Source organism: Myiozetetes cayanensis, unplaced genomic scaffold (assembly GCF_022539395.1).
Source record: "Myiozetetes cayanensis isolate MyiCay16 unplaced genomic scaffold, myiCay2020 scf15, whole genome shotgun sequence".
In the NCBI taxonomy this organism is placed as follows: Eukaryota; Metazoa; Chordata; class Aves; order Passeriformes; family Tyrannidae; genus Myiozetetes; species Myiozetetes cayanensis.
Window position 1 is genome coordinate 16978406 of NW_026087159.1, and position 57327 is coordinate 17035732.

At 47.2% G+C, this 57327-nt stretch overlaps 2 protein-coding genes across 2 annotated transcripts; one reads left to right on the plus strand and one right to left on the minus strand.

Annotated features, from left to right (window-relative positions):
* Positions 1 to 7309: 7309 nt before the first annotated feature.
* LOC126637544 (protein shisa-1-like) lies at positions 7310 to 9381 on the minus strand. The gene is made up of 3 exons (XM_050310892.1): positions 9120 to 9381; positions 8190 to 8372; positions 7310 to 7317 (listed from the first exon to the last, which is right to left on the minus strand). The coding sequence occupies exons 1-3, from the start codon at positions 9379 to 9381 to the stop codon at positions 7310 to 7312; spliced, it is 453 nt and encodes a 150-aa protein (XP_050166849.1).
* A 19624-nt stretch (positions 9382 to 29005) lies between these two features.
* Positions 29006 to 52505, plus strand: MTMR8 (myotubularin related protein 8). Its single transcript, XM_050310635.1, has 14 exons — positions 29006 to 29088; positions 30613 to 30735; positions 31650 to 31812; positions 33987 to 34144; positions 35743 to 35871; positions 37769 to 37903; positions 40083 to 40215; positions 41488 to 41597; positions 42621 to 42746; positions 43900 to 43949; positions 44547 to 44747; positions 45117 to 45245; positions 46146 to 46272; positions 46720 to 52505. The coding sequence occupies exons 1-14, from the start codon at positions 29065 to 29067 to the stop codon at positions 46960 to 46962; spliced, it is 1851 nt and encodes a 616-aa protein (XP_050166592.1). The 5' UTR covers positions 29006 to 29064; the 3' UTR covers positions 46963 to 52505.
* The last annotated feature ends 4822 nt before the right edge of the window (positions 52506 to 57327 follow it).

The following is a 57327-nucleotide window of genomic DNA, read 5'->3' on the forward strand; positions in this document are numbered from 1 at the left end:
CTTATAACCCAGGAGAAATATCACAGCCTGCTTGGCAAAACACTCCTGTCCATGTGGGACCTCTGCTGAGATATTCTGTGGTTGTGACACTGAAATAAGTGTGTTTGACTGTGAGATAGCCAACTCTGGGAGCACCCAGGGGAACTTGGGCAAATATCAGGGCTGCTGGAGAGGCATCTTTGCTCCTGGACCTTCTGTGATTGAAGCTGGAGTAGCTGTGTGTGATTTATCCCTGTGTATGATTTCTTGGTGCCAAGTATTTCCTTTCCCTGTGACAGGGGCTGCTGGAATTTGCCCTTCACCATCTTCCCAGCACTCCCAAGCACCCCAGGCTGGTGTGACTGGTTTTCTCAGCAGTGCACTGACATTTCTCTCCAGGACAGCCTTAGAGGAAAAGTGGGATATGAGTTTAAATGAACTCATTTCCAGCAGCACCTGCAGAAATGATGGCTGAGCAGGCAGGGAGGGAATTTCCACAGGAGCTGGGATCAGCCCCAGGGAGGTCACAGAGGGTGCTGTACAACCCTCTGGAATTGTTCCTGGAAATGCAGGCCACTGATGTGATCCTGCTGTTATCTGCACCCTCAGTATTTTGCAAGTGAGAGGGTTATAATCCATCTTCCCTTTTAATGTAGTTAAATGTTATAGCTATAGTTGTAATCTGTCCTCAGTTTTACCATGACATTGTATCTGAGCAGAGATGAATCATTTCACTCTCCATCATAGCTGAGCCTCTTCCAGGTTTGGACTAAGGGGACATTAAAATGTCAATATCTGTGTGAATTGATTGCTCCTGGCAGAGATCCTGTTTCCAAACGTCCCTCCAGAACTACTGTACCTCTTGCTGGGCTGCAGGTCTGTTCAGAATTCACTCACCAGCCCTCAAAATGCTGTTATTATTAATATTGTTAATATTTTATGTAATAGATTCAATATTCTTAATTAATAATATTATAATATTACTATAATTATAATTTCACTAAATTGCTAAATACTAAAATTAGTAGAATAATAATTAATATGCTAGTAATTATTAACAGTATAAAAAGTCCTGCTCTGGTCACAGCCAAGTTCTTTGGCAGAACTGTTGCTCTCTGACCTCACTGATAGGAAATATTAGTGGGGCTCCCCCAGATTTCTCCCCAAATCCCCAGTGGGTTGTGCAGTGCTGGCTGCTGGGGGTCCCTTATGGCTGTGCCACATGATCTGGAGTGAAAATGTCTGGGGAGAATGTCCGAATTTTGGCAGGAATAGCCCCAAGCCCTTCAGCAGACCCCCCTGGAGTTCTCTATGTGTTGGTAGGTACAGAAGCACCACCCTGACTGATTGATCATTAAAGCAGTGCCAGGGGTGTTTGTGGGGCATCCCCCACCCTGCTGAAGTGCTGCTCTGAGTGACACAGCTGATGGCATTTTGTGCTGCAGCTGTTTAGTTGCCAGGGCTTAATTTTGTTGCTTTATTTTTATGGAACTTGCTTTGTTAGGAACAAGAGAAATGAATTGTGCCTGAAGGTGCTGTCCCAGAGCCAGGCTGCAGTTCCCTGTTCATTCCAGCAGTGCAGGAATCAGCCTGAGAGCCAAAATACACTGACCCACAGCATCCCAAACACTCCCAGAATATTCAATTCATGTGTTGGAGATAAACTGTGAGACAAACCTCGACTGAATATTATGATTAATTTTGGGGAATGCATATGTTTGTGCTGGCAACCACAGCTGCTCTCTTCTGGAGGGAATCAAAAGCATCCATCTGTTTATTGTCTGAGTTTCTAGGCTGTGTTTGGATTCTCTTTGTAAGCCCAGTGACTCAGAGATGGAGATCTGCAGACCCCTGGAATTCCAGGAGTTGTCCATTCTGTCACGTCAAAGCTACTTTGGATGCCTTGAACAGCAAATCTTTGTTTGAATGATGGAGAAAGAAGTGTAAGAAGAGAATGTTATCTGTGAAAGCAAAGAATGGCTGTGTGTGACAGGGGAGATGCTGCACAGCCTGTTCCTCCCCTTCCCTCTCCAGCTGCCTCCAGAGGGCCTTGTGTGTTCCTGAATATATATGGATACATTTGTTCATGTAAAAATTCCCTATTTCCACTTCTCCACTGTAAACTACAGTGTGCAAATGGCACAGGTTCATTAAATTTGTGAACTTCATCAATAGAATGTTCAGTGGCAAAGTAAAGCATGTGGATCACTGAGCCACAAGGGCCTGAACACTCATGGTGCTGTCAGAGATCCTGTGGTACCTGTTCCCAGAAATCCCCCAGAACTCCCATGCTGTCCCCTGGATGGGCTGAATTCTGAATTTCAGCACCCAAAGTGCCTGCCAGACTCGTGGTCCAAACTCACAGTCACCTGATTGTTCCCAAATTTTGCCTGCAAAACACACCATCTTCAAATGCATTCACACGAGTCCTGCACCGTGACGTGTTACCCACTCACTGTGAGCAAGAAGGGACTGAAACACTCAGCAGTGAAACAGGAGACAACCACAGACACCCTGAGCTGGGGTTTGATGCCTTAGGGAGGTTTCTTCTCCCATTTTTAGGCATCACTTTGATCCTGCCATAATCCAGTGCCAGGGAAGAAGCCTCAGCCTCTGACCTGACAGACCCCTCTGGCATCCCATCCTTCCATCCCTGTTTCTGATAAACAGGAGATGACAGTCCCATAGCACCAGAATCACATGGAAACCTCACATCAGTGCAGTAGTGACCTTAAGAGGAAAAAAGACATTATTCCAGCAAAATCCATGGATCCATGAAGGCATGGAGGTCTGTGGGTGAGCAGGCTGCTCCAGCAGCTCCATGCCATGCTCCCTAGGGAAACAAAAACATGCCCAGTTTCTTTCTGCACGTGCACCCAGGACTGCCAGGCTGCTCTCCTTTATTTCTGCTGGAGCAAGGCTTGCTCTCATCAGCAGGGATGAGGTTTGGAATGAGCTCTGGGATACTCTGGTAGCCAGGAGAGAAGCCTCCTTGGGGCGAGTCAAACCCTCCCCCAGTGCTCAAGGGAGCTTATTTCATTTAAAACCCCCAAAAATGGGTGCAGGCAAGAGGGGCTTGGTCACAGACATGTGTGGCATCCTTCAACAGGGAAGGGGAGCACATCAGGAATTGTTATTTCCTGACATTTACTGGGAACAAGAGGTTGCACCTTCCCCCCCCCTCCACATCCTGCAGCGCTCGCTCAGTTCACTCCCGTGTCGGGCTGGGAGGACAATTCCTCCAACCTGCCCTGCTCAACATATCCAGTCTTGTTTTGTCCTGTGCCCCTCCTTCCCCCTCATGGACCAAGATCGAGGCACTGGGACTGCAGCAGGAACTTCCCAGGGTGTGGGGCTGTGTTTAATCAGTCCTTTCCACTGATCTAATACAACCAAAACCAAACCAGTTTCCACTCAACAGAAATCAACAGAAATCAATAGTGTTTTCCACCACACCTCTGACCTCGCAGTGTAACTGCCTTCATTTTCCTCTGGAAGCATCCAAGGAAAAGGTATAACTTCTATCCAAGGAGTGCTTCTCCTTGCCTGGAGATCCCACAGAAATTGTGCTTGGTTGTGCATTTGCATTCCAATAATTTCTGCTCCATTTGCCCAAATACCTGTGACTGAAGAGCAGCAAATCAGTGGAGCTCTGCCTGAAGGCTCGAGGGGGTTCTTGTTTAGTTCAGAGTTGAATTGACTTGGTTGCAAGACCTCGTTGCAGGTCTTTGGGAAACTCTTGGCATAAACAGGAAAAAACCAGACAGTGTTTGTAACAACTCTGGCTTTACATTTCAAACCTGCAGCGAGGCTGAATGAAAGCAAATGTGTCACTGTATGCCAGGCAAATATCCATTGTTATTCTCAGCCGAAGAAATGAATGAATACTGTGGATTCATCCAAGTTATGGAGCCAGGGTTGTTGGAATCTCTTCTCAGTTCTGCCAATATACGGTGTGGCCTTGGAAGAGGCAGAGAGAAAGAGGTGAAAAACCTCGACTGACTTTGCTGTACCTTTATTTGTCTGTTCAGAAAGGGAGGTTGCTTTTTATTCAGTACATAAAACATCATCGTTCATAGGAACAGAAGTAAAAGCTCTTTAAACTGGTTTGGGTTAATTTTCTACGAGCCCCCAGGGGATTGATCCGTGGTGGATATCGATCCTGTGGGGGAAAATAAAAGGAATAAACCAGGAATATTGTGGAGACAGTTATATACAACAGAAACCTGTCATGCTTTAAACTAGCTTGGTTAAATCTGCCCCCCCCCCAAAAAAAAAATCTGGACAAACATACATTTTGGTGTCTCAGAACAATCAGGAACAGACTGAAGTGAGGAAAATGAACCTCCTGTTGAAAGCACAGCGATGCCATGAGCAGGCAGGGCTGGGAGAAGTCACATGGACGCCTTTCTTCCAGCCTTGTAATGTGGTGTTTGGAGGGCTAAAGCTTCTTCACCTTTTCAATTCTTAGCTCTCCTTTCGTCCTAAATCCGGGAGGAACACACCGAGAACAATCCCCGTCACCTGTGTCATTACTGAGGCTTAAGAAGCAGAGAGGGTAAATAATTTCTTAATTAGAAGTGGGGATGGGACGGGCATCACCAGGCAAACAAAGGCCAGCCCGAGCACAGTGGGTGTTAAGCAGGCTCTTTAGTCCCTCCTAAGTGTTCTGCTTTAGCTTGAACCAGCAAAAGCAGTTTAGGGGAGAGAAAAAAGGGATTTAGCCTGAACATATCCCATCTAGCTAAAGATGTGCTAAACTCCACAGCAAGGCCCCACAAATTGGTGAAGGGGCAAAATTTACATAAAAACTGCTTTTTCCTCAGGCCCCACACGAGTTGATCCGGGTTTAATGCTAATTGAGACCGAGGTAATCCCGGTTTACAGAGGGGTTTGGTGGAAGATGTTAAAGCAAATGCTTCTTAGAAAAATGTCTGTGCAGCCCACGGAGAGCAACAAATCGATTCGTTCTCGTTTTCTCTGGCGGATTCGAAAAGAAATGTTGAACTCTTGGAATACCTGACCCGGCTTTGTTGCCTCACACGTTAGTTTGAGCTGTATAGAAAATACTGGGGGAGGGATCCAGACGATCCTGTTGTTCTGGTACTCTGTCAGTGAGCTCTGTTAAACCCCTTAAAAACAAAAAGCAAAAAAAACACCAAAAAAACCCAAAACCAAAAACAAAACAAAAAAACCACAACACAAAAAAATAAACACAAAACTTTTTGGGGGGATTTTTTGGTCTCAGTTTTCCAGTTGGGGGATATCCAGAGGAAGATGGGGGAGAGGAAGATGTGCTGACTCCAAACACTGTGCTAATCTTCACCAGAGAGTAATTAAGGTGGCACTTACAGAACCATTTAGCTTTTCCATTCCTTGCTTCTGATCAGCCCTTTTCCTTTTCATTCTTTAGGGCTGATCCTCTTGACCCTTTTCTGGTTTGTGGTATCAGCAAGGCTTTGTCTCTGGTTTCTTATTTAATTTAAACCCTGATCCTGCAGCTGCTTCCTGGAGAGTTTTCCATCTCTTGGAGCTCACAGGAGCTCTGTGACACCACAGACCTGGGCTTAAGTGGCTGTCAGGTCACATATTTCTTTACCTTTCGAGTTCAGAAAACCTACAGCAGAGAATAATCATATTTACTGAAGGAGAGTCACTGATAAACCTCCCTGTTCTCCCTTTCTACTGCCTGAGCCTACCAAGCATAAAATATACATTCCTAAGCACACATATGTGATGGGAGTTGTAATCCCCAGAATAAAGAGCCTCAGGAAAGATTTTGTCCATTTATCTCCAAACTGGCATGAGTTTTTCTCACGGTATGCTATCAAAATTGGCCATTTAATGAGATAAATTCTCCACTCAGCCACAGATTTTCCTAAGCCAGCTGCAAACAAGTTACTTTATAGAAAGGGTATAATTGTCTAAGTGCTTTCAGCAATGCAAGTTTAAAAGTTTACTTGCAAACCCAGCATTCCTGGTGCTTTCCTGGGTGTTGGCAGTTCTCTCTAAATCCCAGTGCCTTCCATTGACAGTGCCAAGGACAACGCTTGGAGGTTCATATTCCTGCAAACCTTGATTTAGGATTTTTCAGGACTAAAACAAATGAACAACTTGAGTCGGTATTTGGGGGAAGCTCTTCTTTTTAGGGCATCTATTTTCAGGCTTATATTTATTTTCATTCCAAGTTTAAGAGGAACTGGCCAAGCAAACTGAAAGTCACAGCCCTGGGTCAGGTGAGCTCCGTGAAATTCTTGATTCACCCGCAGGAAAGAGTGAACAGTCCAGGGAGTTACCAGATGTATCCCCTTGCACTCGGTACGAGCGTTCCTGGAGGACATTCCACTCCCTACAATTCCCATGGAACTCAAACATCCACGGCCCTTGTCCCTTGGGTTCCCTCTCTGCAAAGGACAATGCAATTAAACCCGATCAAAAGCAGTGGGTTTGTACTCGTGTTTTATACAATACAACTGCTACTTGGTAAGTATTAATTCAGTTTAGAGCCTGGAGTGCATGGTGTTTGTTTGGTTGTTTGTTTTAGCACCAGTCTAATGACACACCTGCCCAAAGGGCTTAAAAACCCCGTTGATAGCAAGAACAGCCGTGTTTTCTCCTACTACACTATTAATAAGTGTCAGGACAGTTTCTCTGCTGGAATTTCATATTTAGCATTGGATTGCACGACAGAAAAGAGAGGAAATCAAAATGGAATTTCCAAGTTTTGCAGGAGTAATAGAGAGAGCAGGCAAAGCAGTGTCTGAAATGTAGTGTATACATATTGCTTCTTAACTACATGATCTCTGCTCATCTTGATAGACACAACTTGACCGAGCTGTAACTTTCCCATAAGTCAGTAAAATACACTTAAATCAGTGTAAGGTTATGCATTTGTTTATACAAAATCTATTAACTTACAAAAGATGTCTCCAAACCTCTTTATGGTTTAAAATAGTTTTATTAACCACATTACTATTAACCAGGCTCCAGCATTTACTTCCAGACAGATTTTTAAGCTTTGGCCCCTGCTCCTGCTGGTGACACCCGTGGAGTCCTTTTAACCTCCCTTCCCCATCTAATCCCTCGGGATCCAGGGTTGGGAGGAGGTGTTAAAACACTCCAGCAGCGAGAAGGATATTTTGACAACTTCTTCCTCTCAGTGTCCCGCTGGGAAGGGGATGGTTCAGCCAGGCATCCTGCATCCCAACAGGGAGCCAAAGCAGGCATTATCCTCAGAAAACTGGCTGGAATTTAATTTGTTCTTACCTTCCCCTTTAATCCTTCAGCCATTGGAACTGTCCAGTTATGTAAAGAAAGGAAAAAAACACTGCTAAGCCACTGGAAGAGAGGAAGCAACACATACATTGTTTTATTATTTTCACGTGGCATCTGTACAAAGTGTAAACATCACTGAAATTTGGGCTAAAAGTTGTTCCTTTAGCAGCACCGCTGGACTGAGGGTCCCGCGGGAGCAGCTCAGCCACAGGAGGTGTTTTACCATCCCCTGACTGGTCCAAGTGTGCAGATTCAGCCCAGTCCTCCTGTGCTTTGCAGGCTCTTGGTGTCCACAGTTAATAACCCCACTAAGGCACCTCCCTGTCCTCAGCTGCAGGAATTGAAAACAAGTCCTCTGACACGTCGCCCAGAGCAAGAAAGGATCAGGGGAGGGTGGGACTCAGTTTTGGAGCTCCAGTCGTTCCCTGAGCAGGTATGCAGGGCTCAGAATCTTCCCTTCTTCGGCGGCATTAAAATAACACAAGTGAAAAACGCCGAGAAGCTAAAATAGGTTCTGAAATGGTGCCTTCGGAGCACAAACTGATGCACTTCCTAACAGCACCAAATCTTTGCAAGCCCTCAGCTGAGTCCCAAAGTGCCCATGAGGGCAGTGAGGCAGATGCAGTTGGGAGCTGGGAGGGGCAGTCAGAGGTGAATTGCTGGGATCATCCCCGGCTCACCCTGTGCCACCCCAGGAGCTGCCTCAGCACCACGTCCGGGAATTGTTCTTGTGAGGAACGGTGCCAGAGCCAGGACTGAGGGGGGATCCCTCGGGACCCCGTGGAGAGCACGGGAGGGCTGTGAGAGCTGTGCACTGGTCTGTGGGGGGAAGAAGCAGCGAGGGGGCTGAGCCAGCCCAGGCACAGGGAGCGGTGCAGGCAGGGCCGTGCAGAGGCTGCTCTGGGGGACACGGCCCTGGGAGCCCCTGGGGACACAGCTGGGGGGTCCAGGAGGAACATCGGGCTCCAGGAGCCAAGTCTGGCCGGGTACAATCCCACTTTGCTGCCCCTCAGCTCGGGATTTGAAGCATTTGCAGCAGCAAATTCCAACGCAGGCGCCACCAACAACAAATGCCACGAAGACGGAGCCGACGAGGAGGAAGGGCAGGTACACGGGCACTGCAATGGCAAAGGGACATTAATAACCTCCCATCCACGGACATTCCAGGGCATGGTCCGCTCTCATTTCTTGCACCAGGGGTAGCCCAGAGCGGTTTCACTCTCAGCGGGATCAGGCACTGGGAATTGTTACAGCAGGTCCCTTGGGAAAGCTCAAAGAGCAGAGGGTCAGTCCTATAACCCCGGCCATTAATCCGTGCAAGAGCTGCTCCAGAGCTCAGGTGACACAGCTGCTGGTCACTCGTGTGTGATAAAGGAGAAGTTACCCGTGTTTTACAGTTAGTACTTAAACTGGAGTTGCACTGCCTACCCAGGCTGGGTTGGGGGGGTACAAACCAGCACTGGAGTTAAACACGTTACTCAGAACACATGCATTCATAGAATCATCCAGAATCACGGGCAACTAGGCTGGAAAAGACCTCTGAGATCATCGAGTCCGACCCACATCAGGTCAGCAACACGTTCTACGGGGATAGGAACCCCAGAGGCGTTCCCAGGGTACTCTGTTAGCAGTTTAGCGGGGTTTTCTAGGAGTAAGACTGACAGAAAAGCCTTCTGAGTGACCCCCCAACTATTCCCTGTTCCCAGGGTATAAAAGGTGCTGGCGCTCCAGCCCTTCCTGCCGCGGAGATGACAGCTCGGAGCTGCGGGGACAGAGGAAAGGAGGGACCCGGCCGGTGCCACCGAGGGAAGGCGGCACAGGATGAAGCCCAGCCGACATTCCCTGGGAAGGCTCGGGAAGCTCACCTGGCACAGGGGTCCTGGGGCTGGGCAGGGGCTCCCCGGGGCACCGGCCCTGGTCCAGGCGGCTCTCGGGGGCCGAGCAGCAGTAGCGGAGGCTGCAGGAGCCGCAGCACAGCGTGGCCGAGGGCTCGTCCGAGCGCTCGGGGCACTGGAAGCCGCGGTGCCAGCGCCGGGCACCCCCCGGCCAGCCGTGGCAAAACTCCCCTGCCCGGCCCGGGGCGCAGCCCAGCGCCAGCAGCAGGGCACAGAGCACTCCCCGAGCCATGCTGGGCACTGCCAACACCCTGCCCCTTCGTCCCACTCCTCTGGGGCGCTGCCTGAGCTCCGCTTCAGGAGGTTTTATCTCCCCCCGGCACCTGCCCCTAGTCCCCTCTTTGCAGCGACAAAGGAGGACCCACTAATTGAAAACCATTTGCGGCTCCTCCAGCTCCACCTTCCTCATTTCCCCCCCTCATTCCCGCAGGGAGTAGGATCCTGCTGGGGATGGCTCAGTGGCTGGGCATTGCCAGCAGCAAGGAGCCGGGATATCGAAAGCCCAGGGCTATCCTGGCACCAAAACGTCATGGAGAGCCCAGGGCTATCCTGGCACTAAAATTTCATTCCCTCAGGATCTCCTCAGTAGCCGAAGTGTCAGAGGAGGGAGGTTGGGGACAACACGCGGTCACAAGTGAGAAATAAAATTTCTGGAGCAGAAAGAAAATCCAGGGATAACCACCTTCCAGCAGCCTCTGAGGTGTAGCTGGTTCAAACTGATATCAAGATAATTTTTACCTGTTTAACGTGGATAATGAATTACGTGGATATAAAACAGTTTTTAATCTGAAAATGCAGGAAAAAATCATCTTGGAAGCTTTAAGCTGGTCTAGTTTCTGTCTCCGGAGTTGGAAATTCCAAAAGGTCTTTTGCACTTCTGTTTTCCCCACACACAGTGCCATCCGTGAGTTAAACCCCCTGTTTTAGGGAACAAAATGTCTATTTTGTGCTCTCCAGAAGTTTCATCTACACGGGAAAATCCTACGGTGTTACAAAGAGGCTGCAGCAGCCCAGGAGTGGCAGGGACCTCTTCATCTTTGAACTGAAAATAAAACCAGACCATTCGGGGTCTTTGTTAGTCCTCTCCCAAGTCTGCATTAATAGGATCCATGTCTGGAGGCTGGAGGATTCCAAAACATATTTAATGTGCACAAAAGCTGGTCCCACATGATTTTTAGGAGTGCTGCCAGTGGTTGTAGAGGGAAGCTGTCCAGTGATCCGAATTTTAGAAACATTTGTGCAGAATTATCTCCCTTCTGCTGATTTTTGGTTTCATATTCGAGAACAGCTTGCACATTTATGCTTTATTAACGATTTTGTAGGTTGAGTCATAAATCAACCTGCCAGCAACATCAGTCTCATCACCTTTGCCAGTCACTCACCTCTCCTGCCTCATTTTTAATTGGCTTTTTGGCAAACACGGGTAAGGACATCGCTGGATTCAGAATTGTTAAGTGAAATCTCTGTTTGGAGCCAGAGACCTTTCCAAATTGGGATGTGCATTTGCCCTCTGCGTATCAGCCCTGCAAGTGTAAGGTCGGCTGAGTATGTGGGACCTAATCCTATAAATCCAATGGAACGACCCAGAAAATCCTGTGCCATCAAATCACCGAAGTGACACTTCAAGTCCATAGCTGAATTTGTCTTAAGGTAAATTCTAGTGTTACTCACGTGCTCAACCGCCGCACTATTAAGCCCGGACTAAATATGAACTTTAATTCTTTGTTGTTCTGAGGAAAAGCCTCGGCCGGGCTTTACCGAGTGCTCGGCGCTGGGCAGAGTTGAGCAGGAGCAAAAGTGCCTCAGGAAAGAGAACGGGGTGCAATTATTGCCTCCCATCTTCCAGGTTAAAAGAGTATAAAGACCCGCTAAGTCAGGGATTCAAATGCAAAGAGATTTCTGGAGGTGTTCATTGCATTAACGATTAACACTTCCCTGGCTGCCCTTCCCGACTTTCTCTGCACACACGTCTTTAACAACATGGGTTATTTTGGGACTTCACCGCATCACTTTGCAGGGATAAACTCTTGGAAACCAACTGGAGAGTTCCTGTTCAGGGTCTGAATGCGTGGGGGTGTTTTTTATGAGAGGGTTCTGTGTGTGTGTGTGTTTGGTTTTGTTTTTTGTTTTGTTTTTTTTTTCCTAATTCAAAATCTTTCATCTTCATTTTGCCGTGGGCTGTTGTGTGCTGTGCTGTTCCCTTAACCAGACGTAGAATCGTGGATAAAATCGTATAGGCTTATATTTAAGGGTGTATCAAATCAATATATAACAACACACTTACGTAACTTGTGACCCACTTGGAATTTTGACAGGATCGAAAGGGCTACCTGGATATCTTGGGATGCTGGTTGGGAACTACGAGGTTAAATCATGAATCATTTTCTCTTCTCATTCCTTCTGTTCATCTTTCTTAGTCTTCCAGCTGCCAGGGTAAAATTTTGCAAGCTTGTTCTTCGCCAGCTTTGGGGAGGTTTTAAACCGGAGCAATCCAGGCTTCTTTTTTTTTTTTTTTTTTTTTATGACAGAACAGCGGTGATGCTTTCCCATTATTAACAACGACAACAAACAACCCTGTTACCTTTTTCTGCAGCCAGCACAGCTGGAGCTCCGAATTTACAAGTTACCATGGAAATAGCCCTCAGAGAGAAGTCTCTTTTTTTCAGCGTAGGGGTTGTTTCTCTTATTTAGGGAAAGGCACATTCCCCCTCGTCGATTTTACGTAGGGAGGTGATTAAAAATTCCTGTTATTCTAAAAGCACAAACTGGAAACTTCCCGGTTTGCAGCTGCTTTGCTTTCCCAGTGCCCAGAATCGGGATTTTACAATGGAATTGTAGGATTGAGGGAGGCTCGAATGTGAACAGAGAGTCAGACCTGTCTGAGCAGGGAAATGAGGAATAAAGGTGTGGGGGGGTCTCAGCCTCCTCAGCAAAGAGAACGGGACAGAGGTGGCTCATTCCATGGATTTAACACCATTAGTCCTTTTGGGGGCATTATTTTGTGGCTGAGCCGGCGATTTCCAACAGACTTCAGTATAATGCAGGTCTTGAATGTTCCCTGAGCGAGACTTTGATTCACTCCTGGTGATTTTCCCTCTTCTCCCAACTCCAGGTCTGTTTTCTCCTGTCTCAAGACCGGCCTCATTTCTGCACTTTTCCACTTATTTTGAGGGAGAAATTCCATGTTCCTGTGTTCCCTGCTGGGCTCTCCCCTCTGGAACGAGCCCCCTCTTGCTGTCAGAAAAGGCTGCCCAGCCCAGTGACCCCCCTTCCCTGAGGACCCCAAGCACCTGTTCCAGGTGGGAAAAGGGAAGGCAGAGCTCATTGAGATGGTGATTTCCAGAGAGTGCTTTGGGAGAGGCTGTCCTGCCTGAGTGCTCCTGATCGTTCAGATGCTCTTCAGATACAATCAGCCTGATTTCCAGGAGAGGAGGAGCCCTCCTGGCTGCATGGGGAGTCAGCAGGAGCGGCTGGAGCTCCATCTGGGTGAGGATCAGGTGAGCTCTGCGCTAAGCTCAGGTGAGCTCAGTCCACGTAAAGCTCAGGCCCAGGTGATGCCAAACAAAGCTGTAACTGCAGGTGGAACCCAAGAATCCAAGCCAGTAAGAGCTGAACCCAACCTTCATTCCACCTCGAATCACAAAGTGTTTGGACTTCAAACCAGTCTGGAGATTTTTGTTAGTTGTGAGTTTTTCTTTCTTTTTAGAGATGCAGCCGCTTCAGAGTTCAAAGGATTAGAAGCCTGAATTGCTGGGAATCTCACAGGAAAACCTGCTTTTAAAATCTCCAGCTCTGAACTGGATGAGTCTCTCAGTCTTGGGCTCTTGCTGTTATTTTCTGTTTAATTTTTCTGCAGCAATGCAAGTGTAAAACACTGCTACGAGGGGCTTGGCATTTCCACCTGCACTGAAGTCACTGAGAAGGACCAGGACAGCTCAAATCCTGCTTCTTCAGCCTAACTCCAGATGTTTGCAGCATCTGGACTCACCAGAGCATGGTCAGGGTGTCTCTCAGGCTGGGCAATAGCAAGTTAATTTGTATTTCTGTGTGTGTGTATTACCTGTCAGACAAGAAAAGTGTGCAAGGTGCTGCATCAAATAATACAGACAATAATAGAGAAATGATCCCAGGCTGCCAACAGACCGCAGGGAGATGTACAATGGAACAGTAGGACTGGATCAGCCCTGAGGTCAACTTCTTGGGAGCTACTCCTTGGAGGAGGATATGTGAGCAGTTACAAGGACCTTCTCTCAATCAGAGCAACAGAAAGTGCAAAAAAACCCGGTTTCACTGAAGTTTTAACAAGCTGGAGACTTTTTGTGCTCTGGTAGGGAACTGGAATGAGCACTTTCAGAGCAACCGAGAGGTGGTAGGAAAGGTGAAGAGCAGCCATGAAGATTTTGGAAACCGGTTGAGGAAAAGGCTCTGGAGGTGCTGAAAATAAAGAAAAGAAACTTCTGCTCGGTAGGAGAGAGAACAAGGAGTGAGGAGGGAAGGCTCTGAGAGAGGTGGGAGCAGACAGAACCGGGTTATATTTATCCAGGTGGTAACCATAACAATATGTTGGAAGTCTGGCAGTGCTTCCCCTAAGAACACTTGAAACGCTGGAAATGAAGACAAGAAAATTGCTGGATAATTTCATGCAGGAACACATCCTTCAGGGTTATATTCAGCAAAGGAGATGGGGTAAGCTTGGCTAAATCACCTGCCTTTTTTAAACTTCCAAGCAGCAAAGGGAGGGTTGGGACCCAAGTTCCAGGTGGGTGAGTCCCAGGGAAAGGCAGATGGACACATGGAAAACACACAAACCAGCAGAGAGAAAACCTTCCAAAACCTCTCTGTCACCAAAGGGTTTTCAGCTGCCAGGGCAGGGCATGTGGTGCCTGAGCTGGAACAAACTAAGCAGTGATTTGGGTGGCCGTGGCAGGACTCTTGTGTTTGCTGGTACAAGGCCTCTCAGAGCTTTCTGGTGGCTCGTGTTTCCTGAAGTTGTTCTGATGCCTCCTGCGTGGTTGTCTGTCCTGACACTTCCCTGCAGACGCTGTCCCTCGATAGCCATTGATGTGACAGACATGGTGAGAGTTCCTGGCACGAAGAATGGGCCAATTCCAATCCTGGGAATGCCTGGAGAGGGTCTGGCAAGGAGCAGAGGGGGTTTCTTTTCTGTGACAGTGCTGGTTGTGCCGAATAGAAAGTTGGGAGTGCTCGGTTCTGTCCCTGGCAGGGCTCGTGCCCCTCACACCCACACTGGGGTTTGGTTTTATCCTCTGTGCCTTGGGCCCCACTCCCAATCCCTCATTTTAATCCTTTGGTTTGGGATTGCACTGGAAAGGTTCATCCCAGTGCAGCACAGGGATGTCTCAGGTTGTAAACCAGGAAGCTGGGGTTGTGGAGCAAGGGAAGACCCTGGAGCGTGGGCTGCAGACTCCCTCCCTCCACCTTTATCCTGATTTCCCACAGAACCAAGGGTGAGCAAACCCTGGGAAGCTGAATGTTGTTTGTTGCTCCAGTTTACCATCACAGCTCCACCACAAAGGCTGGGATAAACAGGATCCAGCCCCTGTGATACAACAGGGATCACATCTTTTCCTGATGCCACGCTCCCCACTTCCCTCAGAGTTACATCTGGGAGGGATTTGGACCCTGATGTCCCCTAAAATGTCCTGACAACACCCATGTGAACACAAAGTAGTGAGGGAAGGGAGCGTTTGGGGAGAGAAGGTTTGGGAAGGGAGGGAAGGGAAGGGAAGAGGGAAGTGCACTGAACCACAGGCATGGACAGTAAAACTGCCCCCTTGGAATTTAGGCAAGGGGAAATATTTGAGGAAGATAAACAGGTCACCAAGCTCTGCCCTTGCAGGACCCAAATCTTTTGAGAAATCTGGAAAAGTTCAGTTCACTTTGTATTTTTGCCGTATTTTTATTTCTGCTCCGTGGCCATTAAAACAAGAGCCTCCCTGATTGATTTTGAGTAGAAAAGGAAGGGAAGTGGCCACATTTCATTATATTCCTATGCCCAGGGAACAACAGAAAAGGTTGGAAAAGCAAGGTGTCCTTCGTGCCCCCTTCTTTACCAAGGGGTTCAGAGCATTTGAAGAGGCTTTGGTATTTCTGGATACTTGATCAAAGCCAAACCTCAACCTCTGAACCTCTTTCAGCTTGACCATTAATTCTCATAAGTGAGGTTTTAATTTTTGTCAATGCCAAGAAAAGTCTTTTATTCTTCCGGGCTGGCCTCAGAGATAAGGGACTAAATCCCCAGACATTAAGACACGGAACAGCTCTGTCTTGTGTTACTTTAGTCTCCTGCTCAGAGCCTTTCTCATCTGCCCACTGATCTCTGATACAATGCAAAATCATCAGTCAGAAAAAAAAGGGGGAGCAATTTAAAGTGGGGTTTGAAATTTAGCCACTGTTGCCCTTCATTTTCCAGGTGTCTGTCCTGAAGGGTTAACTCACCTCTCCAATGGCTGATGTATTCCGCAGGGAATACCCTGCTGGAATTAGAAAGTGCACTTCCACTGAGATCTGTCTCTGATTTCCCCCTCTCCAAGGAGGCTTTTCCATACTCTGCCAACAGTCTCCTCCCTCCCAGTGTCAGTGTTATTGTGTTGTACCCAGAGCAGTGACTCCCAGCCTGATCCTTGATGTGCCTCCAGCAGCTCTACTGCCAGCAATGCACTTCCCTCCCAAGCATCCCTGTGTTCCAGGGGCAAGAGATGGCACCAGCTCTGCAAATCTCACCACCCTAGACACCTCAAATGATATCTTAGGCACAGTTACAGAGGCACATTGAACTCAGTCAAGGGTCAGGAAAATACAAGAACATGCAACCTAAAACACCCACCTAAATCTGTGCACACAGACATTTCAGGGGTAATGCCTGAGCTGCACAAGAATTTGTCTTTAGGCAGCATTAGATTCTCTTTATGTGGGATTAGGAACCTAACCCCAAATGGCAATTTATCCTATTATCTACAACAAGTGAAATATTCCTTCTCATGCCTGCTGTTTTCGTCATTGTTCAGTCTGGTTTGGTTTCCAGCATCTTCCCTCTCCCGAGACACAGCCCAGCACGTCATCCAGGTGACAGGAGAGGTGCCAGCAGGCCTTGGAAAATGCAGCAACATCGTGGCACAGGCTTGAAAAGAAGCTCCTCCCAAAGAACCCAGCTCAGACTTTCCCTGAGCAGTCAAATCCTGCCCGTGTTCTCTGACACCAGAGGGTGCCAGTGCCTGGGAAAGCAGGGCCTTGGCAGCCCCTGCAGCATTCCAGAGCTCCCTGGCTCCCAGAGACAGTGGGATACACACAGAGGATAAAACTGGCTTTTACTTTGAGCTCCCTCCTTGGAAGGAGAGGTACTGCTCGTTGGCAGAGCTGGACACAATGCCCAGCCCTGGCCCAGAGGGATTCCAGGGAAACAGCCCCATTTTCCATGTGTACCCGAGGTGTAAGATGGTGGGAAGGGATCCAGGGATCCACTTTTCAGAAGGCACAGCTTGCCTGTAAAGCACCTTTTCTGTGTTCTTAACCAGCATCCACACCAAGAGGCTTGTAAGGCCTTTTTCAGGATCATGGAATCATTTAGGTTGGAAAAGCCCTCTCAGACCATGGGGTCCAACCAACCTCCCAGCACTGCCAAGGCCAAACTAACCCATGTGCCCAAGCAAAGGGAAAATTGAAAGGGCCAGTTCCTCACCTAAAATAACACTTTTCAACGTGATTAATCAGCTGAAGGTTTGTCTAAAATCTTTTATTTGACAGAGAAGATAAAAATAACTCCTTCTTTTCCATTCACTTTTTATCCCCTGTCCCAGCAATGGCAGATTTACCCCCTTTTTCTCCTGTCAGCCATCTGGAAAGACCAAAGCCAGGCAACAACACCAAGCTGGAGCTTGTTCTGTCTTGTATGCTATCAACATATGTATGACATGAATTTCCATTGCATAACCAGCAGTGCAATTCCCAGATCAACCCATGGATCATATCCCCACTGAAAGAGTAGCAAGGTTGCACATTTGAAATAAAGGGCACTGTTTGGTCTGGAAACCTTCTTTAATTATCAGTTAATTTAATTAGCTGAGTGTGCAGAAAGAATCCACCTGTCCTGGGGTATGGCCTTACTGGCTCTAATGAAGCTGAAACTCTGGGATGAGGTTTTATTTCTCTGTTTATTTGACAGAGTCTCTTCTCACAGCAGAGCTCCCCTTTGGTGCTGCAACAAATTCCTGAGCTCTGCTGGAATGTCAGGAAGAAACAACCTGTTCCACAGACAGTTTGGAGGGACAGGAGCTGGGAGACACAGTAGAGACAAGCAGGGTTGTAGGACTGAAGAGCCAGCCTTGATGTGCCTGAGTGAGGCATATGTTATACAGGAATGAGACTTCAATCTCAGCTGGGTGACATTCTCCCAGCTGCACAAGTGTGGCTGACGGGGAGGACTCGGTGCTTGGCAAACTCCCCAGAAGAGGATGCTGCCAGAAGGGCTGGTGACAGGTTAGGTCAGGACTGCAGTGCCCTGTGGAGCCCTGGGACTGAACTGAGGGCCGGTGCAAGTCAGAGGTGAGTTTGCAGAGCTGTGTGTGGGCAGCTCGTGCCCTGCCTGACACAGAGAGTGCAGAACACACCCTAAAAACCCTGAGGGCATTTCTGCTACACAGTTTGTGAATTAAACCTGTGCTCTGCAGCTTCTCCTTCAGTGCAGGCACTCAAACTGAGCTTACAGAATCACAGACCGACAGAGTCATTTAGAGTGGAAAATCCCTTGAAAGCCATTGAGTCCAACCATCCCCCAGCTCTGCCAAGGCCACCACTGCCCCGTGTCCCCAAGTGCCACATCCACACAGCTGATAAATCCCTCCAGGAATGAGGACTCCACCACTGCCCTGGGCAGCTGTGCCAGGGCTGGACAGCCCTTTCCAGGAAGGAATTTTCCCAATACCCAACCTAAACCTCCCCTGGCACAAGTTGAGGCTCTTTTCTCTTGTCCTGCACTTGTCACCTGGGAGAAGGGGCTGACCCCACCTCACGACCTTTGGCAGCCTGAAGTAGCTCCCTCAGCCTCTGGAATTGTGGCTCCCCAAGAGCTGATCCTCCGTGCACATCCCTCCTTGGCCACAGCACAGATGGTTCAAGAAGAGAAAATTACAACAAACCCCAAGTCATTTCAAACTGAAGAACAGCCCCCCAGCCCCCCTGTTCCCGAGGATGCTCCCCCTGCTCCGTCAGTGATTCCCAGTGGGATGGATAGGGTTGATACACACAGTGAGTGAGAGAAATCCCTGCCTGCCAGAACATCCCCAGCCAGCTCCACAGCTCTGTTTACCAACTTCCAAACTAATCTTGGTGATTGGTAAAGCCGGTGCTGCCCAGGCTGATGGGCTCTGGGAAGCACAGCTGAAGGCCTCAGAGGAGGGTGGCAGCTCAGCCTCGCACTGCTGGTGCATATTAATCTGTCACTGCTGTCTTGCTGTGCTGCTTTTCCTCCTCTCTGCCTTTAAATTGCTCTGCTTTGAGCCTTGCAGCCAAAGCAATCAAGCAATCAGTAAAATCCACAAACATGCATGTTAGAGAACAAAGATATAACAGGAGAGTGAAATAATTCACACTAAAGGAAATATTAGTTACTAAAGGCTTTAGGACTCTCAGGTCTGACAGCTGGTCTTACGTCAACTTTCCTTCCTCTTGCATCTCCCAGACTTTCTAATGTGGGTAATTATTATACTTACCTTAACTGAACCTTAATTCCTTCCCTGGAGCAGGAGGTTGGACCCCGTGGCCTCCAGAGGTGTCTGCCAACCTTTTCTGATCTTTTTTTCCCCCTGTGATTCTATTTTACAGCACCTGACTGACACAGAGACCGAATGTCTCATCTGCTCAGTAAGTGAACATGAAACACTGAATGCAGAAGGTCAGATGCTGCCACAAAAGAAAAGCTGAAGGACTTGAATATGTGATCAAGATGGGAATAACAGGATGGTCTGTCTGAGCCTGAGAGAGCCTGGGAGCTGGAAGCTTGGAGTTTGCACCTCTGGAGATGCCTCAGACAGGAAAACCACCATCACTCAGAACCTGTGACACCAGCTTTGTGCATGGCACTAATTAAGATTCCCCCAGGCCCAGTGTGATGGTTTTGGTGCTCCCAGTGGCACCTCTGCATGTGAAAGCTGTGTCTGTGGCTGCTGACACACTGTGGGGCCCCTCAGGGGATCCAGGTGTCCTAAAACACAGGTGAGAGGGACACCAGGAGGGTCCATGTGTGGATGTGAGAAGATGGAGACACAGCTCTGCTCTTACCTGAACTGTGGCAGAGTGGAGACACCAACATGACCCACGGGGTAACTCTGGTTACTTTGGTTACTAAACTTCTTTATTTCCTTAAGAGGTTGTAAATAACTGACAAAGCTGCCTGGAAAAAAAAAAAAAAAAAAAAAAAAAAAAAAAAAAAACCACCAAAATTTGAAATGCTAATGTATTTATTCTATTATGCAGCCACTGCAGAAACCTTTCTGTGAATTAAAAGCAGCCTAAAAAGGGAGAAAGGACTTCAACATTTCCCAGAGCAATGGTCTCAACAGAAGAAATGGCAATAAAAGTCTAAATTACATTGACAATCTTTATTTTCTAACAGTTATGGACTCCCAATGAAAGGAGTGACATCTGAAACGTATAATTTATTTTCTTAAGATTATACTGGGCCAGCACTTACGTGGGCAAATGAAAAACTTTAGGCTGCCATTTGGAAAACAGTAAGATTGAACAAGATCTCAGCTGGGTAAATATAATCCTTACACTGATTTATTTATTCATTCATTCCTGGGCTGGGATGTCTCCATCCATCAGATTGCACCTCTGGAGAAGTGTGGGGAGGAAGATCACTGGGAATCCTGGACACAAATATCCTGGACAGACTGAAACTTTTGTTCAGTGAAGTATTGTGTTTGTTGATACAAAACACAGATTGGTGATTATAAATCATTACAAATGTTCCCAAAGCGTTTCCCACTGGGCTGAGCGTCTGACTGGGATGAGAAACAGCAAGTTTTCCCTGCAGGGGGATTTCTTGGGACCAGGGAATTGCAAAACAGCTCTCAAGGCTGTAGAGGGGTAGATTCTGTCTGAGACCCCCGATGTGCCGAGGATTGAAGTATTTATGAGGGAGATAATGAGGTGTTTGGGAATGAGGAGTAGCTGGGAGAGGCACAGCTGAGGTGTAAACTGAGCAGTTCTCTTTGGACAGGTCTGTGGAGGGGAGCTGATGAAAACAGAAGGAACATCAGTGTCACACACGGGTTTGAACAGCCAGGTAAGAGGATTTAAGGTTTCTGATTTTTTTTTTTTTCACTCTTTGAAGTTTTGTTTCCAGAATGATCATGTTTTATGATGTGTGTTATGATCATCCTTTCCCCCGAGGCTCCTGCCCCGTTCACCAAAGGCAGAGTTCAGGGGGTGAACTGTGACATGCCAGGAATGACTTAGCCATGAGCTGGCGGGGGAGGCTCTTTGCTTTCCAAATGTTAAGTGAAACCAATGTTCCAGATGAGCTTTGTTACACAGGCCCTGAAATCTGAACAGAACAAAAACCCGCTTTTCATCTCTTTGGAAAGAAACTTTATTGGATTCTTCATCAACTCTCTTTTGTTCTTCAGTTAAAATCTTCATCCCTGCAATGAAAGGTCTTTGGTTTGGTTTGGTTTTGGGTTTTTTTCTGCTTTGTTGCATCATTTGTTTTTCATTTAACCTTGTAAAGAAATGACTAAGCTGAGGTGGTCCAGGAGAATGAAACATGAGCTCTAGACAGAGGTTTGCTCTGCTGATGAGCAACTGAGTTGCTGTGGCCTTTCAGTACCTACCTTGGGTTCAGCAGGAGAGAGAAAAAAGGAAAAGACTCCTACTGCAAACCAACTGGGAAAAATTTGCTTTGCTGTGGTGGCTCCGACAGGACTAATGAGCCAGCCTCAGTTTGTTGATATAAATACTGACACCCTCTGCTCCTCGAAGGCAGATGGGCTCATTAGCATGACAAAGTGTTAATTGGCCAGATTATTTTAAGGGTAAAGCAGAAGAATTCTACCTTTAAGTGTCAAGACTAAGTTTTCTGTTAAGTATCTTATTAAGATAAGACAAAATTCCTCTTAGGACTCTCTTCGTACTCTTTCTCCATATTGCTGTTTGCCCAGGCAGGTCTCAAATCTTCATCCTACTGTTCCCATGGTGTGAGGACACACCTGACTCTTCTAAAGCTTTTCCCCTTGGAATGGACCAACATTCCTGCCTATTCAAACACAGCTGGCTCAGTCAATGGAAACAGTGGGATGTCTGGGCCCAAGTTCCCTACCTGGAACTACCTGGGGATTTGTTGTGTTCCCCTTCTGAGGTTTCACATTACAGACAAATGTGAGAAATGGCAGTTGTTAGTCAGTGTTGGTTGGCTCACAATGTGAGTGTAAACCAGCTCTTCTGGATTGGAAGGATTTATCCAGGGGGAAGAAGGCTCTGCCTGGGGGTGGGTGATGCCACAGTCTTTCCAAAGTGATGTCACACTGTGAGTTGAGGGTGATGGTGCTAGGTCAGCAGTGGGTGAGTGAACTGGCAGGACACACCTACACCTGATAAACACTCTCTGTCCCACAATTCCCAGTGTCACTGCCAGTGGGAGCCAGCTGGGTTCTTCTCCTTCCACGGATTTTTGTACAAGGGCATAAAAGAGGCCTGTGTTTCTTCACACTGTGGACTTTGTCACCACTTCTTGGCAGCTGAGAGTGCGAAGAGCTGCTGGACAAAGTGCCCTCTGTCGAGTTTGCTTTAGAGGCTCCTTGGAGTACTTTACTAGACAAGCACATGTTCTTTCTCCAGCTCACTGTAGAAACATTCCTGCTTCACCTGCCCCCATTCCAGCTGTAAGAGATGTTCAGTGGGTGCTGGGCAGGCCTTTGGCATCGGGCAGCACCAGCTCAGCAGGAAGATATGAACGGGATCCACCGTTCCCCATGGCATTTCCACTGCTCTCCAGCTAAAACAGCCTTGGGACACCTCCGTTAGAGGTGGCTTTGAAAAGACTGTGCCCTGCAGCAGCCCCAGATGAAGATCCTGTGGGTGTGGGGTGTTTGGGAATAAAACCAGCCAATCCATCCACATGGGGCTGGGATGTTGGAACAAGACCACATGAACCAGTGTGGTGGTGGATGGATGGATGGATGGATGGATGGACATGGATGGATCCTCCAGTGCTGGACGACCCTACAAGGGTTGGTTTTGGTGTTTGCACATTCTCAGGCAGATCTGGGTAAAGAACAGCAGGGAATGGAGAGAGGAGTAGATCCATTGGAATGCCAAGCCCTGGGGAAAACACTACTGGTAAGACTGTTATTTCCCTCTCTGCCTCTTCACCCTTCTCCAATATTTTTTTCCAGCTTTTTTCTCAAAGCCATTTTGACCCTGTTAGCAGTGAACAGTTCTGGGATGATGATATTCCTTGGAAATGGAACCTAACAAAGCACACTGCAACTCAGAACCAGGGCATGCTGGAACAGGCAAACGTTGCTCGTGGGCAACTGCCTTTGGGAAGTGAGGTGGGAGTGGGCTGTCCTTAGGATAAACATCCACAGTCAGTCTGCCTTCCTTTGCAGTTTGCCATTGTCCCTAGAGATAAACCCACCAAAGATTTCACCAGACCATACTGGATTTGGAGTGTGGAAGTACCAAGTCACCCTGCTGTCATTTGCTGTCACTCAGAGTTGGAGATCTCCCCACACCGCTGGTGACAAACAATCTGCAGTTGTCCCTCTGTGCTCCCTGGGCTGCTCCCCCTCACAGTGGGATGACTCAACTCAGCCATGTTGTCAAGATGAGCACGATTTCACAATGAAATAATCAGTCACTGTTTTTAAAAAAGGACAAATTTACTCAGCCACTTGGAAGAAAAAAGCAAGTACAGCCTAAAATTCCCTTTATTTACAGTGGGAAATGAAGCATGAGTAAGATGATTAGAACTGTAATTAAACAAGAGGGTCAAACCCACGGATTGGCATAGCATAGAGAAGGAGGCTTTAGGAGAGACAGCATAGAGGGATCCTACAGGATTTTTTCCCACTGCAAGCCCTAGGGAGAGCCCTCCTTAATTTGCTGCCTAACAAGAAGCTCTCTGCAGAAGCCCCTCTGTTTACCTACAAATGAAAGCTGGGCTGGGAAAAGGTCGAGCTGATTTTCCCACTGAAATACTCTGGACACACAGTGCAGGCAGAGATCCTGAAATCTGAGCTTCAGTACAAATGGGAAAAAACAATTTTCTGAGTTTGTCAGGGGAAAAGCCCAGAGGAGATTCTGTCTGCAGCCAAGGAGAGCTGGAGTCTGGCTCCAGTCCTGAATTATATCCCTCTCTGGCACTTGCCAAACACCATCTCAGCTCTCCAGCTGCTGTGGTATCCAATACCATTCTGCATTTCAGCACCATCCCTGCTCTCCTTCCTGTACTGTACAGTTCTTGGCATGTTTTCAACAGCTTCCCTGACCCCACATCCGAATTCCCTGGGATAGGTTTCAATAGCTTGCTGAGAGGCAGATAATCCACTCTTTGTCACCATGGATTGAGGCCTGTCTCAAAAAAAGAACAACTCCATTGCATCAGAGAAAAGCAGTTAGGAATAAATTTGCCACTGCTAACAAGGCTTGACTGGGTCAGAGCTTTGTGTGCTGCAACAAAGCGTTTAAGGCCCTGGCACATGTTTGGATTGCAGAGAAAATTCCATTCAGGCTCTGGAATGCACTGGTGGTTTGCAGATCATGTCTTACACCAGAGGAAGGTCAGATCCTTACAGAGCACCTGCCCCGCTCTGGAGCTAGTTCCACATGATCTCTTATCTTTGTGAGGTGTCATCGTCAGACAGAAGACAATGCCAAGGGCAGACAACCATTCCCAGCTCTCAGTCATCGACTCCTTCATCCACACAGAGCTTTAATCCAACTGGGAGCCCAGGGTACAATGGGAGCTGGTGAAAAATGTTCCAGGAAACAACTTTTCCACTCAGCAGCGAGGTGAGGGAGAACAGCTCTGTGTCCTGAGGGACAGGCTCTGGGAGGTTTGAAGGCTTTGTTCTCCCCCAGCAGTGACAGACACACTGCAAAACCTGATCTGCAGAGGTTTGTTGGAGACTGTAAACACGTCTGCTTCGGCCTTGCTCAGCCTTCCCTCACGGTGCCATTCCGTGAATGTTCATGCCAGGGAGTTCTCAGCAACCCATCTCTTTGTCAAAGTCACATTTATGTCTGTTGTCTCAAGTTTAGGCAGCTAGTAACATTTATATGAGCGTGGCTCATGATGTTCAGGGAGACTGTTTCGATTCTAGGGGTACAAACCAGGCCACTTAATGATAAGATTTTTAAAAACAAGAAGTGCAGCTTGAATTGCAAGGCAATAAACACAAAGAATCTTGTAGAATAATTTTGAACCTGAGAATCATCACAACCTGCTCCTGGCTATTCACTGGAAAAGAGAAGAAACTTCCCTGTCTGAGCTGTTTCTTCATGCATTCAGTTCACTTCCTAGAGCATCAGTGAAATGGTGTGTTCTTCAGTTCCCTTCATAAACTCTGCTGGAAGTGGACACAAGTGTCAGGTGATTTCACCAGACTTGTTATGATGACATTTTATTTTCTTTCCATTAAAAACATCCAGCCACAGCAACTGCAAAGGAAAAGAAACCCACACCGCTCTCCCAAACCTTTCCTTCCCTTTCCTTCACTTTCCTCAGTGATGCTTTAAATAATAAACTGTGAGTGATGCTTTAAATAACAAACCCCTCCTGACCCTGAGCAGGCTGGGGGGGCTGTCCCACAGCCCCAGCACAGCACGAGCAGCAGGTTATTACTCTACAGCAAAGCAACACAACCGGGGAGTCTAAAAATACCCTGGACACCTGGATGCTCCATCTGATTGTACTGAATTCAGAGGAGGAGAGGGATGGTCCCTGCATGCAGAGTGTTGGTGTCTGGGGCAATCACAGCCTCTTGGGGCTGTAAATACCTTTGGAAGGGAGATGAGGGGCCATGAGGATCAGGAGTTTGGAATTACAGCAGCAGGACCAGCTGGAGGCAGCTCCGTGCTGTGACTCCTTCAGTGGTACAAGGGGGGAGCTGACTGTTTGGTCCAGCAGATCAATGGATGTCCCAGGACATGGAAGACTCAACTGCAGTGCAGCAGGAGCAGTGAGGTTTTAGGAACCACCTGCCCCACTCTGGTGGCACTGAGGGGACCATCACTGTCAGCAGAAAAGGGGTAAGAAATGGTACAGGTTTTTTTCTGTGAGATACTTTCAAAACCTTCAGGGAAACTCATCAGTTGAATCATTTTGGGTCCATCAGCAGAGGCTGTAATTAGAATCCCAGAATCCCAGACTGGTTTGGGTTGGGAAGGACCTTAAAGATCATCCAGTTCCAGCCCCTGCCATGGGTAGGGACACCTTCCACTAGCCCAGGTTACACAGTGACGCTGCAGCTCCTCACATAAGGACTCTGATACTACCTCATGATATCAAAACTCACTTAAAAATTTCCACTGAAGGGCCCTTCAGACTTAGGACAATTCCAAGGGTTAAGGTTTGCAGGAGCCCGTGCCCAGCACTGCTTTCATTCTTCTCAGCAGCCTCATATTTCCCGAATTAAGCTACTTGTAAATTTTTCTTCTCTGAGAAGATACTTCAGATTTTATTTGTGACAGTCAAAATTCTAAAATATGGGCGAAATCTGTTCTTCCTGAGGCTCTTTCTTGACACAGCTATTTCCTGAGTACCACTAAAGTGAGAAAAACAAACTTTGAAGGCCAAATTCCTGCCTGGTATTTCAGCTGGCCTTGGCATCAGCACACTGATGGACTTGGCCATGACATTCCTTGTGCTGTCTGCTCCCAAAATGACAGGATCTGGGGTCTGGGCAGGTCTGTGTGCACTGAATTGTATCTAAACTTATTATCTCAGAGTATTTTTGGCACCATTCTCTTGATAAGACTTGTAAACAAGACTCCTTTTCCAACAGCCCCTTTGGCACTTGTATTCCAGGAGCTTGGAATGTGGGTGTCTGGTAATGCCCCCTCCCATCCTTCTCACAGTAAAAGTAGCACAATAAATTGTTCTTTTCTAAAATATATCTCCAAAAATGTAATTTTCATCCACATCACAAAAGATTTGACTGTCTTGTTGATAGAGATTTATTGTGTTAGATTTTATCTGCCTGTTAAACATTTCCTAAAGGATGAGTGACTAATAAAAATGACATTACAGAAATTGCTTGGTGAGGAACAGGCCATACCTCCAATTTAGCTTGTTCCTGCAAACTGAAGCTCTTCAAATGGTTCTGCAGATTGCAAAATAAACTCAGACAGCCACTCTTCTCTCAGCACACCACCTGTCCAGGCTGAGGGTGGGCACTGGGTGAATGGCAGAATCAACGTCAGCGTAAGGAACTCAGAGCAAGATCAAAGGAGTTACAGATTCCTGTAGTACAGGGGGAATTCTATACTAAATGTGACTTAAAATGACAGCAAAAATGGGTAGTCTGAAGGTGCTGTGAGCTGTACTCACAAGTTCAGCCAAGCCTGGGACATGGCCTTGGTTGCCTGGTACACGTCTTGCTCTGTGTCAGTGCTGTCATCCACCCAGCAAAAGCAGCTGGAGGACAGGTGAAACACTCCTTTTAAGCCCTATTCATCACTGACCTGGGTGGTTATGAGGTCTTTTTTTGTGAGTTCACCTTCCCCCTCAAATACACTCGAAATGTATTTGCTGAGCTCAACTCTGTGGCCTCATTCTCCATTTATATTCTTCTGACACCTCCCTTTGTACAACTCCTCAGGCTCAGTAAATGCAGATTGCAGAGAGAAGATGTGGACAATATATCTGTTCCTTGGGAAAAGCTCCCTGACAGGAGTCAGCTCTCTTTATTCCTTGGGATTGCTGCTCAAACTGATCCTGGTGATTAGTTTGGGAATAAGCTGTGAGGGTGATAGTGCCTGGCTGGGCAATGCAGCTGTTACTCCAGCTCTTCTCATCTCCATGTGCTTATTTCTTCCCTCACTTTTTATTTGTGCCTTCTTTGTGTGCCATTTCCCTTGGGAAGAGGAGGAGGAAGAGTTGATATTCTGCACCTCAATTGTGGAGCACTGTAGAGTCCCTTCAGTGATACCCACCCTGTTTATTATTAACTTTCTAAAGTGTCCTCATCCCTCTGCAAACCCCAGGAGAGACTAAGGGGGAAAAAACCGACTTTGGATTATGTGGAGCAAAGCCATAATTAATAAGTCCTGCCCCCACTAAGTGCAGACGAGGAGCCTGTGCTGCTCCACACCCGGGATTTACACCTTGTGTGTCTCCTCTTCCCTGGAAGTGAAGCCATGTGGGTTTGTACAAGTATGGAATGTTTGTACAAGGGGTAGGAATTCCAGATTTGGTTAATTCTGAGGGTACAGATGGAAGGATGAAGCCAGATCTGTGCAGTGTGCCGGGGCTGGGGTCCATCTGATCCCGCACAGCTTGGGATTCCCACCAGGGAAGGAATGGTAGGGTACCCCCTTTTCCCTTCTCATGTTATCTCTAATAAACAGTGTTTTAATCAACACCTTATGGAGTTCAAGCAAGAAAAGTCTTGCTGGTGTTATAGTCAAATGACCAGATATAAATTTTTTCTTTTAAATATATTGTAGAAATTTATTGAAGGCAAATAAGCAAAGCAGCGCGCTGGAAGACCCGGGGAAACTCCTGTTCCGCCAACGGTCTTCCCGCCAAAAACGTGCCATGATCTTTTATATGTGCCGCTATTCCCTCCCCTTTAGGCGGCGCCTGGATGCCGGGTGGCAGGCCCCAGATGGAGGTGGTCCTCAGATGGCAGCGGCTGCTCTCGGAACAGGGCGAGTGGCTCCTCCCTCGGGCCGGCTCCTCCCTCGGGCAGCTTGCTGCCACGGCTGCTCCGCCGCTCCTGGCTCGGCTGCAACAGCCTGTGCCGGGGGTTGTACTGCTCAGCTATGCCCCTTTATCCATATCTTTATAGGCTCATTTAAAGCTTACAGTCAGAACTTGTTTAACATAGTAAGATATAGCTTTCCATAGTAACATAACATTGTGGTTTGACATTTGTAATTCAAACTAACCACTAACACTAACATTGTAAAGATAATTTGATTAGCAAATTATTTATCTTTGCCTTTATTAACTATTTCACTGGGATCCATAAAAACATTTGACTGGCTCATCACACCAACATCTCCCATTGGAAAAACACCCATGGAAGGTGTCCCTGCCCGTGGCAGGGGTTGGGACTATATGTGCTTTAAGGTCCCTCTCCAACCCAAACCAGTCTGTGATTCTGATCATGTAATAATCAAGACCTGGTAATTCTCAGACTCCACACAAGATCACCCTCCTGAAGGGAATTTCTCAGGAAATTGGGGACTTGGGTTGGAAGGAACACATTGCAGGCACGGGAACAGGAATTATAGCAGTTCTTCAGGATCCAGGCTGGGTATCCGCGAGAGGCAGCGCCGCGCTCTGAAATTAAAATATAGGGAAAACCTGATAAACAGGTATTATTAGCTCTGCTGAGTGCGCCAAGCATTAATGTGAAACGCGCCTCTGATCCCTTACACGAGTGGGGAGGACTATTAGCCCACTGAGGGCAACACTGCAGGCCGTACATCTTGAGAGGGAAAGGAGGCTTTTCCCTCAAATATTCCCTGGGAGGAGCATCCCGCGGGCTCCGGGAGGGGACCCCAGGAGCGGAACCTCGGGCCGTGCCCTCAGCGCTGCCCTCAGCGCTGCCCTCCCCCAACATGGCGGCGGCGCCGCGCGGCTCTCGCGAGCGCGGGGCGGGGCGGGGCGGGCGGTCCCTCATGGCGGCGGGGCGGCCCCTGAGGGCGGCGGGGCCCGGCGGCCATGGAGCACATCAGCACGCCGAAGGTAACCCTCACCGGGCTCTATTCCCCTTAGCGGCGGGCTTTGTTTCGCTGCTCCCCCTCGGGGCAGCACCCCCTGCGCGCCCTCGGGGCACAGCGCGGCGGGTTTGAAGCCGCGCTGTGGATGCGGTCGTGGCTCCGCCGCCGTGCAGGGGACGCGTCTGCAGGGGTGACACAAGGCGTTTGGCGGCGATCCCCGAAAATTTCCTTAATATCCACCCCCCTCAGTCCCAAAGAGGGAATCAAATGTGCTTTTTTCCCCCCGTCAAATTCAGTGGAACAGGAACTCCCGGGAGTGCTGTGTTCGGGCGGCTAAAAATAAATTGCATTTACTTCAGGCTGCTGTTAATAATTTAATTTTACCTTTTGCTGCCATGGAAGTTGTTATAGTGTTGTATTTTGGTTTATTCTCTACAATAGTGGTTTGGGGATGCTCCTTCCCCTGTTCCCTGCGGTGCTTTGCTCGTCCTGCTTGTATCTAGTGCCCTGAAAAAGGGAAATATTACATATAATAGTTATATTTGATGAAAAATATGACATGCTGGGAAGTCTTTCAACCTCTGCCTCTGCTCTGCAAGTTTCTCTGCTGACATTTTCCGTGGCTTATCTCAGACAATGTAAGAAAACTGACACATTCAATACCCCAAACTAATCTATCATACACTGTTAAAAAGCGTGGTTTTGTTATCTATCCAATTATTTTTCCCCATTATTTGTGCTTAATGGTGAAAGAAAATTTCCATCTACCTTCGTGAAGAGGCAAATAGGCCAGGAGAAGATCGATGAAATACTGTCAAATATTTTATTATATCTGTGCTGATGCTTTTTTTAAGCTGCTTTTTATTAATTAGCTCGATGTGGTTTATGAAATGCACTTACAGGCCAGGAAGTGAGATACAAGAAGTAGCTCCTAATGGTTTTTTAACAGGCACTTGGAAGTCAGACTGGAGAGGGCTGTTCCTTTCAGAGCAACACTTTGATTACTCTGAACACAGACAAGTCTTTTCTTTGCAGTTCTTTGTCTTGTTATTTGACAGCCTTGCCCAGTAACAAACAGGAATCATCTTGGCTACACATCCAGTCATCCTGTTACTCACACCGGTGCTGAACCTTGGCTGTTTGCTTAATCTTTTTGGCTTTAATTCATGGAGAAATAATTGCATAAAGCTGAGCTGGTGTTGCGGGGCAGACTTAGATTTTGTGTATTTTCCTGTCTTACTTCATGAGTTGCATATTAGAAGTTGAATGACTGGGGCTCAACAGGTGTTTAGATAATCCCTCCATCAAAGTTGGACATCAGGAGGAATTTTTCCACGGAAAGGGCTGTCAGACATTGGAACTGCCCAGGGAGGTTTGGAGTCCTCATCCCTGGAGGTGTCCAAGGAAGGACTGGACGTGGCACTCAGTGCTCTGGGCTGGGGGACAACGTGGGGATGGGGCACAGCTTGGACCTGATGGTCTTGGAGGTCTTTTGCAGCCCCGTGATTCTGGGATTCTGTGGTTTTTTCAGCCTCTCTCTGTGTTGCAGGTGGAGAACGTGAAGCTGTTGGATCGCTACGCCAACAGGAAGGCGGCGACCGGGACGTTGTACCTGACAGCCACCCACCTGATCTACGTGGAGGCTTCTGCTGAAGTCAGGAAGGAAACATGGGTATGTTGTGGTGCCTGGGGCTGTGTAAACACACGTATGTATAAAAGTTATTTTATGTCACAGGCTGATTTGGTTTGGGAGGGAGTTGAAGGATCATCCAGTGCCACCCCCTGTCCTGGGCAGGGACACCTTCCACCAGCCCAGGTTGCTCCAAGCCGCGTCCAACCTGGCCTTGGACACTTCCAGGGATGGGGCAGCCACAGCTTCTCTGAGTAACCTGTGCCAGGGCCTGCCCATCCTCACAGGGAACAATTCCTTCCCAATATCCCATCTAATCCTGCCCTCTGGCACTGGGAAGCCATTCCCCCTTGTCCTGTCACTACATGCTCTCATATCCAATATAAAAAAGTTTGGAAGTTCCAAAGCTGTAATGGCCTTTTATAGCCTTTTAATACCAAATGCTCAACAGAAACAGCTGGTTTGGAAGGAAATGAGCACAGTGGTGACATGACTTGATAGAGTTCACTCACAGAATTAGTGTCTGTTCAAAGAATGTAAAAAACTTGTGTAGTTTCCTCTCTCAAACTCAATATACCAAGCCGCCAAACTTGAATTTACAGCTTTTGGAAGTGCAGAATTAGCCTATTTTATTGATTCTAAAGCAAAGTGAGGATGACAGAATATATTGTATATGAGGGTGGAAGGAAAGCAAAATGCACCAGGTAAACCAAGCTGCACATCAATCTCTGTAAGTAATTTATGTACATCTGTGTTTTTTCAGTCCTGCTTTAGTTACCTGGCCTTTGGGTGCAGTCTGGGTGTTTATGTTTGATAAATAATCACATATAATCTCATTTTCAACTGCTAGTTAGCTGCAGGAACCATAAATAGCTGATTGTGTTACAGAAACTTCATTTCTGCTTGTGCTGCTCAAAGCCTTATCTGAAAAATGTTGTTTATTCCGTGTTTTTCAGATCCTTCATCACCACATTGCCAGTGTGGAGAAGCTGCCCCTGACCACAGCTGGGTACCCCCTGCTCATCCACTGCAAGAACTTCCACGTGGCTCACTTTGTGCTGGGGCAGGAGCGGGACTGCCACGACGTGTTCACCTCCCTGCTCAAGCTCTCCCAGCCAGGTACTGACAGTGGGAGTCTCTTCTGGGAATTCTTGGAGCTCTCTAAGCTGGAAGGCTGGGCTGAGCCCTGGGAATTCTGTGTCTGCCCCAGGTTTGATTTGGGCTCTCAGTGCAGGATGTGGAATCAGAACCAGCTTCTCCCACCAGAGACAAAGGGTGGGCTCGGGAAGGAGAGAGCAGGATATTTGCTTCCCACTTAAACACAGTCTTGGAAGCATACAAGAAATATGGAGAGAGACTATTCACAAGGGTCTGGAGTGACAGGACAAGGGAGAATGAAAGAGAGCAGGGTTAGATGGGATGTTGGGAATCAATCCTTCCCTGTGAGGGTGGGGAGACCCTGGCACAGGTTGCCCAGAGAAACTGTGGCTGCCCCAGCACTGGAAGTGTCCAAAGCCAGGTTGGACGGGGCTTGGAGCAACCTGGGCTAGTGGGAGGTGTCCCTGCCCACAGCAGGGGTGGGAAGGGGGTGATCTTTAAGGTCCCTTCCAGTCCAGGCCCTTCCATGGTCCTGTGGCAGTGGGAATGAACTGGTGTTCCACAAGTAACTTCTGGAGGCCCATGAAAGGTTCATTTGCCTGACTGAGTCTGTCCCAGGCTTTCTTCTGTCACCCACACTGAGTGTCACATCCCATCCCTGGCCACTGTCAGTCATTCCTGTGACCTGACTGCTTTCTGTGTGCATTTCTGCCCTCTCCAACTGACCCAGAATTCAGGAATTCCACAAATAAAGCCTTAAACGTTGGCATCTTTGATTTGTTTCCAGCAGCATGTTTAAGCTGCTCTGCACTGTTTGCTCAGCTGTGACACCCTGTGTTTCACCCAGGCTGCCCTGACTTGGAGTCACTCCGAAGGAGGGTGAGCAAAACATCCTCAAAAGCCTGTGGTCTCTTCTGGCTCCAGCTTTTTGTTCCACCATGGATGAATCTTCAGGCTTCTTGTTCTTCTTGCAGCACAGCATTCCACTGAGTCCCTGCCTGCCTTCTGCCTCTGGTTTTGGGGTGCTACTTCAGTGAACCTGAGTTGTGTTATTATTACAAAGGATGTCATTTGTAATTGCAATTTGTAAATTGGGTCACTGATCCGAGGGAGGGGAATTGATGACACCAGGCAACTTCTTGCTGCCCTTCACACAAGATTGGGCTCAGAATCCTGTAGGAGAAGTGGGGTTTGCTGGGTTTTAATTTTTTTTAATTGATATTAAGGCTTGTGTCTATTCCCAGCATCCCCCTTGTGCTCCCTGGAGTTTTCTTAGTTCTGGAGTTCGACTCTAGTGCTGTATCTGAAGGGTTTCTGCATTACATTTAAAAGCTGTCCCTGTCTCAAAATTAGAGACTTAGGTAGTGCCTTGAAGCTTGGGAGGTGTCACTGCAGGGGATCACACCAGTTTCTTGTAGTTATTTGTGTAAATGCTGTGGCTCTTTCTTTTCTTCTGCTTAAGGATTTTAAGAGTGCTCTGTTTTTGGTTTAAAATGTCTGTGTGTGTGTTCCCCTCATGTTTTTTTGGCGCAGGGATGGACAGCTGGGGGTTACCTGCTTTATCAGCCCCTGGCAGGTTTTCCTCTGCCTCTAGAGCACTTGCTGCTTGGGAGTTAGCTGAAGGAGTTATTGGCTGGATTTGCATTTTATGGAGAGGGGGGAGGAGACTGGGATGGTAAATGACCATTTGTCAGAGTCAGCCTTTGTTGGGCTGAAAGTAACACTCCAGACATCTCTCAGGGTTAGAACTTGCTGTTGAATGATGAACTTCCAGGTGTGCAAGAGCTGTTGTATGAACTCTGCACAGAAAATAGGTCTTCTAATATGTGTTGTCATTTATGGGTTAATGCTTGTGACATAAATCCCATCTAACATGCCTGTTGCAGTGAATTCAGGAGGAAATCATTGGTTCGGGAAAAATTACTGCTGTAGACTTACAATTAATTCTAGCAAAACGTTTTAAGCCTATTTCCTTGCATGTGGGAGCTGAGTATTGGAAATCCCTGAGGATTTCAGGACGAGTTGTCAGCACTTGGCACTACCCTGACCAAAATCCTATAAATATGGGGTTGAGAAGTTATAGATATCGCAAATGTTTTTCTCTGCAGCGCTGAATGATTGATTTCCAGAAGTGTTGGCCTCTCTCTATGTCTTTGCATCTGTAACTAGTTAATTTTTTTCTTTCTTCTTCCCAGTGAAACCTGAAGAACTTTATGCTTTCTCTTACAATCCTAAAATGTCTAAAGAGAACCGGGAAATTGGGTGGAAACTAATTGATTTAAAACTGGATTACCAGCGCATGGGAATTCCAAACGACTACTGGGAAATAACGGATATTAACAAGGACTATGAGGTAATTCCTGCCCCAAGAAGCCATTTAATGCAGTATCTCCATGTTGTTATTAATGACAGGGAGCAGCCCTGCTGCTGCCTCTGGGGAGGAATGAGCTCTCTTGGTTTTCAGCAGCATCATCTTGATGGGAAGTTGCAGATAATGATGCTACAGAAGAGCTGCAGAGTCACCTTGGTTTGCTTTGATCCCCCTGGCAAGGGACCAGAGAATTGTTCTGCTAGAGAAATGTCAAACCATCTGTTAGGAAAAGCCTGAAGCTCCCTTAGCTGCTTTTGGTATTTCCAAAGCCTGTCCCACCTGACTGGGGGCAGATGTGTAGGAGAGACATAAATGGCAGCGGTTTGCACTGGGGGGGGGTGAGGCAGGGTGGAGAGGGACTAGGGAAGGAAGGAAGAGAAAAACAGCAAGAGAAAACAGGCCTTCTTTTGCTTGCTTGGTTGGATCTTCTGCTCTATCAGGGCTCTCTGTCATTTCAGTCCAAACTGGCTGCTGCTGTTATTTTCCTTGAAAGGCCAGCTTGGATCTAAACAACATTAAACAACAGCATTTGTCAGCAAGCTTGTTCAAAATCCTGTTCCACATTATTTCAATTTTTATTTCTTCTGATGTTGTGGAACAGTCAGACCTGGCTGTCAAAAAGCCAAAGCAAGCAGCTTTGAGGAAGAATCCAACATACTCAGTCCTGAATCCCTTCCCCTGCTCCCCACTCTCATCCCTGGGCAGCTTTCTTTGCTGTTACACTTAGGGTGGAAGAAATACAAGCCTGTGCTGTCAGAAGTGACAGCTCATTTTACCTGGCTGGGTGTTTGGATGACTGAATTGAGATGTGATGGGAGAGATGCTGTTTCCAGTAGCTGATTAGGGCACCTGAATGTGAGCAGCTCAAATCGTTAATCACTCTGAGGCTGCACTTGCTGAAGTGTAACTCTCAAGTGCCAGTGCTTTAGAATTTCCTCAGGGTTTCCAGCCTGTGTGTTACAATTGTCAAGCCTAATGTAAAGCCAGGCTTGGGGAGGAGCTTATCTGTGAAGTCCATGCTGAGAGACCGTTCTGGGTTGAGGTGAAAGGATAAAGCTGTTCTCTGAGGATGCTTCCTGATTGCTGGGAGCTCCTTTCCAGAATAAGATTTAGGGGGAACTTTTTAAATATAGTTGTTCTTACTTTCTCTTTTTGTGAAAAGGAATCTTTCCCTGTGAGGGTGGGCAGGCCCTGGCACAGGTTGCCCAGAGAAGCTGTGGCTGCCCCTGGATCCCTGGAAGTGTCCAAGGCCAGGTTGGATGGGGCTTGGAGCAACCTGGGCCAGTGGAAGGTGTCCCTGCCCAGAACAGGGGGTTGGGACAAGATGATCCTTCAGGTCCTTTCCAACGCCAACCATTCTGTGATACTAAATCAGAAACTTCCGTAAAATTTATGAATTTAAATAATTTCTAGGTTCACTTTCAACATGGATCCTCTCCTTCACCGCACTGTTTCATTTTGAACCTATTCCTGTATTATTTTTCTAAATAAATCTTAACGTCACAAGCTCGACATGAATTTTTCATGGGTTTTCAGTTGCTCAGTACCAATATCTGGGTTTTTTCTTTCTCCTCACTCAGGTTTGCAGCACATACCCTCCAGAAATCGTGGTGCCTCGAGCTGCCTCCAAGGCAGTGGTGATGGGAAGTTCGAAGTTCAGAAGCCGAGGGCGGATTCCGGTGCTTTCTTACTTGTATAAGGAAAACAATGTTAGTGCTGGCTTGGGGTGGGAGGGAAGGTTCCCCTTTTTGCCCAGTTCCCTTCTAGTGACAGGAAATAATGAAATAATTATTAGACTTGAGACATCTGAGAACTGTGCTTCTCTTAATGGTGTTAATTTTAGTTGGTTCTGAGTCATAGAAGAAGCCAAACATTTGAGGTGCATCCAGAGCTCTGCAAAAAGCCCAAACTTTCCAACCTGCCTTTTTTTTTTTAAATCAACTTTCAGCAATTCCTGCTGATGTGGGGCTTTTAAATCTCCTGTTTAGCTATATCCAATAATGTTTTACCAAGTTCCATGTTAACTCAGCTATATTTTAATAGTATTGAAGAGGAGGAACCACCCTGAAATAAATCCCCACTAGGTCACAATAAGTGAAGGTTTCATTTTTTTGTTTTTTCCACTGAAGACCAGAATGTAAATTTTTAACTTTGCTGCCTCAGCAGTGTTTTAGATGCTGATGTGAGGAAAATGCTATCACAGCCAAATTGTTGTTTCCCTGAGGAAGTGTGTCTTGACCTGGGCACTGCATGGAGTTGTGCTGGCAACATCCAGCATACTCAGTGCACTTCTGAGCATGGAACAGGAACAGCTGAGAGGGACAACTGTGGAAAAGAATGGTTTGGAAATAGAAACCAAGTAGAAAGCATGAGAAATTGTGGCCTTCCAGTGCCTTATGAAAAGGAGGGAGAGGGATTTTTTATAGGGGCACACAGTGACAGGACAAAGGGGAATGGCTTCCCACTGCCAGAGAGCAGGGCTAGATGGGATACTGGGAAGGGATTGTTCCCTGTGAGGATGGGGAGGCCCTGGCACAGGTTGCCCAGAGCAACTGTGGCTGCCCCTGGATCCCTGGAAGTGTCCAAGGCCAGGTGGGAGGGGGCTTGGAGCAACCTGGGCTAGTGGAAGGTGGAACATATTGCTTAGGGGATGGAATAAGATGGTCTTCGAGGTCCCTTCCAAGCAAACCCTTCTGGGATTCTGGGGTTCTATGGACTGCTAACATTTGGGATCCTGATCATCAGGCAGAGCACAGTGTGAGGTTTCTTGGCCTCACTACCTAATGAAGTTTCCCAAACTTCTTGCTCTGAGAAATGGCCCAGTAGGGTTTGTGTGGGTCCAGTTAAGCAGCAGTTTTCCAGTGAAAGGGAACACAATTAACGCCATTCAATGGGTGTTTGGGGTGGGTGGGAGGGGCTGTGGGGTCAGGGCTGACCCTTTGTGTATACGGGGGTGCTGTGGGCTCAGAGCTCCCCCTGTGTGTGTGCAGTGTGCTGAACCTGCCCTGTGTGTGTGTGGGGTGCTGTGGGGTCAGTGCTCACCCTGTGTGTGTGTGTGTGGGCTCAGAGCTCCCCCTGTGTGTGTGCAGTGTGCTGAACCTGCCCTGTGTGTGTGTGGGGTGCTGTGGGGGTGCTGAGCCCTGCCCTGTGTCTGTGGGTGCAGTGTGGGTGCAGTGGATGGACTGAGCCTGCCCTGTGTTGCAGGCTGCCCTGTGTGTCTGTGGGTGCAGTGTGGGTGCTGTGTGGGTGCTGTGTGGGTGCTGTGTGGGTGCTGTGTGGGTGCTGTGTGGGTGCTGTGAGGGTGCTGTGTGGGTGCTTTGTGGGTGCTGTGTGGGTGCAGTGTGGGTGCAGTGTGGGTGCTGTGAGGGTGCTGTGTGGGTGCTGTGAGGGTGCAGTGTGGGTGCAGTGGATGGACTGAGCCCTGCCCTGTGTTGCAGGCTGCCCTGTGTGTCTGTGGGTGCAGTGAGGGTGCTGTGAGGGTGCTGTGTGGGTGCAGTGGATGGACTGAGCCCTGCCCTGTGTTGCAGGCTGCCCTGTGTTTCTGTGGGTGCTGTGAGGGTGCTGTGTGGGTGCAGTGGATGGACTGAGCCCTGCCCTGTGTTGCAGGCTGCCCTGTGCCGCTGCAGTCAGCCCCTGGCCGGGTTCAGCGCGCGCTGCCTGGAGGACGAGCAGATGCTCCAGGCCATCCGAGAGGCCAACCCCGGGAGCCCCTTCATGTATGTTGTAGACACAAGGCCAAAGGTACCTTCCTGGGGTTCTGGGCTGCTGAAACCTCGGGGGGGAATTGGTAAAGCTGGTCCCAGTGGCTCTGGCCCAGCTGACTTAGCTCAGGTGCTGATAACGCCAGCCTTGTGGGGTCAACCCTGTAGGAGTCACTCCCTCCCTGATGATCCTTGTGCTTCTCTTCCAGTTCAGAATATTCCAGGATAATAACTGCCAGGCTGTGTGGGATCAGGGATGCAGGGTCCCTAGGTCAGGGTGTATGGCTGGAGAGTTGAGTGCTGTTGGGAGCTGGCACTCCTGGAGTGTCTTGGGTTGAAGATTGTGGCATTTCCCTGCAGAGTCCTCCATGTGTTGAGTTGGGAGGAAGCCTCAGATTTCAGTTCCATGGGGCTGGAGTCTTATTTATTTATCTATCTATTTATTAATTCATTTATCTATTTGTTTATTTATTTGAATATATAAAAATTAAAAAAGACTCCAAATATAATTATTATTTATATACACATAAATATGTTTCTATAAAATAGTTTATTTATATAAATATATTTTATTTCGAAAGTAATGATATTGAAGAAATATATTTATATACACTATATATTATTATGTTTATGATATATAATGTATATGTTTAGATATATATAAAATATATATAAATAGATAAAATATAAATTATTTTTTACATATTTGTTGACAGACCTGGCAGGAATCGAGGCTGTGTGGGGTCTGATAACAACTGAGAAAAGCAATTCCTCCTTTTTTTTTGCCTTTTAAAAATAACACAAGGGATGTGCAGCTTGAGGTTTAATACAGTTCAGCTCTTCTGGTCCATAGCCACTGTTTGGGGCCAGAACTTCAGAGCTGAGGGGTTTATTTAAGAGGATATTGATAAAGGACTTGCAAAATTCAATCTCAAATGACTGTCACCTCGAGGAACTGAATTTAGGAACCAAACTAAGGATTCTCTTGCAAGCATATGGGTTAGGAGTGTTGGTGTAAGCATATCAGAACACAGGGAATTTCACAGCACACAAGTATTTCAATGCAAAGGTTTCAGAGTGCTCTGACTGTTTTAAAATCGAGCTTTCTGAGAACCTGCTTTGCTGTTCAGATATTGCAGGTGCATATTTAGTTATATATATTTAGTTTTATATAAATATATATATAGAAGCTGCACATTTAGTTAAATCCATGGCAAGGGCAAGAAGGGAAGAGTCTTTTGGGGAAAATGGGGAATGTTTCACCTGTTGTTCCGGTGCTATTTTGCCTTTTTGTGCTGTGACATTTCCTAAAGATCACCTATTCTGCAATGATAGACATGTTTATAGCAATCAGTGCATGTTCTTTTGGTACAGGCAGCTTCCAGTGTCAAAGATGTTCCCCTGAAATCCACCTCTGATGGCAATTTTGTGCTAAAATATTTGGTGAAAAGGGGAGCATTCATAATTGGTGAATACCTTACTTTGGATGGTAGAACTGAAGCACTGGAGTTATTTGATAGATTTAAACATGGCTGTACCACACCTGACTTTTCCTTCCCTTCTCTCTGTGGAGGCAAATCCCTCCTCTGCCCAAATTAACCTGGGGGGAGGTGGAGCTGCTCTGTTTTCTGTCACCACTCAAGATTTCCTGTAGCTCTGGAACTCTTGGGGGTAATTTTTAGGGCAACTGGCTTCTTTTCTACTTCTTTTCTGCAGTTCCAGTTGGTTGCTGTATTCTTTCTGCTCAACTTGAATATTTCTATGTTTCCCTCAGGTGGCTTTATTTCATCTGTGCATGTATGTCTGTGAAAAGCTTTGGAATTCTCTTACTATTTCTATCCCACCATGTATGTATGTCACTGGGAAAAATGGCTTTCCTAGTTTTGCTTTCCTTTGCTTCTCTATGAATTTCCTTAGGTAGCTGCACAGTTAGGGCAGGCTCAGTGTCTCCCTGCCTGCTTTGATGAGAGCAGAAATTGGGCACATTCTAGTCAGGGTCTTAATGAGCCTCTGCATATGAGAGATGGACTGGAGACAGTGGTGTAATTTTAGGGAATTAATGTCTGGGAGGTGGGGAAGTACAGCTGAGAAACAGCTTTGTCCGGTCTGTTTTCTGGGAGATTTTAAAAAGGAGGAAAGTCTTGCAAAGCAGGCTCGTCTCTTTCCGTGGATTGTTGTAATTTTGCCTTCCTGTCTGTCCCACTCCCCGGGTTTGGCAGTTGAACGCCATGGCCAACCGAGCGGCGGGGAAGGGCTACGAGAACGAGGACAACTACGACAACATCCGCTTCAAATTCATCGGCATAGAGAACATCCACGTGATGAGGAGCAGCCTGCAGAAACTCCTGGAAGGTGGGAACAGCCCAGGGAGTGGCCTTTGTCACCCCTGGCTACTTCTGGACAAAAAGCTGTCCAGATCCTACATGCAGAGCATTGTGCTGGGAGCAGAGGGTGTCTTGCTTTGTTTGCTCTGTGGAAGTGGCTGGAAGTATCAGTGCAGTTAAAATGCTTTCCTGCTTGGCATTTGATTTGTTCTGGTGCTTGGTTTTGCAGTGGTTCAAAACCAGCAACTAACACTAACAGCATTCCTTCATTAACGTGCCAAATTAAAAGGAAAAGGCTAAGAAATATTACATTAGAAATGCTACATTTTACTACTAAGTCTCACAGTTGCTTCATGAGCTGTTGAAAGAAAACCAAGAGGTTGTTTAGGAAATACTTTTTGGGGTTTGATGGGTTGAGTTTGGAGTATTTCAGCGTTATCTGAATTGAATCTGATTTGAAATACAGTTTTGGCATGATCTTCCAAAGACTTGAATCTCATTCTTACCTGTCATTTATTTCTGATTTCTTTTGACTAAACTTGCTTTTAATAATGTATTAAACTATTTTTTTAATACATAAATATATTAGAATGCAGAGTACCTAAGGTAATTAAGCTCCTTGTTATCTTAGGGGAAAAAGCAAAGTGGGGCAGAAGAAATGCTTCCCTGAGCCATTGGGGATCAAGAGGGGGATGATCACAAGTAGGAGTCCTCAGTTCCCTGTTCCTGGCAGATTTATTTTGTGGTGGAAGAGGAGGCAGAATAAATACTTGTTTGCTCCCATATTCTTCTTCAGCAGTGATAAAACCTCACTCTCTGGTGCTTATGGACTGTTAGTGAACTTTATTACTGTCCGTATTTTCTGTGCTGGGTTTCATTACAGCATCTAAGTTGCCTTCAAGGTTAGACATGTTATTTCTCTCTCTGTAAATTAGAAGTCTCCTGTCTTTAAATCTCTGTGATGCTGAGGGAAAGGTTGTAGATGCGTGGTGGTGATTTATAGTGAAGTAACAGATCACTAAACTCTCACTTTGTTGGAAAAAACTCAGCTGAGAAAATAATGACTTACCATTGAAAAAAAGAGGATATTTTCCGAGCCTCAAGTTCTTACACAAACCAGGAGTTTTTAGTTAAGAATGTTAAGTATTCAGCCAGTACTTTCTGTGTCCTTTAGACAGGATGTTGCTGCTGACACTTTAAAAATATGGCTGTTAGGATACCAGGCTGTGGAGAGCTAACGAGGAGGTGCAGGAGATGCTGTTCCCAGGGTGTCAGCTCATTCCTTTGTGTTTGTTCTCAGTGTGTGAAATGAAATCCCCCTCCATGAGTGACTTCCTCACTGGGCTGGAGAACTCCGGTTGGCTGCGGCACATCAAGGCTATCATGGATGCAGGTGTCTTCCTTGCCAAGGTGAAGCTGCTCTCCAGCCTGCAGGTGGATTAAAAAACATGGAGTTGTCTGTTTGGGAAGGTATCTCTGGAGAGAAGCTGGGAAAACACTGCTATCCAGGTTGGCCTCAGCTCTCCAAAGCAACTTGGAGGACACAAGTGGGTCAGCCAGCTGGGCTCTCTCCTAGACACTGCTGTGACAGAGTGTTGGGATGTTGTCCTGTGTGCTGTTTTGCAGCAGGCAATTCCTGAGGCTTTATTAGAACTCATTTGAAACACCTAAACCCACAGAATGCGAGTAAAATGAAATAGAAGCAGCTCTGTACAGCAGAGCAAACAGCTCATAACCCTGGGCTCGTTATGCAGTCACCTGCCCTGCTTTAATGGCAGGATTCTTTTGACAGGTTTATTTGCTGGGTTTGTGTGATGTGGACACTGATTTTGATTGTTGAACACCATCCTCATTTCTGCAGAGCTCGTGGCTTTGCAGGTTAGGAACAGGAGAGAAGTCACCAGGGCTCTTCTGGAGGAGTAAAGGGTGTGCAGGAAATAACGTTGCAAGAGTTGTGAGAGTAATTGACTCTTACAATTTTCCCACGTAGCAAGCATGAAAATGGTATTTTGTTTTCCTGCCACTGTTACAAGGGGAAGAAGATGATCCATATGGGAGGAGGTTGGGATCAGCTCTTCTAATCTCTCTTGAAGTTCCTCATCTCCGTGTGTCCGATTCTTTACCCATACACCAAATCTTTCCTCAGAGGAGGAGACTGGGAATTCTTGGATTTTCAGGAGACCGAGTGTTTGAGATCACAAGGTCTCGTTCTTGCCAGTCTGTTGCTGCCAAGACACGCTGCAGCATTTCCTTCTAGTTGGGGTTTCTGTGGGTTGATGGAATGACCCACAGACATCAGTGCATTTTTATGGTCCAGATGAGAAGAGACAAATATTCCTCTGGACTTTTAGGTAAATACAGATGAAGGGGTAGCATTTATTTCAGAAATGAAGCTGGAAAGGTGCTGAAGTGCTGTGTGTGGTGTCTCCTCAGGCTGTGAGGGAGGAGAAGGCCAGTGTGCTGGTGCACTGCTCCGACGGCTGGGATCGCACGGCCCAGGTCTGCTCCCTGGCTGGGCTCCTCTTGGACCCCTTCTACAGGACCTTCAAGGGCTTCATGGTAAGGACAGCAATGGTGGAATTTTAAAAATTCGAAACTAAAAACTGCTTCCTGCATTGGAAATGTAAGCAGGCCCTAATTAAGTGGTTTTAGGCCATTTCCTGGCACAAGCAGGAGGTGACCTATATAAACCAGCTTTGATTCTGTAACGAGCTTTAATTGCTCTGAACAGCGTGGGCACAAAAGGCAGGGGTTGATTTACAATTCCCAAATCTTTGTTTCCTTGAATGTCCACAGGAGAGCCACTAATTAGAGATTTCAGCAAGAAATGGGTGAGGAAAGGATGCAGCTCTGGCTGCAATCCACCAAAAAGTGCTGTGGGAGCTTGTCATGTAGGTCTCATGAATTTCTTAGGAACAGGAGCAGTAAGTAACACAGACACATCCTTGGCCGTCCCCTGAGACAAGGGTTTATAGGCACAAGTCCCCTGACAGTGGTTATTCCTAAATGAATTAACCAGGAGTGTTAGGAGTGGAAAAACTTGATAAGCAATAGAAATGAAGCCTTTGAAAAACTCTGTTGTGAGTTTTTCCTACCTTCTGTTCTTTAAGCCTCTGCATGATGAGATCAGATATTGGTCTTTAGATATGATCCAGCAAGGCATAATGGATGCAGCATCAGTCATGTGGCTCCTGAGACATCTTTCAGGGAAACACTGCTTATTATTTTCCTATGGCTGGCACAGGGATTCTATTTAAAAGAGAAATTGGTGGTTCTGATTTCATCCTGAGCTCCTCAATACACAGCTGTATTTCTTATATTCCTATTTGTGTGTTAAAAGTTCATTGAATTCTAGTTGCTGATTTGTTTTGGTGAGTTAAATAGCACATAGGGCATTATTAAGCTGTTGATTCTTTTAGCTCAGTGTGCTTATGACTTTAACAACATAGAAACTCCCTCAAAATAGTACTAGATTTGCTTCAAGTTCTCATTCCAGCAATGCCATTGCACTGGTAACTGGATAATCTGTAAATCACAATTCCTGTTCCCATTGATTTCTGTGGATATGCTTGTAACTATATATACATGATACTTATATACTTATTATATACTTATTATATGTAAAGTCGTCAGCTCTTTAGGCTTTAGCATCAAGGCTTCCTTTTGCTTTTTTAACCGAAGTTTTTGTTTAATCCCTCTTTTGAAACTGCAGGTTCTGATAGAAAAGGAGTGGATTGCAATGGGCCACAAGTTCTCCCACAGGTGAGAGGAGCAGGTTATTTGGGTGGGGCTTGACTGGGAAACCAATCCAGTGTCTTGAGGTTAATGTGCTCCCAGAAAAAAATTCAAAGGAAAGCACAAGTCAGGGGAGAGAAGATTTGCAAAAGACTGGAGTTGGTGACATAAAGGCAGTATCTTCTAGGGCTGTTATTTCATCAGTGGGTTTTGATTACTTCACAGAATCATAGGTTTGAGTTCACTGTCTGAATTCTGAGTGTTTTCCTACCTGTAAAATTGTGTTATTTGAGGAGTGCTAATTATAAAATCACAGAATCATTAAGGTTGGAAAAGACCTCCAAGATCCTGAAGTCCAACCATCAAGGCATGTCCTCAAGTGCCACATCCACTGCAGGGGTGGTGACTGCACCACTGCCCCGGGCAGCCTGTGCCACCAGCAGTGTTCTGATTCATTCTTCACAGTTCCCTCCTGGGGGAAGATCTCAGCTGCTGTTGGTCAGGACTTTGACTGAGTTCAAAGCATAAACTTGAAAAACTGGAAAAAGACTTCCCATTTTAATGTTTAGGGGGCTCTTTCTGTGTTGGGTGCCACAGGATTTACCCCTGTTTACATCCCTGCAGGTGTGGCCACTTGGATGGGGACCCCAAGGAGGTGTCCCCCGTGTTCACTCAGTTTGTGGAGTGTGTCTGGCAGCTCATGCAGCAGTTCCCCTGCTCCTTCGAGTTCAACGAGAGGTTCCTTCTGGAAATCCATGACCACGTTTACTCCTGCCAGTTTGGCAACTTCCTCGGGACCTGCCACAAGGAGCGGGAGGATCTCAGGTGAGTAGGCAGTTTGTAGAGCCAGAATTGACTTGAAATGGCAGGGGAGGAGCAGGTTGGGTGTGTTTGTGTGTTTTAATATAATTCTAGGTTGGTTAAGGGTAGCATTGTCTTGGGAGATGCCAAAAATTTATATCCCAGAAGACAAATGTTTTAATTTGGACCACAGTAATAACTTGTAAATACCCCTTCTGGACTGGCTGGTGGATTATATATTCCTCTGGGATGTATCTTGTGTTTGTGTAATTAATCAGATAATGTGTAAAAATAATTCATAGCTCCCTTAATCTAATTCTGCTCTGAACAGTTAGAGTTCTTAATCCACTTGCCTCTTTTTTTTAGTGATTAGATGTTATTTATACTTGACAGAATTTTTGAGAAGACCCATTCTCTGTGGCCTTTCCTCTTACAGAGGAAGCAGGAATTGAGAAATCCTTTGTACAGAGGGTTTACAGCTTACAAAGAGCTTCAACCAAACACACTGCCTTTCAGCTTCCAGTAAGTTGCTCATTTAAGAAGGGGGGATTTCTTTCATTACGATGTAGATTGATAAGTCAGGTTTAATACAATAAATTTGTACTGAACAGCTTGGTTTGCTTTACCCTTCCCCTCCATTCCTCACCCCTAAACTGAGATTAGCAGTGCACAGGTGATGGTTAAATAAGTGCAGGTGCTGCAATTTAAAATCTTCTCTTTGGGGTTGAGAAAGAGGGTGAGGAAAGCTAAGGAAAAGCAGAACTTCAGATGTAGATAGAACCACACACCCCTGACTGCTTGCTCTCTCGCAGTTAAGTCACAGGGTGGACAGTTGTTTGAGAAAGTTCCTCCTTTTCTCCTTTTTAATAAGTATTAAGAAAGCCTTTCAAGCAGAATTGTGGTGCCCAGTCACACCCAGGCTGATGCAGTCAGGGTCTTTGTCCCAAGAAGGGTGTTCTGGTTGCTTGCCCAGGGTGTGGCAGCAGAGGTGGTGAGTTTGGCTTTGTTTGTGGTCCCTGCTGAGGGAGGGGGGGATGCAAATATGTTTTTAAGTGCTTCGTGTGGTTACTAATGGGCAAAGAGTTTTAATAAAAGCTGGGAAGTTGGGCACGCTGAGGATTTGAAGGTGAGCTGCCCAAGCCTCCAGTAAGTCTGCTATAGGAAAAAAAAAAGTGTATTTTCATCCTATTCTAAGACCTACTGCCATTTTTTTTAACTTTCTGCAAGTTTGCCTGTTGAGACAGAATTTCACAATCCAAGGCCGTGGAGGTTTCTTGCAATCAGTTACCTACCACGAGCTGTTGGAAATTCTTTAAGGAATTCTCAAAGAAAATTTCTTGAAGCAAATTGTTCTCTTAACAGAATACTGGCAGTAGGGCACGAGTGACCTCCTAATTCCCTTTCTCCTGCCCTGTTCTTGAGGTTCTGGTGTGGGATGTACAATCGCTTTGACAAAGGGATGCACCCAAAGCAGTGTGTGTTGGATCATCTGCTGAGCTGCACGAGCCAGAAGGTGCAGCTGGAGGAGGATGCATCTGAACTGGAAAACGTGAGGCTGTTTGTGTTTATTTCATATTTCAGGTCCCACGATGGCTTTGGCCAGCGTACCTGGGTTTGAATATTGGTGCTGGGGAGTTGTTTCGGCAAGCTGGGCAAAATGAGGGGTTAAATGAAGGCTCTGCTTGTAGTGGATTTGCTGTTTGTATTAAAAAAACCTGAAACACCCACAAACAAACTAAAATCACATCTAAAAATATATCAGTGAGAATTCTATCAGTGTCCTTTGCCAGTTTAATGTGGATGCTGAAACTTCTTTCTTAATTAAACATTGGTCTTTGTATCAAACACATAAAGATCTGTCCCCATGGGTTTCAGTGCTGGAAAAGAGGCACTGGCACAGGGCTGTTGTGTTGACAGCTGATTTTCTGTACATTTCTGACACCTGGGAGTAGTGGCTTTCATTAATTTTATTTTTAACATCTTTTCATTCGTGTAGAAACTTCCTTTCCTCGACGGTCCTTTGCCCGGTGAAGCTTCCTCCTTCCCCAAAGCAGGACATGCTGCTCCCAGCACTCCTCAGGACTATGGAGGGGCAGCACCCCCTGTGCTGAGCAATGGGACCTCCCCAGGGTCTGTGGGCTCAGCTGTGGACCAGAAGCACAAGGAGAACCTGTCCCACCACCACCAGGATCTCGGTGCCTCCACGGAGGTGTCGGCCAGGAATGCTCAGCACCAGTGAGGAGCTCTGGGAATGCTCAGCACCAGTGAGGAGCTCTGAACTGTTGGGTGACACAGGCTCTGGTGGGGTGACCCCACGGGGTGCAGACCCCCCCATTTACAGCTGAGTGTGAGTACAGGGTGTGCTGGGGGAGCAGGTTGGGTTTGGCACACATCCCTGCGCAGCTGGAATGATGCAGAGCTGCCCAGGAGGCTCCTGGAGCTCGTGTAAACTCGGTTTTTGGTGGAAACACGTGTGTTTTTAAGGTTTGTGGCTGCCTGCCAGCACTGGTGTTTGAAGCTGGAAGAAATCCTGGCCAGTCAATGCTGGGAGTTGGGCAGTCTTTGTAAGCAGAGGAGGGAGGATGCAGTCTGTCCGTGCTCAGTGCTGGTACAAGGTCATCTTAAAGTGATCAAAAATTCCAGTTCATCTTAAAATGATAAAAAAAACAAAACCCATCCTTTCTTAGCTGTGAATGACTCTCTGCATGGACCCTCACCTTGTAGCAGAACTGACTCAGTTTTTGTTTCCTATGCATTTTTGTTAAACAAAACCAAACCCCCTCTGCCTTTTTCTGAGGTTGTTCTCATGTCCAGCCACACCATGTGCTGTTTTTATTATTGTAGTGTAAAGTGTAGTGTTGGGTCTTTGTAGTCAGTATTTCTAAGGAGGTTTTTACCTGCTGCAGCCTCCCCAGGATCTTTGCTGATGCCCCTGAGTTCAGTAGCTTCTCTCTAAGCTGACCTCTCCAAGAATAAGTTGTTCTGGACCTCATTTACTGCAGCAAGCCAGAGTCAGCCTGGAACACGTGGATTTTGGACCGGGGGGGGATTAGAAACGAGAAAAGACAGGAAAACACTTCTGTGCCGTTTTTCCTCTCCTATTTTATGGTCTTGGTTAAGCTGAAGCAAGGCAGTGACTGTTCTAAGCTGGGATCAGTGTGCTTTCCCCACATCCACTGATGAGGCAGCAGTTAGAGATGAGCTGTGTTCTCCTGCTGAAATGGGGCCTAAAATGATTTTATCACTTGCTGAGTGATTACAGGGAATGCTGTCTTGGCTGTTAAAGTTACATGGACTGTTGGGATGTTTTGTCTGTGCCATCAGGATGTGGTGAGATGAACAGTGATTTTGTGACCCCTCAGTGGAACATGAAGTGGACACGAACACCCTGGGATGTGGCTGTGGCTCCAGGGCTTGTTAACACTACTTGGATTCTTCCATGTGCTGGAATGTCAGCTGGAGATGCAGGTTTAAAGCAGAGATGTGTATTGCATCCATACAGAAGCCCTGTAAAGAAACAAGGACTTTTTTTCCCCAAGGAACGGGTGTCCCTGTCACAAATGAGTGTCTGAAGGTCCCTCAAAGCATTCCCAGCAAAATCAGGTTTCATGGAACAGTGGAAGTGTGACCAAGTTCATTGGCAAGGTTCACTCTGCTGCTTCATAGATGGGTAAAGCACACACAGAAGAAGCAAATTAAAACTGAAAATCAATGACTGTAAAACCAAACCCAACCAAAAGTTATCCACCTGAAGGCTGGGGATGGAAAAGGGTCAGGATAAGAAGGAATAAGGGAGAGCCTCCTGTGGAGGCACAAGGTTCAGAGTGGACCACACTGCCAAACTGAGGTGGATCAACAGTTTGGGCCTAAAGGTTTCATAGGATCATAAGCAGCACTTAAATTTAACAGCACTGAATCCACAGCTGGAGGCAAACAACTTTCCAAAGGATTCCTGCAGGATTTACTAAAAGCACAACTCACTTGGAGGCTGCACTTCCTTACAGCTCCAAAGTACTTCAGGGGAGCAACATTCCCAGTCCATTGGCTGTGGCATCCCACAGCCCTAAAGGAGTGTGTACAGGCATATCCCTGGGAAAAATTCCCTTGGAATTCCGTGAAGGACTCGGGTTGGATGCCTTTGCATGTTCTCAAAGGGTTGAGGTTTCAGCCCTGGCTCCTCCAAGTAGAGCAAACTTGAGAGTTTTTTTGGCTCTGAGAGGTGTCCTGCTCCAGGGGAGATGCTGGTGCAGCCACCTGTGCTCCAGGAGAGCTCCAAGGGTCTCACTCAGGACCCCTGAGTTGGCTTTAGTCACTGTCATTTTCCATCCTGGCCACAATTTGGGTTAGTAACTTTGCAAGATCGATAAATAATGTTTAAAAATCAATAAAAATGTTGTTCTGCTTGTTCAGGCAAGAAAACTCAAGTTTCCAAGGCTGTGGGTTAAAAAGCAGGGGCTCATTATCCAGCAGAGCTCCTGGGAACAGCCTGTTTTTGATGAGCTCAGGAGCTCAGCCCAGGGGCTGTTTGTCAAGGTCAAGGCCTAAGGAGCATTTCTGAGGTCACAGCGTGGCCTGGGAGAGGTGGAGGATGTTCCACCCCCCCAGGAAAACTGTCCCACATTCCCTGTTCTGGACAAGCTTCTCCAGATGTGCTTAATTGCAGAGTCCCCTTGGGCGGTTAATTCAGGGTGCTTTTCTGCTTGCTCTTGAAACTGTTGTTTAGGTGCTGCTGTTAAATTTTAAACCCAGCTTTTCTCTTTTATGAAGCAAGTCTTGAAGTGAGCCTTCCCAGCTTCCAGTAAGAAGCAGAACCATTCCATTATAGCATCATAAAATGCAATATCAGCCCCCCTCATGTGTTTATAACCCAGGGTGAAACCACTGGGTGAGGTTTGGTCTTCAAGGCAAAGTAGAACAAAACCAACCCAAAACTCCCCTGAGTGTCTCACTCGGGGTAAGAAAAGATCTATTTTATTAGAGCTTCTTCACTGCCTGGAATGGCAAAGAGGAAGTTTTTTAATATTGGGGGGTTGTCAGTCATGAAGCAAATAATAGAGTTGTTTTCAAGGAAGGAGTGGGAGCTGAAATGTGTGATGGATTGAAAACCAAGCACGTGAAACGCTGCCCCAGGGATGACTTATGGATCAGCCCCGTCTCTGCTTTCCAGGTGTACAAGAATGTACCAGCTTCTTGGAGAAATCCCAAATGGGAAATGAGGCCCAGACAGGCATTTTTTATGACCAAGTATTCTAGAGATCATCAGTTCTTTTAATACCTTTAATGTCTCTGATTTTCATTTGAGATACTGAATTGTAGAGGGTTTTAACTGACTCCTGAAGGTTTCAGACATGCCATTGATTAATTATTGTGCAAAACCAGCTTGCAGGAGGATTCTGTAAATGTTTACACGTTGTCTTGTCTTTGGAATTGCCACAGATTACCTTGAGAAGGTTTAATTATTATTAATTATTCCTGATCTCCACCAAATCCCCTTGACTACAACATTACTCCAGGTGTGTGTAACCACCAGCAGGTCACTTCAGAGCCTGCAAGTGTTGGTAACTTGTAGTAACCTTGCTGCTTTCGACTTCAGTGACAGAACAGTGGTGACTTTATCCTGGGAAGTGCAAAAATTCATGTCCTGTCTTTTTAAACCTCTTGGATTTAATGTGTACAGACTTGGCCAAACCTGCAGTGTATTAAAAAATCATTCCTGCTGGTGCTGTAATTTAGGGAGCTGGAAAGGATTCCAGGCTTTCCTGGCTCTCCATGAGGTTACTGGTCTGAAAAGCCATTGGCAAGAAGCTTTTTAGTGCTGGGGTGCTTGAAGACCAAACATGAAGGTCAGGGGGGATCTCCTTCCTGAAGCATTGCAGGAAGCCTGTGTTCCCTCCTCATGGAATGCCCTGCTGACTTGAGTCTCTGTTCCCTGGAAGTGTTGTAGGAGTGGAAAAGCTGTTACACAGGAATCTGCTTCAGCAAGGCCTGTGTGGGTGAGAATTACTGGGATTTATTTATTCCTAGTGGGGCTTCCCTGCGTCCTGAGGTCAGAAATGCTGCTTTTATTTGGAGCCCTTAAGTGGACAATGCAACTTCCTTCCATTTGGATTCCTCTGACTGGGAGAACTGGGAGGGAGGAGGGATCTGTTTGTGTAAAACTGGTTCTTTTCTGGAGCTCCTCTTGCTCCACCAGGTCCCTCCAAGGCTTTCCTGAGACCCTCCTGCTGCACCCCACTGTAACCTTGCAGTGATAACCTTTAACACATTTTGTGGTGAAACCACTGCTTTGGAGTAGAAGAGGGACCTGTGGAACTTCATTTCTCAGTGGAAATGTCTCAATGGGAACTTTGGTGGATCCTTAAACTCTGTCTTGTTTTGCAGTTGGCAGAGAACATGCAGTGGGTGCTCCTTACTCTGATGGAAAAAAAGGGAATAATGGGTTTGTCCATAGTTTTAGTTCTCCATGGCCTTTTTATGGTGAGAAAAAGCAGTGTGTTAAAGGCTTTGGGTGTAGTTTCTTCCTGGCTGCCTGGTCCGTTCCTGTGCTCAGTGGTTGCCTGAGTAAAGTCCTTGGAAGAAAACTGCCCCTGCAGTGTGGCTGGTGCACAAATGCCTGGGATGGAGGAGGACACTTGCTTGGAGGCAGCTGGGAAGCTTTGCTTGCCTTCAGTTGTCTTCAGGAAGCTTCTGGAGTCCTGGAGAGCAGGATTTGCCAGGAGCTGAAGGTGTGCTTTGGGGGATTTCCACCTGGAGTGAGGCCTGCTGGGATTACAGGTTGGACTGTCCAGGCTGAAGAGTTCTGTGACTGCTGTTCCAGCGGGTTTGGAGCCAGAGAGCCCTGGCAGGAGTTCCCAAAGCTGCAGCACCCTCAGGAGAAGCATTCCAAAGGGAAGAGCTCCTGTTCCAGGCACTGCTGCCCTTCACCTCCTGGCAAACCTGGTCCTTGGGCAGCCCCAGTGCCTGAGGGTCCCCTCCCAAAGGATCATTCCTTGGCACAGGGCAGGGATGGATACCATGAGGGACCAGGAGCATTCCAGCAGTGCCTGTCCCACCACTCTGGGTGCTGGGGTTGTTTGTGTGGGGACCAACCCAGTTCTTCCTTGTTTACATCCCAGCCCTCACGCACATCCAGCCACTTCCCCGGGGGGAGGAGCTGCTCTGAATGTACCAGTTTTAATTACTGCCCAGCACTTGATTAATTAGCTGAGGAACCAGGTGGGTGCCAGCAGCAGTCGGTGTCATTTGTTGGGGCAGGTGTTGTAATTATTCCATTAATGTGACGTCCAGTTAATAATTACATTAATTTACTGGCCCCTCTGCAGCGCAGGAGGGGGACAGGAGGGCAGTGGGTGCTGTGCCTCCCCCACCATTTGTCTCTGTAAATGCATCTGTATTTACTGTAGCAGGTACTCCTGCAGTAACTCGTAGCACTGGATCCCACCCCAAGCCCGGGTGGACCTTCCCTGTCGTCCAAAGTGATCTCTGTGGGCACATTCCCAAACCTGTGTGTAGTGCTGGCTGGCAGTGTTAGTGGTGCTGTTTGTCTGTGTCACTGCTGAGGGACAGCTGGGTCAGCTGTGGGTGGTGAAACCCCCTGTTCCAGAACATTCCCTGTGTGTCACTTTAGTTCATGCACTGCTTGAAAAAGTAACTGTCCCATCTTTAGAGAAGCACTGTGGGTTTTTCTCTCTAAATGTATTTGTCCCGGGAAGTTACACTTGTATTATGGTTTATTTTTATTCCCTACAAAAATAAACACCTTGCCTTTTTAAAGTAAATAAATGGCTGGTCTGTTCGTTGTTTATTAATTAACTCCAAGAACAGCTTCACACTTGGAAATGTGAAGTCAATTAAAGGATCTTATGTAATGAGCTTATCTAAAAGTGAGTGTGGTGCCACTTCCCCTTCCCTTACAGGAGGGAAATGGGGTAGCCTTAATGGTTTTGGGGGGTGCAGCTCTGCCCAGGGTCTTTAAAAACAACTACTAATGAAGCTGTGTTAAAACTTAGTATCTTCTTCACGCTGTGCTGCTCTGATTTTTTTAAATTAGATTTTTCTTTATACATAAACCCAAATATCTTTATATATTAAAGCCAAATATCTTCAGTGTCTTCTTCCTCCTGGGAAGCTGTTTGTGCCTCAACCACAGGTGACTGCAGGCTGACTGCAAAGGGTCCTGAGGAGCAACAGAGCTTGTGGCTCTGAGAGCAGCTGAGTGCAGCTTTGAGGGTGATCCAGGCTCCAGGGGAAGGGATTTTCCTGGTGGCTTTTGAGTGACGAATCCACAGCCCCACTGCTGAGGGTGTCATTTAAAAATGCCCCTTTATCCCATTCTTTTTAATCATGAATTCAAAAATCAAGGGGAGGTGTTACATTTTCTGAGTGCAGACAAAACTCTGGGGGAGGAGGGAGAATGCTCAGGGAAGAGGGAGATTCCGGGTGCAAAAAATGTGCCTTGTGTTTGGGATGGAGGTTGGAATCAATACCTGACTAGAGCTGTGCAGCAACAGTCACACCTACAGTTAAATCTGCAGGGGGGGAGGAATGAGGGGATGGGGGTTGATCTGATGTTTTAAAGGCTTTCCCAAATGCTCCAGGCTGCCATTTGCCTTGGGAAATGTATGTGGATGGTTTAAATCTGTGCCTGGCAGAGCCGTGCAGGCTGTGTTGATAATCAACCTGAAAATAAGCATTTGGAGGTTTTTAATACTCGTGGGAAAGCTGAGTGACAAGGAGGGGACTTGCAGGAGATGCTGGTCCCGAGCTCTCCATCCTCCCCTGGGCAGGATGAGGCTGTGACCCCCAGGGACAGAGCCCAGACCTGTTATCCAGCCCCTGATCTGTATTTCCCACTGCACCGTGCACCTTAAAAGTGGGGATTTTCAAGGTATTAAGGCAAAAAATTAGGCCTGGCTCTTGGGTATACTCGGTCCCCAGGTGCTTCACAGCCTTTTTCCCTTCTTGCTAATTTTAAATGTTCTTAATGTTGCCAGTGAAGTCCTTAATTTACCTTAATTAGACTTGCCTTGCGTTTAATTGGATTATTAGCATTAACACTGACTAGAATTGATAAAGCTGCAGTTTACATTTGGGGGAAATTTGGAGGAAAGGTGTGTTAATTGTAGCTTCCCTTACCTGCAAACAGCTCCTAGATTGGAGTGTTCTCCTGGAAATTGTATTTTCCTGCTCTTTAGGGGAGTGGAGGGGTGGGGAGGAATACAAAACCCAGTAGGCTTTGGAGTAACAACCCTGAGTAAGGGTTGTAGTAAGTGCTAACCCTTAGGAGGGGTTACTGAGTAACCCGTGAGTAAGAGCAGGGCAGTGGGGTTGGGAAAAGCCAAAGCTGCTTTATGAACCTGATCTCTTTTGCTCCCTCTCTCTCAGCAAAGGACAACAGCTCTTGGAGCCTGCTCAGCTGTGGGAGAGGAGCAGGGAACCCATAAAGACACAGCCAGGAGCAAAAATCCCCATGGATGGATCTGCAGATTGTCAGGTGTTCCTGCTGAGGGCTTTCCACCTGGCAGTGTCCCAGGCCAGACTGGATAAACTGGGAGCAACCTGGGTTAGTGGAAGGTGGAACTGGGTGGTTTTTAAGGTCCCATCCTGGATTCCAGGCTCCAAAAGGGAGCTCCCAGAAGGCCTTGGAAGCAGGGAGCCCGATTCCTGGGGCTCCAATGCTGCTGTAGTTCCTCAGGGGGGAGAAGAAACAGGTGCTGGATTCCTCCCTCATGTCTAACTGTATTTTGGGTGTTAATGCACCAAGTAAATTGGGAAGTGCCTACAAGGGAGCGGTGGCTGTGCTGGGAGCCCGGGGATTCTGGGCGGGTGTCTGTGCCCTCTCCTGGGGAATACCTGAATCGCAGGGCTGCTGGAGCCACCTCCAGGCTGGGCCGACAGAGGGTGGCCAGCAGAACCCACAGGGAGAAGTGCTGGAATGTGATCGGCATGGAGGGGAACTCCCGAGCTCAAAGGCTGCGCTGCGGTCTGGCAGCGACTCCCAGCTCAAAGTAGCCCCACTCAGTAGCTGCGTTTCTGACCTTGAGGACTGTTTGTAAATCCTTAATCCCTGCCAAATCATTTATTTGGGACTGTTTAACTCTAAACTTTTAAATCAGGATGCTTAGCAGCCTTAAATCCAAAAGCTCATTAGCTCTCCTCAGCTGCCTTAATAACCATAATCTCTTTAATGGAAGCAACTCTGGACAGGATTTACCTTCCCAAAAAACTTTATTGACTGGCATTAAGTACATTTTTGCCTTCTAATTCTTCCCCAGTGAAGGGAGAGCTGATAAAGGGTTGCTCTGCTGGAGCCCAGGCCGCGTCAGCCTCTGGCTCAGGACAGCTGCTCGTGCAGGAGCTCCTGGAGGGAAAGGCTTTTCCTGACTCCTTGGCCTTCCCTGGAGTTTGAAGCACTGGGAAGCTTCTCCAAAATGGGTCAGGTTCATCAGTCACCTCTCCCTGGGCTCCCATCAGGGTTTCTCTGGCTCTGCTGATGTAAATATTCCCATGGGATGCATGGAACACGTTCCTGCAGCAGCACAGGGAGCACCAGGAGTGTGTCCAGGTGTGATTCCAGCTGAGGAGGTTTCTCAGCAAGTGCTTCCTCATTGGTATTCGGTTAATCTGCTCCTTTACCAAAGAGCTGCTCTTGTTTCTAAGATCTTTCTTGGTTAACAACTAAACAGCAGCAAGAACAACAACAAAAGAATAAGCAGTTTATCATTAATTTCCCATTCAAGGATTTTGCTTTCATCTCCAAGTTTCCTACATTTCACATTTTCTAACATGTATTCACTCTGTTGTCTGCACTGCCTTTTTCTTTCCCTTTTTAACACTCTGTCTTTTTAAAGCCTGCTTTGATATCTGTGTTTTGCGGGTTTCCAGCCAGGCTTGGCTTTTCTCTCTGCAGCCTCCCCGTTGTGGTTGCAGCTTCTTGACACTCAGCAAACCCTGAACTCTCCACTCCTGCTCCCACGTTTATCCATGTAATGCTCCATAATTCCATCGGGGAAACTGACCTTGTTGAAGTAGTAACCTATTTTTGGCTGAGTTTGGAGAGTGAGACTACGAGGAAGCCAGAAGTCTAAACCAGTCAATACTGAGCATTTCCCTGCTCTCCAGCAGTGCCACAAACCAGGTGGTGGTGACATGGGACATCACACATTTTGCAGAGCCCCCTGATTTCACTTCTGGCAGCACTGGAGATTTTCCTGCTGGATAATTTGGCTCCCTTCTCGTTATCTCGTGCCACTGATAACTCTGCCTCCAACTGCCAAGCTGCTCCTGCTGCACCACCCAGGACTTGGGAGAAGGTTTCAAGGGAACTGGATAAAATACAATTACGCTTCCCAGCTGACAGCTTTTGATAAGAGCCCCAGTGCTGTTCTCTGCTCCTTTTGTTTGCCCTGTAAAGTTTCCTGCCTTCCTCTCTGCTGCTTACTTTTACAAAGCCACAGCCATGGTTCCTTCTGGCAGGTGCATCCAGGGGAGAAGGAGCAGCTCAGGAGGGAAATCTGGACTGTCTTTGATGCCTTTTGTTCATCTGGTGTTTAATAAGCAATTCTGGATGATGCAAATGGCCGTTTTGTTGCTGTGAAAGGGGAGAAGGCAGTCAGAAGAGGGGTTAAGAGGGAATTTGGGTGACTGGCAGCCCTGGCAGAGGACCCCAAACCACCCAATTTCCCTGTGATTCCTGTGAGGAATCAGTGAAGCAAATGCTCTGTGTTTGCTCAGATGGGTCAGGCAGCCCCCAGCACCTGTCCCAGCCTCCCCCCACCTCGCTGCCCTGGCTATATTTACCCAGGGGGAACTTTCCAAGAATGGAAGTGGTAAGATAAAACCCCTGAGGGTCTAAAATTAGCCCCCTGTCCCACCGTGGCATTGCAGCTGCGAGCTCTGAGCCTGCTCTGGTCACACAGAGCCAGGGGCCATCCCCAGCAGGGTCCCCTCTCCTCTGCTCCTGGTTTGGGGTTTGATCCACGGCAGGACTCTCCATGGGACCCCCAAGGCCTCAGGTGCTGTGAGCACCCCCCTCCCCAGGTAAGGCAGCTCCAGGACCCCTGGGGATGGGAGGTACCTGGGAACCAACTGTACAAGTGTGTTCTCTGTCACAGCCTCTTTTTGGGAGGTCACTGGATGCCTGGACAGCTTCTTCCAGCTCAGGACGTGAAAACTTTCTCTGAGGGTGGGCAGGCCCTGGCACAGGTTACTCAGAGAAGCTGTGGCTGCCCCATCCCTGGAAGTGTCCAAGGCCAGGTTGGACGGGGCTTGGAGCAACCTGGGCTGGTGGAAGGTGTCCCTGCCCATGGCAGGGGTGGGACTGGATGGGCTTTAAGGTCCCTCTCAAACCATTCTGGAAGTCCATGAATTTTGGTTTGGGCTCTTCAGGTTGGGGAGCCTCTGTGAGCTCCTCACACAAGTCCTTTCACTGTCCAAGTAACCTTCCCTTGGAGATGCTGTTTGTGTTCAGGAAATGTTACTGATGCTCTTTTCCACACTGTTCCCCTTGGAAATATAACTTGTAATATAACTTCCTTTTTGAACCAAATCTGCAATAACCCCCCCAAACCCCATTAGCCACGTGGGTGGGGTGATCCCAAAGCTC

Bases quoted from the DNA above. Each gene is read 5' to 3' on its own strand.
- MTMR8 (XM_050310635.1), top strand. From the start codon at position 29,065: ATGGAGCACATCAGCACGCCGAAG. The intron at 30,736-31,649 runs GTATGTTGTGGT...CGTGTTTTTCAG, and splicing joins AAGTCAGGAAGGAAACATGG to ATCCTTCATCACCACATTGC. The intron at 44,748-45,116 runs GTGAGTAGGCAG...TATACTTGACAG, and splicing joins AAGGAGCGGGAGGATCTCAG to AATTTTTGAGAAGACCCATT.
- LOC126637544 (XM_050310892.1), bottom strand. From the start codon at position 9,381: ATGGCTCGGGGAGTGCTCTGTGCCCTGCTGCTGGCGCTGGGCTGCGCC. The intron at 8,373-9,119 runs GTGAGCTTCCCG...TTGCCATTGCAG, and splicing joins CCCCAGGACCCCTGTGCCAG to TGCCCGTGTACCTGCCCTTC.